Source organism: Plecotus auritus, assembly GCF_963455305.1.
Source record: "Plecotus auritus genome assembly, chromosome: 1".
Classification (NCBI taxonomy): Eukaryota; Metazoa; Chordata; class Mammalia; order Chiroptera; family Vespertilionidae; genus Plecotus; species Plecotus auritus.
The window spans coordinates 194,209,595-194,281,683 of record NC_137770.1 but is presented as its reverse complement, the minus strand read 5'-3'; the positions used below and the strand labels follow the sequence as shown (position 1 = coordinate 194,281,683).

The 72,089-nt window shown below is 41.0% G+C and overlaps 1 protein-coding gene and 1 pseudogene across 2 annotated transcripts; one reads left to right on the top strand and one right to left on the bottom strand.

Moving 5' to 3' along the window:
- Positions 1 to 19,987: 19,987 nt before the first annotated feature.
- On the top strand, positions 19,988 to 46,587 carry BMP3 (bone morphogenetic protein 3; the record flags this gene model as incomplete). Its single annotated transcript, XM_080666777.1, has 3 exons — positions 19,988 to 20,312; positions 38,771 to 39,681; positions 46,396 to 46,587. The coding sequence occupies exons 1-3, from the start codon at positions 19,991 to 19,993 to the stop codon at positions 46,585 to 46,587; spliced, it is 1,425 nt and encodes a 474-aa protein (XP_080522903.1). The 5' UTR covers positions 19,988 to 19,990.
- Positions 46,588 to 56,374: 9,787 nt separating this feature from the next.
- On the bottom strand, positions 56,375 to 57,631 carry LOC308243674 (pre-B-cell leukemia transcription factor 2-like; annotated as a pseudogene). Its single transcript has one exon. The product of its transcript is annotated as a pre-B-cell leukemia transcription factor 2-like (transcript).
- Between the last annotated feature and the right edge of the window lie 14,458 nt (positions 57,632 to 72,089).

The window sequence follows — 72,089 nt, the reverse complement described above, 5'->3', positions numbered from 1 at the left end:
TTGTTTTTGTTTGTTTTTTGCATCTGTTTTCCCTCGCCTCACTTGATATTAGTTGTTGTTTGTAGTTTGTATTCATCTCCAGGTACTTGTTGCTGGCATTTGCTAGGATTAGTGGCTGTTCTATTGGAGTTTTCTCCCCATATATATAGTTTGTTCCCCTTTTCTTCTTATTCTCTTTCTTTTCTCTCTTACTGTTTTTTTTTCCCCTTTTTCCAATTTCATTTTGGCACTCCATTCCTTTTATTTTTCTCTTCTTCATTCTCTCCTATCCCTTAATTTTCCTTTCTCTGGTGGTCACCTTTATTTGTGGTTATTAATATTGTGAATACATTTCTGTTCAGTGCCCTCCGTATTGTACCTGGTTGTGTTGTATTTTGTGCCTTTAAATCAATGCAGGAGAGAGAGAACTACATAACCAGACACCCAGAGAATAGAGACCATGGGGAGACAAAAAACAGCCCGTATATGAAAGAAAAGCAGGCATCACCAGAAAAGGATGTAAACAAAATGGAGGCAAGCAACCTGCCAGAGAAAGAATTCAGAAAAATGGTCATAAGGTGGCTGAAAAGAATGGAAGACAAATTCAACAATATGAGTAATAGCCAAGAAAAAATGAAGAACAACCAAGAAGAAATGAAAAAATGACATCACTGCTGTAAAGAACTCAATAGAAAGCATCAAGAGTAGACTAGAAGAAGCAGAGGACTGAATCAGTGAGCTAAAAGACAAGGTAGGAAAAAATACCCAAGTAAAGCAGCTTCTAGAAAAAAACATTAAAAGCAGGAGGAGAGCCTAAGGGACCTTTGGGACAACACAAAACAAAACAACATCCGCATAATAAGGGTTCCAGAAGGATAGGAAACTGAGCAAGGAATAGAAAACCTGTTTGAAGAAATAATGACAGAACACTTCCCTGATGTAAGGAAGAAAAAAACCACATAAATCCAAGAAGGTCACAGAGTCCCAAGCAAAATGAACCCCAAAAGACCGATGCCAAGGCACATTATAATTAAATTGGCAAACACCAACGACAAAGTAAGAATCTTAAAAGTGGCCAGAGAGAGACAGAAAGTTACCTACAAAGGAACCCCCACCAGACTAGCAACTGATTTCTCAACAGAAACTCACCAGGCCAGAAGGTAATGGAATGAAATTCACAAAGTCATGCAAAGGAAGGGTCTGAATCCAAGAATACTGTACCCAGCAAGGCTATCAATCAAAATTGAAGGTGAAATCAGGAGATTCACAGACAAAAAATGAGTAAGGGAATTTATTACCACCAAACCAGCAATGCAAGAAATGCTAAAAGGTCTGCTGTAAAAATAAAGGAATGGTAAGTGAAGAAGGAACACAGGGGTAAAGAATAAAAATGTCGACAAATAAGCACCTATTAATAATAACTTTAAATGTAAAAGGATTAAATGCCCCAATCAAAAGACATAGGGTATAGGATTGGATAAGAAAACATGACCCATATATCTGCTGTCTACAAGAAACCCACCTCAGAAAAAAAAGACACACACAGACTGAGGGTGAAGGGATGAAAAAAGGTTTTTCAGGCGAATGGAAATGAGAAAAGAATCTGGGGTAGCAATACTTATATCTGACACATTAGATCTCAAAGTGAAGGACATAACAAGAGATAAGGAAGGCCACTTCATAATACTAAAGGGAGCAATCCAACAAGAAGAAAAAACTGTGGTAAACATATACGCACCCAACACAGGAGCACCCAAATACATAAAAAAACTCCTGGAGGATATCAAAGGAGAGATTGATAGCAATACAATCATAGTAGGAAACTTTAATACCCCACTATCACCATTGGACAAATCCTCTAAACAAAAAATCAGCAAAGAAACTTCAATCATAAATGACTCAATAGACCAGATGGAATTGACACCTTCAGAACATTTCACCCCAAAGCCACAGAATATACATTCTTCTCAAATGCACATGGGTCATTTTCAAAGATAGAGCATATGTTGGGTCATAGGCAAAGTCTCTTCAAATTCAAGAAGATAGAAATCATATCAAGCATCTTCTCAGATCTCAGTGGCATAAAACTGGAAATCAACTACAATAAAAACAATCCAAAGAAATCAAACACATGGAGACTAAACAGCATGCTATTAAACAATGACTGGATTACCAGAGAGATCAAAGAAGAAATAAAAAACATCATGGCAACAAATGACAATGAAAACACAACAATCCAAAATCTATGGGACACAGCGAAAGCAGTCTTGAGAGGGAATTTCATAGCTCTACAAGTCTACTGTGAAAAACAAGAAACAATGGTAATAAATTACCTAACCCTACAACTCAAAGAGTTAGAAAGAGAGCAACAAGAAAAGCCCAGTGTAAGCAGAAGGAAGGAAATAATAAAGATCAGAGTGGAGATAAACAACATTGAGACCAAAAAAAACAATACAAAAGATCAACAAAACCAAGAGCTGGTTCTTTGAAAGGATAAACAAGATTGATGAACCTCTATCCAGGCTCACCAAGAAGCAAAGAGAGAGGACCCAAATAAACAAAATCAGAAATGAAAGAGGTGAAATAACAAAAGACCCCACCGAAATACAAAGATTGTTAAAAAATAGTATGAACAACTCTATTCCAACAAACTAGACAACCTGGAGGATATGGACATATTCCTAGAAAAATATTACCTTCCAAAACTCAATCAGGAAGAAACTAAACATCTCAATAGGCCAATAACTATGGAAGAAATTGAAGCAGTCATCAAAAAGCTTCCAGCAAACAAAAGCCCAGGGCTAGACGGCTTCACAGGGGAGTTTTACCAAACATTCAAGGAAGAACTAAAACCTATCCTCCTCAGAGTACTCCAAAAAATTCAAGAGGAAGGAACACTTCCAAGCTCCTTCTATGAAGCCAGCATCACCCTAATACCAAAACCAGATAAAGACAACACAATGAAAGAGAATTACAGGCCAATATCCCTCATGAACATAGATGCCAAAATCCTCAACAAAATTCTAGCAAGTCGGATCCAGCAGTATATCAGAAAGATCATACACCATCACCAAAGGATTTAGGATTTATCCCAGGAATGCAAGGATGGTACAATATCTGCAAATCAATAAACGTGATACATCACAAACAAATTGAGAGATAAAAATCACACAGTCATATCAATTGATGCAGTAAAAGCATTTGACAAAATCCAACACCCTTTCTTGATTAAAACTCTCAACAAGGTGGGAATAGAAGGATCATACCTCAACATAATAAAAGCTATATATGATAAACCCACAGCTAACATCATACTCAATGGGCAAAAACTAAAACCATTTCCCCTAAGAACAGGAACAAGACAGGGATGCCCACTCTCACCACTCCTATTTGACACAGTACTGGAAGTATTAGCCATTGCAATTAGTCAAGAAGAAGAAATAAAAGGCATCCAAATTGGAAAAGAAGAAGTAAAACTGTCCTTATTTGCAGATGACATGATATTGTACATAAGAAACCTGAAAGACTCCATCAAAAAATAACAGACTTAATAAATGAATTTGGCAATGTAGCAGGATACAAAATTAACACCAAGAAATCTATGGCATTTCTATACACCAATAGTGAACTTACAGAAAGAGAGACTAAAAAAGCAATCCCATTTACCATTGCACCAAAAAAATTAAGATACTTAGGAATAAACTTAACTAAGGAGGAAAAAGACCTATACGCGGAAAACTACAGGACACTGAAAAAAGAGATAGAGGAAGATGTAAACAGATGGAAGAACATACCATGTTTATGGATTGCTACAATCAACATCATTAAAATGTCCATACTACCCAAAGCAATCTATAGATTCAATGCACTCCCCATTAAAATACCAACAGCATATTTCACAGACCTAGAAAGAACTCTCCAAAAATTCATCTGGAATAAAAAAAAGACTGTGAATAGCCACAGCAATCCTGAGAAAGAAGAACAAAGTAGGTGGGATCTCAATACCAGATTTCAAGCTGTATTACAAAGCCACTGTTCTCAAAACTGCCTGGTACCGGCACAAGAACAGACATATAGATCAATGGAATAGAATAGAGAACCCAGAAATTGACCCAAATAACTAAGCTCAATTAATATTTGACAAAGTAGGCATGAACATACAATGGAGTCAAGACAGTCTTCAATAAATGGTGTTGGGAAAATTGGACAGATACATGCAATAAAATGAAACTAGACCACCAACTTACACCATACACAAAAATAAACTAAAAATGGATCAAGGATTTAAACATACGACGAGAAACCGTAAAAATACTAGAGGAATCCACAGGCAGAAAAATCTCAGAAAATCTCCTAGGGCAATGGAAACTAAAGAGAAAATAAACAAATGGGACTGCATCAGAATAAAAAGCTTTTGCACAGAAATGGAGACCATCAGTAAAACAACAAGAAAGCCCACTGAATGGGAGAACATATTTGCCAATGATATCAACGATAAGGGTTTAATCTCTGACATTTACTGGGAACTCATGCAGCTTAACAAAAGGAAGATAAACAACCCTATCAAAAAATGGGCAACTGATCTAAATAGACACTTTTCGAAAGAAGACAGAAGGAAGGCCAAGAGACATATGAAAACCTGCTCAAAGTCACTAATCATCAGAGAGATGCAAATCAAAACAACAATGCGGTACCATCTCACACCTGTCAGAATGGCTATATCAACAAATCAACAAATGACAAGTGCTGTCAAGGATGCGGAGAAAAAGGAACCCTCGTGCACTGCTGGTGGGAATGCAGACTGGTGCAGTCACTGTGGAGAACAGTATAGAGTTTCCTCAAAAAACTAAAAATGGAACTCCCATTTGACCCAATGATCCCACTCCTAGGAATATATCCCAAGAAACTAGAAACACGAATCAGAAAGGATATATGCACCCCTATGTTCATAGCAGCACAATTCACCATAGCTAAGATTTGGAAACAGCCTAAGTGCCCATCAGCAGATGAGTGGATTAAAAAATTGTGGTACATCTTCACAGTGGAATACTACGCTGTGGTAAAAAAGGAGTTCTTACCATTTGCAACAACATGGATGGAGATGAAGAGCATTGTGCTAAGTGAAATAAGCCAGTCAGAGAAAGATAAATATCACATGATCTCACTCATTTGTGGAATATAATGAACAACATAAACTGATGAACAAAAATAGATCCAGAGACAGAGAAACATCAGTCAGAACGTCAAACCTCAGGGAAGGTAGGGGAGGGTGGGGGTAAGGGGGAGAGATCATCCAAAGGACTTATATGCATGCATGTAAGCCTAATCAATGGACACAGACAAGAGGGGGGTGGGGGCATGAATGGGAGGTGGCGGGTATTGGGGGAATAAGGACACATATGTAATACCTTAATCAATAAAGAAATTTAAAAAAAGAATAATGTACAAACATTGAAGAGGACGGCAAGTGAATTAAAGAAGAAAGAAAAATTAAAAAAAAAAAGAAAAAGAAAAAGAGTGAATCTTAAAAGCAAAAAGAGAATAGCAGTCAGTTTACCTACTAAAGAGTTCCATTAATGCAGTAGCTGATTTCTCAACATAAACCTTGCATTCCAGAAAGGATTGGCAAGAAATATTCAAAGTGATAAAAAGCAAGGACCTATAACCAAAATTACTCTACCCAGCAAAGCTATCATTTAGAATTGAAGAAAAGATAAAGAGTTTCCCAGATAAGAAAAAGCTAAAGGAGTTCATCACTACCAAACCCAATATTATATGAAATGTTAAAGGGTCTCCTTTAAGAAGAAGAATAAAAAAATAGGTAAAAAGTATGAATAAAATGGCAATAATACATATGTATCAATAGCTGAATCTAGAAAACAAAATAAACAAACAAGCAGAACAGAAACAGACTCAGAGATACAGAGAACATTTTGATAGTTGCCAGATGGGAGAGGAGTTGGTGGTGGACGGGGTGTCAGTGAATGAGGTGAAGATTATGAAGTACAAATGGGTTGTTATAGAATAGTCATGGAGATGTAAAGTAGAGCATAGGGAATATCCTTTCTCATATAATAAAAGTCCAGCCACCGAAAAAGTGTAACAACCAGAATGACCAGAGACCAGAACGACCACAGCCCTTCCCCTCAGTGGCCCGGCCCCCCCAGGGAGAGGTTAGGGTTGATCAGGCAGGCAGGCAGAGGCAGTTAGGGGCGATCAGGAAGGCAGGTGAGTGGTTAGGGGCAATCCAGCAGGCAGGCAAGTGGTTAGGGGCGATCAGGCAGGCAGGTGAGTGGTTATGGGCAATCAGGCAGGCAGGTGAGTGGTTAGGGGCAATCCAGCAGGCAGGCAAGTGGTTAGGGGCAATCCAGCAGGCAGGCAAGTGGTTAGGGGCGATCAGGCAGGCAAGAGAGCAGTTAGGAGCCAGTGGTCCTGGATTGCGAGAGGGATGTCCAACTGCCGGTTTAGGACCGATCTGCCTGGCAGTCGGACATCCCCCGAAAGGTCCCAGATTGAGAGAGGATGCAGGCCGGGCTGAGGGACGCCCCCCCACCCATGCACAAAAAGTGCACCGGGCCTCTAGAAGTCAATAATATTCTAAGAACTACAAATGGTATCAGATTGGTGCAAGACTTATTGGGATGATCACTTAGTAAGTTATGTAATGTCCAATTGCTGGGGTGTATACCTGAAACTAATATAATAATGTATGTCAACTCTAATTGAAAAATAAAAAATAAAGATCATAGCACTAAGCATATAGTGTATGCCCAATGAAGTAGCACATTGAGCGAAAAGGTTGTCTAAAGGAATTGAGTTTTAAGCCCCTTTGACCACTCAGGGAACAGATTATGAGAGAGAATGAGGAAAAGTGTTCCAGGTTTTAAATCATTTGTTCATGCATAAGTAACTATTGAAGAGCTACTATAAACCAAATGCTTTTCATAGTACTGAGGCTATAACTGTCCTGAGAGTCATGTAGTCTACTCAGAGGGTAGGCCATTAGTGGTAAAATAATTAGATGTATTGAATTTATGGAAAAGTGGAAATGAAAAGAGATAGGAAACATAAACAGATAGAGAAAACAAAAAAGAACCAGTCATAAATGAAGAATACATGAACTGAAATGAAAAATAGAAGCCCTTAAATTCTGAAGTGAGGAGTTCAAATGTTAAATAAGTTAGGTCCTGGAGAGTCACTACAGATTTCTTAAGCCTTTAGTGACCAAGCTTTCCTTGGCTATTCCTGTCCTATTACTGATTGTGGAAAGAGATAAACATGCAAATGTTCTAAAGTGGCATGAATATGAGTGTGGCCTGCCATTGAAGAGTAAAATAATAGTAATGATTGTGGAAATGAAAAAGATGGCCTTCCCAATGTTTCACAGGATTGGAAAAATAAAAATCCTACTCAGACTGACTTTGAGCAAGGCTTACACATTCGGCTATTACTCTGTGATAAGAAATAATATAAAACACCTGTGTTAGGTAATAAACACCAACAACATCTCCTTTATATCAGGACTCAATCTATATTCATCAATATTTAGTAGGACTTCTGCCAAGGCCTGGTAAATAGATACAAATAGGTCCACCTCTCTGCAGAGCTGGAGATACGTACTTCCACAGAATATTACTATTATGATGCTACTTAGACCACATTTACAATCCTGTAATAAAACCAGTAATAACACTTTGTACTTAGGAACTACCTCACACTGACAATCTCAAATGTTTTATTGGCCATAAATTCTCCCAACACCCTCCATGAGATAAAGAATAATTACTCTCCCCAATTAACAGGTAAACTAGAAACTAGCTTAGCTGAATGACTTACCCAAGGCCACTGAGGCAAGACAGAAGTCCACTTGTTTTGGAGACTTAAGCAGAACTGATCCTGGACCAAATGTAAGGTAGGCACTGCTTTATCCCAGAAACTTTCTACTTCTCCTTTCTTTTCTCTATCAACTTCTGGCAACTCTCTCGTTTCCCTTAAGGTGTTAAGTGATACCAGTTGATAATGCTCAAGGTGTTAGCTTTCTCAGGGATATCTACCTTTTATTAGGGGGCTCTTGAAGGCTGGCTGAATTTCAAGAACCAAAGAAAGGAGCTCTTTGACTCCCTAATGGAGAGTTTGCCCCCTTCTTACAGCTCACAGGTGTACTAATGAGGGGCCATTCACCCCTGTACTCTGCCACCCTGGAGTCCATCTCCAGGGAGAAACCTCCTCTCCTACTACATTGACCAATACATTGAGGTTTCACTTTGTCTTCAGGACAGAAGTGGAGACCAAAGAGTGATTTTTGTGCCCAGAACCAGCTCACAATGTGACCTGTCTGGTTCTGTCTGAGCCATCTCTGTATTAGGCAGCAGGATCCCTAAAAACATGTTGTAACTCCATTCTTTGTACCCAGGTATTGATAGTGAGTGACTTGCCTCTTGACATTTGCTGGGAATACATTCCAAACACTGCCACCAGGTGGGATTTCTCTCACCTAGCAGGTCAGACATTTTTATTTTTAAATATATTTTTATTGATTTCAGAGAGAGAAAGGGAGGGGGAGAGAGAGATAGAAACATCAATGATGAGAGAATCATTGATGGGCTGCCTCCTGCACACCCCCCCCCACTGGGGATCAAGCCCATAACCCAGGCGCATGCCCTTGACTGGAATCGAACCTGGGACCCTTCAGTCCACAGTCTGATGCTCTACCCACTTAGCCAGACCAGCTAGGGCTTACCTAGCAGGTGAGACTGTTTTTATAGAATCTCCAAGATGAGCAACATTTAAGATCTCTTGCTACCTGGAGGGGGATGGAGAAGAAACAATTTGAAACCACGGGAAAAATATCTGGTTGCCCTTTGTGGGAACTTATACCTGATTTCCTGAACTAATTCTGTATAGCCAGTCTATTACACATGATTCAAGAGGAGAGTGGGAACTAGGAACTTAGGGGCTGAGGTGTGCTGCACAATCCCTTGCATATCTTGATGACGTGTGTAATTTAAAAGATTTGGAGAAGACAGTCACACTTACATTCTGTGCAAGTGCTGAATGCACAGAGAAAAATATTGAAAATGTTTGTTTTTAATCCAAATCTTATCATCACTGGAAGAAAAATAGTACTACCTTTACCTGAAAAGGAAACACATTTCTGCTATCCACATGAAGTTCCTCTGCACAGCTCCATGGAGGCTGCAGAGACATAATAAACAAGGCCCAGGTTTAAAAAAAAAAAAAAAAATTAAGCATGTCTTCTTATTTCTCTGCTATCGAGGTGACATATTTAGGATATTGCTGATTCTGCCTCAGTGTTCTTTTAGCTTCTCTCCCAAAGGGTTCTTATGAATACCGACTGTCGGCAAACCGAGCTCCCAGGCACTATGCCTGATCCCTGTCTTACAAAGCTGCATTCTAAATAGAGGCAGATGTAACCAAATGCCCATTGTATATGGTCAGTTAACTTCTCATATGTTTACGCGTCAAATAAAAATGGCCTTGAGTCATCCAGGAAGGCTTTCAGAAAAAAACAAAATCTGGAATTTGCTGATCTGGGGAGGATTAACATTTTGGTCCGGGTCCTGTGTCATTAGGAGGAAACTTGCACCAAAGTGTTTTAAAGCAGGAACTGCCACAGAACAGCACCAGACTCCTTGAGGCTATGCCTTATCAATTCCTTCGAGTTCAAAACTACGTAAGTGAACTAGCTACAAAGATAATCACAAATCTCTTTTAAATTATTTAACTTCCTGCAAACAAAGTATGTCCTTTAATAAAAGTGTGTTGCATACTTAGTATAGATATGGGGATTATGAAAATGAAAAAGCAGCAACCTCTGGTCTTGGGGAGATTAGGGTCTGTCAGCTTCCATTCCCTTTTAATTCCCATCCAGCCAAATTTCACACAGCTCACCCAGCACTATCCAGACACTCCTGCTCTGATTATACCTCAGCAGTAGTTACTAGGATTGACAACATGGATACTTGAAATATTTATGTCACGTTTATGCAATCGCTCTTCACCGCCCAGTTTAAAAAAAAAAAAAAAAATTATTTGCAGGGCCTGGCTCCTTGCCAGAGTTATCTAGATCTTAATTTTATAAGGCAAGAATTTAACCCAGAGTTCAAAAATTGAAAAAGAGGGTGGAAGATAATTGTTGTTGGTGATCACTTGTGGTCAAAGAAAGCTGTTTGCTTTTCTGTGGGCAGATGTCCAGGGGCAGTTTAAAATGACTTCCCTCAAGGAAAAAACGACAAGAAAAGCACCTAGAAATCCTGAAGCAGAAGTAAAGAATGAAATTGGTTCCCAGTGGTGATATTTACCATTTCAATACCCCCATCTGTCCATATTTTTGAAGCATTCATCAAATACTTAAGTAACTTTAATTGATCCTGTTAAGGTTTTACGTGGGTCATCTGAGCAGCTACACCTGGAAATTTGCAGGGTGAAAAGGCAGATGCTTGCAAACAGGCCAATGACTGAATCCCTGGGTTGCCCAGGTGACAAATGAGCTCACCTTCCTCCAGTGCCTTTCAGCTCCAGACACAAGGGTCAATAACCTCTTCAGTCCACAATCCTATTGCCAACCATGTCCTAGACTGCATTAGGGGTAGGGTTGGTGAGTAGGAAGAGGCACAAAATTAGGTAGGATTTTAAAAATGGGAGAAGCAGAGAGTGGGTTCTGAGCCTGAGAGCAGAAGAAAGAAAGAGGAAAGAGGGATCCACATGTATTTCAGCTTTGCTGCTAATCTTTATTTATGGAGGCTTTGGAGGCTTGACTCCCTGGGACAATACTATGCAAATACCAATGGAAGAGCTCATGGAATTGTGTATGGCACAATTATTAGGGCACAACACAATTTAAGTGTTGTGCTTTTAGAAATTCAACTCAAGAAACAATTACAAAAGAGATACAGAGCAAAAGAGAGGTGACTTCTAAGAAGATTTTTTAAAGTAACAACTTTTCCCAAAAGGTAAGAATTGGACTAAATAAACTGTCATGTACAGAAATGGCTAGGTCCCAGAGAGAGACATTTGCTGGTAAAAGGTTTTAGAAGGCCATAGAAATTAAAACACAAATTACAGAGGAAGAACACCACCTGAACTGCCTGCAGGAAGAAACTGATTAAGCTGGTGGGTAGAGTTCCATCCACAGATCCTACAGACAACACGGAGAACAATAGAAAAGCAACCAGGAGACACTCCAGTGATCAAATCACAGGTGGGCTTGCAAGTTGCTCATGCTGTGATTCAAGCAGGACACTAAACATTCTACCAAGGAGAAAAACATCAGTTGTGAGAAGTAAAATCTTTTCATTTTTGGGGGGTGGGGGTGGTGTAGTTCTCATAGCATTATTATCAACACAAATTTACAGTAAAAGTGGAATTGAATAATACAAGGGGAAATATGACCAGGCATGTCAGTTATAAAACATTAGTGTGCATGTGGTTCTGATGTATTAACTGTGAAGCATAATATAAAATAGCATAAAGGATCCAGTCCTCTCATAATGTAATTTCTTTATTTTTTAATTAAACAGAAAAAAAGTTAAAATACTCTGTGATTATAAAGGTTTAATTAATACCCCCCAAAAACAGTAGGCCCTAGGCATAGGAAAAAGGAGACTGGGAAGATATATCCCAAGATGCTAACTTTAGTTTTGTTTGGGTCCTATGACTACGGGTGATGAAAAAATATATAAAATATAGTTTCTGCCCTCAAGGAGCTGACTAATTCTTATTACTTATTATATTTGTTTAGTAATCTTTAATTTTTATATTATTAAAATTTTAAGGAATGTCTTAATTGAAATGATTTTTTTAAAAATAAGGAACTAAGCAAAGACTAAAATAAAATTATTTTGAGCTATTGGAAGATAAACACTTTTTATTCTTTATATTTATATAGGAAAAGAAATGTGTTTGGCAGGAGATATCTGATGCAACACTCCTTCAGCTTGTCATTATTCAATTGGATTTAGCTTGAAAATATTTGTTGAGCATGTAACCATGTGTAAGGAAATTAGGGGAAGCCAGTGGGGTAAAAGATGAATAACTTTCTGCCTTCTAGGTCCATACATCTAATAAGAAGTAAGATCAATGTAACATCACTTCCTCCTCTCCCTAACCCCAACTGTGTGCCTTGGATTCTTGTCTGACTTCCCTATTTAGGACAAAGAACAGCACCAAACCTTTGGGTAAAATCCTCTTAGTGACTGATTGTTGTCACTGTAAATACTTAAGAAAGCGGTAAATCCTCAGTCACTGGACAGTGCTCAGCAGGCTCTCCTTTCCATTTGTTTCCTGTTGTCTGGAATATTTTCCTTACAGACTTTCTCTTGCTGTTTTTCCCATCTCTAAGGTCTCAGTTCAAATGCTGGGTCCTCAGAGAAGCCTTTCTCAACTATGCATCACCATCCTGGAATACTGCCCCCTGCCCCACTCAACATCCCTTCACATACAACACACTATTGTTGATACTCTTACTTTGTTAGATGGTACTTCTGTGAAATTCTTATTTTGTGTTGTTGTTTGGGTTTATTATTTATTTCTCTTGGAATATGAACTTCATGAAGGTAGGGATTTCAAAGATATTTTGTATGACAATATTCCCAACTTCTAGAATAACATATGTCTCATAATATACACTCAGTGGTTAAGAACTGCCTCTCTGGGTCTTACTGTCTTGACCCTAGATTTAAAAAAAAAAAGACAAATACTCACTTTGTTCCCAGATGTATCTCCATGAGAATTTAAATAGTAGAGGTTCAGTAAAAATAGTTAACAAAAATGATAGCAGTACCGAAGTGAGAAAGAGAAAGCCCCAAAAGGCAGAAAATCAAAAGCAAAAATATTATGTAATTATAGAGTTGTCTGTTGATCTCTGTGTGGTTATTTCCATGAGCTTTTAGTCAATTATTGTTTCAAAATTCCAGGCTTGCCTCAACTAGGTGACAAAAATTAGGAATGAACTGTGTTTGCGAGCCTACCCGGAATGAATGAGAAGGAGTAGTGGAATCCCTTAGTGCACTGCAGTAGTAAAAGCAGGAACCAGCCAGAGAAAGATCCAGCAGATGGCAAATTTCTGGGGAGGAAGAGTCAGACAAGAGTCCAGCCACTTCTTCCCCAGGTGGATGATTTCCCATTACTGCCAACTCCAAGGAGCTGGGTTTTATTAGAGAAGCAGCCACTTCTCTATAAAAGCAAACAAAAGCAGCATATGACAGAATCACTTAAGTGCTATGAGAAGGACTAAATGCTGTGAGGATTTAGAGGATTAAGAGCTCACAAGCTGATTAGAAATCACTTCATGGAAAACATAGCATTTTTCAGATGGGTCTTGAGTAGCTCAAACCAAGCAAAGGGAAATAGCAAGTGAGGGAAATAGAAAAGAACCATCTACTATGGCTACAGCAGAGGGTATATGTGGGAAAGAACAGAGATACAGTGGGAAATTCTTGAGGACAAATAATGGAAGGCTATGAATACAACACTGAGGTTTTGGTATGTTTTGTTTACATTTAATCGGTAATGAGCAACTACTTATTGTTTTTTGAGAAAGTTTATAACATTACTGAATTAATTTTTAGGAGGACAAATCTACTGGCAGTATTTATATGATTAATATGGTAGGCGGGATTCTAAAGTGTACAATCCCCTGCATCTTCAGTGTAAGAGAGAGCTATGGATAAGATGAGATATCACTTTGGTGATTAGCTTCTGTTATATAACAAAATTGAGTTTAAAAAAGGGAGGTTATTCTTGCTGGGCTTGACCTCAGGCAAGCCCCTTAAAGGGATGTGAACCATTTCTGGAGAAAGAGATTAGAAGTACTAAATTTAACATGCAAGAAGTTCTCCAATGCTACTTTGAAATGGAGGAGACCACCTGGCAGAAATATCAGGTGGCTTCTGGACTGGACTCTGATAACAAGACTTGGTAATAGCCAGAAAAGAAAGTAAGACCTCAGTCCTTAAGTGTTGTGTAAGCCAACACATGAATTAGCTTAGAAGAGGATTCTTACTCAGAGTGTTTAGATAGAAACATCACCTACCAACACCTTGAGCGTAAGACCCAGATGATCCCAACTGGACTTCTGACCTACAGAATTGTGAGATAATAAGTGGATACTGTTTTAAGCCTCTAAATTCATGCTAATTTTTATGCAGCAATAGAAATCAAATCAGTTGGAGTGAGTGAGAAAGAACTGTAAGCCATTTGGAAAACCATAAAACTAGTCTAGATTAGAATAAATTAGTAACTAAATGAAAGAGATTGCAATAAAAATAAAAGATGTTAAAGAGACAGACTGTACATGATTTAGATGCACTGGATTAGATATGGTGGTCAGAGAGAGGGAGAAGTGGAATGTGAGTCTAAGACTAGGAACCTAGATGGCTGAAAGAATCATGGTGTCATTCATAGAAGAATGGGAACCAAAAATAATATAGGGGGCGATGGTCAGTTTCATTTCAGAGGCACACAATTTATAATGCCAACAAGATATCCAGAAGTTTATAGAAAAAAAAAATGGGAATCTGAAATGCTGTAGAGAAGGTTAGGTTAGACATGTGATTTTTGGAGTTCCTGATAAATAAATAAAAGTATGTAGCTAAAGTGAGTTTGCCAAGGAAATAATTGGAAAGAAAGATTGGTATGAAATTCCAAGATCCCAGAAGAAAATCCTCTACCACCTCTGTGTTCTTGACTCATCCTCTGCCTGAAATATCCTTTCTGAAATAGCCTGGAAAACCACATAGTTACGCTTCAAATCTCAGTTTAAGTCATCTCCGTGCAGCACTTTCTGCCTTACTCAACCACTCCAAATTATCTTAAGGTTTCTTAAGTGGCAATACTCCTATCTCCCTAGTTGACTAAGTTATCAGAGGACAGGGACCTTTTCAACTTGTAGTCTTAACACCAAATTAAGGGTCAAGAACATAAAAGACACTGAATATTTGTTGAGTGAATTGAATTGAGGATTCATTGTCTCTTCTTGGAAGGATCCTCATATAAGACCCTATTAGTTACTTCACATTTTCTATTGCCCCTTCTTTCTTGACAACTGACCTTGGATTCTATTTGCAGTGGCAATGTTCCTGGGCTCAGACAAGATATTTGAACTCTCAGATGCCCATGCAGGTAGAGGTGACCATGTCATAAAATTTTGACCAGTGAGATATAAAAGATACTTGCCAGGGCTCTGAGAGAGCTTGTGCTTTTCTTGATGAAAAGAAGATATAGCTGGTGCCTGCCCTTTCCTCCTTCTTTCTACCTTGAGCAAAAACTTAATGGCTGGAGTTGCAGGAACCATCTGGTGACTCTGAGGCAACAAGACAAAAGGAAATGATATGTGAGTCACATAAACACTAGTAATGACATTGTCAAGCCACTGAACAAATACCAACAGCTCCTTAACTGCAGACTTCTTACAACAGGAAGACAAATAATCCCCTATATGTTTAACCTGCTATGAATCAGATATATAGAGTATATGTATGTAGTTTTTATTTGCAGACAAATAACTTTGCAATTAATAAGGTTTTAAATATCTTCAATCAACCTCTAAAATTCCTCTCTAGAATAAAATATACTTCCCAAGGCAGGAAATTGATTAGCTATTAAGACTTTCCAGACCATTTGGAGAGTTTAAGACCATGAGAAAGCCTTCTCCTATCAAAAACTTTCTATGATTCCCTGTGTTCCCCTGATCTAGCATTCAAGATCCCCCATAAACTCACTCTACCTTATGTTCCATTTCTATTTTCCTGTGGTTTCCAAAACACATACTCTATCCAAATCAGGTTAGTCTTTTGTCTCAACAGACACTGCCTTATTAACATGGAAAGCTCATTCTTATGTCTGCAACTTATTGCTTACTGTTATTCTTTCCTAAATGACCAGCCCTTTAAGTTTGACTCATTTAAAGTTCTAGCTACTTTCAAGGCTACCGAAAGCCTCACCTTTTCCAATGAATCTTTCGTGGCTACTCCTTCTCTCACTGATCTCTTTCCCACTGACACAGCAAACTGTGACATAGTCTACAAAACATGGTTGAACATCCTATTAATACTTCTCCCTTTATTTGTTAATTGCCATGTGTGGATTTCTTTGGTTCACCTACTAGAAGATAAACTCCTCCAAACCTGAGGCACACTCTCCTTATATATTTTTGCCACAACTACTAATACAGCCTTACATACATATTTAATAATAATTGCTGATGAGAAGATTTTAGAAAGAAATGTATGTAGTCCTTAAGAGAGCTAATAAAGATATACATAACACACACCAAACATACACATGATTTTGGTGGTCAAAAGAAGCTCAACTCAACAGAATGCACTAATATCCCAAACTGATTTTATGAACCTTTTGTTTATTAACTGGCAATGACGTATACAGGGCAAATGAATAATGGGGATTTGCAGCATGAAACACCTGCTGAATAGGACATAGAAGGAGGGGGACACACTGTTAGTGGGGAAATGCAGGTGGGAGATGCTTACAGTGGCACTCGGTGCATCTGAGAGTGTGTGTGTGTGTGTGTGTGTGTAAATGCAGAGAAAAACATCTGGAATCAGACCCCTAGAACTACCCTCAGTAGTCACATCTGGGGAAATGGAGGGGGAAAATGTCTTCCTTTAACTCTCCTGTGTTTAGGAAAAGAGATTGTCCTCTGATTCAGTAGTTGGCTGTAACAGTAACACTCACTGTCTAGCATAAAATAAGAAATTGCTATTATTAAAATGTAAAACAAAATTTAATTAAGCATACTAATAAGAAACCAGACACAAGGCACTTGTACTAACATCTTATTGAATTCTGAAGTTCCTTTTTCTGAAGAGCTGCAAATCCTCCATACATCAAGTAGGCCAGATGTTCAGCCAGAATTATGATTCTAATAATTTATTCCTTGTGGAGGAAGGCATGTAAAGATGCCAGCATTCTGAGACAATTTAATCTATCCAGATCTGAGATTCTGTGGCCTTTGATAAAAGAAACACTGTGCAGTGGTTGTGAAGTATCTCAAGATGGTATCTCCAGGTGTTCTGATGACGGAACTATTACTTCCAATTCAATGTGCTTTCAATTCCATTCCTCAGGAGGTCACTCAGAGGGTATGGCATGGGTGCCATTTATTTATCAGTTCTAGAAATGATGCTGCTGGCTTCGTCTGTTTCAGCCCTTGCTCTATCTTCTTGGGTGTAAGTTAGTTGTAAATGAGACACTTTCTGTCCAGGATTTGCTGGCTTCTATCCACACATTCTTTTCCAGTCCTGCAATTAGAGCTGAGAGTCCCAGCTTAACATCTCCTTGTTACTGTGTTTATTCTGATTGCAATGGCATCTCACTAAAATATAAAGATGGGTATGGCTTGACCACTGCTTTAGACCAAAAACCTAAAAGTGTCTGTCTCTCTTAGCTTATAACTGACTCTACTTTAGCACTCGCTATGTGCTAGGCACTATACTGGAATCTTGACATGGACTATCTTTTACAACAACCCTGTGAGACAGGAACTATTTTCTACTCATGGCTCAAATAAGAAAATGGAAGTGCGAAGAAGGGGAAGTAGATATACCTAGGAAGAAATTAAAGTAGGCATTTAAGACATATGCCCACAGTACAGTTTCTACAAATGAAGAATCATGTTGAGTACAGAGTGGCAAAGATTTGCACTAGAGCTAAAGGAAGAGAAGTCTCAGGGATGATTTCAAAGAGAAGGAAGATAAAATTTTGGCAATGCAGACTGGGGATGGGGAAGACCCACAACTATACATTTAAAGGTCAGAGGTGACCACCAAAGCAGAATATCTTTCTCCTCAATTTGGCATCCTCCCAGGGCAGAGTATAAAGTTGTGAGGAACACGGGAGACAGGCCCAGGAAGAGGAGACGGCTCACAGAACTGACAGAGCACAGCAAGGAGAGGGAAAGGACCAAAGATTCACAGGGGAAACACAAAGAGGAAGAGATCTCCAGGGCCTATGGAATTTTACAATTCCATCTTCATTATTAATCACAAAAGCTCTTATGTACTTTATGCCAAGCAAAGATCGCCCATGACCTCATTTAACCCTCACAACCACGCTGGAAGTGTGTGTTACTATCTGCAGAACCGTTCCAAGGGGGGCCGTAAAGGCAAACCAGACTGCAATGGGTTGAGAAGTGACTGAGCAGGCAGAGCATAGTCTGCATTTGGGATAAATGTTGGGTAATAAGGAACTGGCCCCAACCAAAAGCTGATCAGTATGCCAGTCACTTTAGCACTGTTTTCTAATTTCATCCAAACAAAACTCTAAAAGCCATGTGGTTTTATTCACCTTCAAAGAAGAAACTGAGATTTGGAAGCTCAGCGTGGCCCCGTGTCCTATCTTCTTTTCAATAAACCCCATCCTGCTCCCATAAAGGGACCAGATAGCTTCAACAGACATCTACTGAGAGCTTTCGTGCACCAGGATGGGCACTGTGAAAAGAGCACTTACCTCAACTGTCATGCTTCTGATTAGTAATAATGTGACAGTTAAGCGCCTGAGCCCAGGAGTCAGGCTCCCTGGGTTTCAAGCTCAGCTCTGCCATCTATGAGTGTCCTTGTGTCTGCTTCCTCATCTGTAAAATGGGATTCCTTGTGAAAATTAGTTAAAGATAATACACATGAAACATAAAGAACAAGTGCCTGGGGCATGCTAAGTGTCGGGTGAAAGGTTAGCGAGTAGCTTAATCGCCATTTTACAGCCAAGAAAAGAGCAGGAGGAGGGAGCTCAGACTCCAGCTCTAAGAGCCTGCTCTGGATTCGGGATGTGCCAGAGCCCCTATTTCACCAGCAGACACCATCCTTCAGAAATCCTCTTGAGGGGGCCAGGGCGTGGGGCGGGCGTTGGTGTTTGCTTGCTAGTTTACTTATGTGTTTCTAAGTTGAGATGGACCCGCACGCTGTTTCTCCCGGGGGGGGGGGGGGGGGGGGAGGGGCGGTGCCAGGGGAAAGGCGCGAAGAGAAGGAGCTGTGCTGGTAACTTCTGGGAAGACAGAAGAGGACGGCTACGCAGCACAGGCACAGGTGCAGGCCCGAAAGCCCCGCCGGCAGAGGCCGGGCAGGAGGCCAGGCTGGTGTTCACATCTTGATCTCTTTTGGAATCAGGAGAGAGAAGCCAAGCAGTTTCTTTTTCCTTTGCCCTCTCACTGGCCAGGGCACAGCCAACGCTCTTGGAGGGCACTGAAGAACAAACAAAGAGACAAACAAACAAAGGTCTCTCCTACCCTCTCTTTCTTCCTAGGTCTTCTCCTTTCCCCCTCCTCTCTCCGAGCAGCACCACTCCTACTTCCTTTTCTTTCCCTCCCTCTGCTGGTTGCTGGTTACTTCCCGACTCCTCAGTCCCTGCTACAGTCGAGTCCAAGCAGCCAGGAGGGAGAGGGCGAGACGGGGTGCGGGCTGTACAGAGCAGCCAGAGAAAGAAGCCAGTCAATCTCCTCTCTCTCTCTCTCTCTCTCTCTCTCTCTCTCTCTTTCTCTCTCTCTCTCTCTCTCTCTCTCACACACACACACACACACACACACACACACACACACTCAAAATTCGCCTGCCGCACCGCGTCTGCTCCAATCCGTGGAACAGGCGAGAGAGCGCCCTCAGGCCGGGTCCCCAGCGCCGCGCTTCCGACGGGTGTGCCCGAAAATAAAGCAGGGAGTGAGGGCAGAGGCAGATCTTGAGAACACCCTGGGCCACACACGCCGCGACGTAAGTTCTCTCAGCGCCGGAGCGAAGAGGGCGCCCGCAGCGCCCAGCGCCTGTGAGAACCGCGCCGCTGCCAGGGAAGCGCCCACCTGCCGGCCGCGACCCGCTAGCGCAAAAAGTGGGGCTCGCCGCTGTCCCGCTCCCGCGCTGTCCGGGCTCCGGGCGCTCTCGCCCCACCTAGTTTGGCATTCAAACCTTGCTCGGCCCGGCCCCTCGCGCCTCCGGAGTGTCCCCCCGCGACGCGACGCGAGGAGTGGACGCGCGGCCGGGACCTCGCTATGGCCGGGGCGCGCAGGCTGCTGTGTCTGTGGCTGGGCTGCTTCTGCGTGAGCCTGGCGCGGGGAGAGAGGCTGAAGCAGCATCTGCCTGAGCTCAGCAAGACCGTGCCCAGTGACCGCTCAGCAGGTGGGGGCCCGGGCCCCGTGCTGCGGCCGCACGACAAGGTGTCGGAGCACATGCTGCGGCTCTATGACAGGTACAGCGGCGGCAGGACCCGGGCGGCGCGGACACCAGGGTCCCCTGAGCGGAGCGCGCAGCCCCAGCGCTCCCGGGCCCTGCGCGAAGGCAACACGGTTCGCAGCTTTCGAGCCGGAGCAGCAGGTGAGTGCCCCGGCTTTCTGCGGTCCCTTCCCAGGTCTCCCCCGGACCCATCACAGCCCCTTCTGTGCCCTAGAGACCTTCCCTCACCCTCCGCAACTGCCCTCCAAGCCCTCCTTCCCAACACACCCCTCATTTCGCCAGCGAGGAAGCCCAGGTTTGGAGTCTCAGTTGGGAGGGAGAAGTGGAGAGAAGAGGGGCTGGGAGCAGAGGAGGGGGTAGGCTGGAGGAACTGCGTGGGGATAAAAAGGGGCTACCCCGTGCCCAGGGGAGCCCTCTTGCCCTAGGTGGCTGGATCACCTCTGGGGTACTTATGTTGATGTTTCTTAAGTCGGTCAGCGGAAATTCCCTTGGACTGGGCTTTAGCCATGTTTACCTAGAGGCAGAGGTCATTTTATGCCAACCGCGAGGCACCAGAGAGAAAAGTCACACTTGAACTAGACGCCTTCCTAAGTCTTTTAGACAGCCGCCTCTCCAGACCTGGCCCCCTCTTCACTCCAGTCCTCTGTATTACTATAGTTGACACTTCTTACTTGATAGTCCCTTGGTGGCAAACACACAAACTAAGCCAGGTGCTCGGGTGTTTCTATTACTTAAAACCCATCTGGGCAAATAGGGCTGTACCATCCACCCTGGGAGAAGTGGGGGTGGGAGAAGCAGCCTTGGATGTAAACACCTCTTGGAATCTGCTGATGAAAGTCTGCTCATCCCATTTTTCAGCACACAGATCGCTGTGGACTGAAATTCGTGGCTTAACAGGGTTTCTCCCGGCCCCCGTGGTGAAGGGAATAACTTATGCTAACAGCCTGCCTCTCCCGTGCTAACAGCTTGAGGGAAAGTTTCCTGGACATTAACTCGGTGTACAGGCTTTGAGGATGCACCAGGCTTTTTTGTTCACTGCATTCACGATAAAGGGAGACATAACTGCAAAGCCTGTCTTCAATGAACCTTGAAAAAATAGCCAAGAATCTTCAAGTAAGGAGGCAATGCCTCATGCTCTATCAGGTCTGTCAGAATCACTAGAAAGAAATCTCCCAAAGCTTTGATATGTAGGACTCCTGGAAAAAAGGAAAACCAAAGCATCCATCAAGGGAAGCCCTCAGCTGACACTGTAAATACACTCTGGAGCTCGTAGGCATGATGACATTTACAATAAATGTGAATTATGCTTTCTAATGCAGAAGTCTTTAGCTAGAGTCTGAGCTGAACCAGATTTCACTTTCTTCTTCAAGCCATGAGCATAATCCGTAAGGAGCTGGCCTCTGCTAAGGAAACAGAAACCCGCTCTGGGTTATCCACAGCACACCAGCCACAGGACAGCTGACCACACCAGAGAAGGCTGTTTACTTTAGTGAGGTCTGAGGGCAGAGCTCAATGAAGGAGCTATGTGGGAGCAACAAGAATTGGAAGGATATTAGGTGGGCAAGGCAGGTGGATTCACGAAGATATTCAGGTCACTCTTACCTTGATAATCACTTTCTTTGGTAATATTCCCAGGGAGTAGCTGAAGCACCCAAGAGATGAATAGCATTTTTTTGTATCAAGTTTGATTTTTACTATGAATCACAAGATTTGGAGGTGGAATGTGAGTTTGTATCATTCACACATATTGCATAATTTTTGTATGCTTGTTTCAGGCTGAGTGAACCTTGAGTGGGAGATGGATAAGGATTTGAACAACTCAGGCTCCGTATGCTTTTTTGGCTTCAACTCTTTTCGTGCATTATAATTTCAAAGTGTCCCTTATCAGCCTCACTGTAGTCTTACACCATCAAATGATAAACTCTGACACGGAGGCCAGAAGTTCTCTTGAAATGATGAATTGCAGCGTGGAGCATATATACAAGGCTGTGTGCCCCGATAAGAAAAGTAATCCCTTTAGCATCCTAGAGACTGTCTTAATGACTTATTCATCAAATGTGGACACTGGTTTTTGTGGAAGCTCAAGTGTCATATTACTACATTGGAAACTCCTGGAGAGGTGATTCATGTTGGACCCCTTCCAATAGTGTTTAGTTACTAACACAGTAAAAGGACCTTATTATAAGGCAGTTCTGGCTCTAATAAGGCAAGGCTCCAGGAAGGTGCTAAGGTTTTCATGTGTGTCCCTCTCCTTTATCCACATCAGCATTTCCATAACACCCTTCATCTTGTAACCCTTCATCATACATTCTGATGTAAGTGAAAAATGTTGTCTGCGTTAATAAATTAGATATGTTTTCTAGTCCATGGTGTTTAGATTTCACAACATATGGGCTTCTCTGTACCAACCGTGTTCCAGATTTGAATGGGAGGTCAGGTGGTATGCTGTTTATATGGAATAGCTGCTGATCCGGCAGACTTTCCAAGTGCTTATTCAGGCTGAGTTATAGCCTTAGAGCCCTATTTGCTACTTGGAACATACCTGATTACAATTATTTATTGTTCTAAACCTAGAATATCTTTGGTTGAAATTTAGCTGCTGTGGTCTCCCTCTGATTACTTTCTACTTAAACCATTACTTGATGGTGGGTGGCATTCATCCTAAATACACTTTCTGCCAACCCCTTTCTCCTGCCTCAATGCTATGCAGTTGGTGTGCCAAAACCGTTAAGTTTGAAACACTCATAAGTCTTTTTGTGATGTGTAAGGGTTTACAGAAAGATAGGTTTTATCTTTCCTTTGTAAAAGGTAATTCACAAAATTATTGATAACAGAGAAGTGCAGCTTAAAAAAACACACCATCTTGAAGGAAGACAAGAGGGATCTAAAATCAGCTCTTATTTTAATCTTAGCTTAAGTTGTCCTTGGCTACTATATAATAAAAGAAGAATAGTTTACACTAGGTTTGCTCCTGGCTTGATCTTTAAAGATACATAGTCTGTGTCCATTAGTTTCCCATCATTTCCACAGTCACTTAATCTTATTTTCTTTCATCATAAATTTAACCTCTTTGGGAATAGCAATTAAAGCACGTGCATTTTTATTAGGAAACTGTCATTATTTTAATTTATGACATGTAAGTACAAAAAACTTGTATTTCAGGGATATGCGTCACCTTTTAAAAAATATCCCACTGACTTCAATAGATAAAAAGAAAATTGAGGTATTCCAGACCCAAAAATGAGAAAGGGGAGTCTTTCTTACTATGACCAAAAATATTTAAAAATTAAAAATATAATTTGATGTGTTTCTGAAGTGCCAGGCTAAAATATAAGGCTTTAGGAAAGACATAATTAAGGGCTGAACAATCACTCCAATAAGAGCCATTCCTGTAAAACACATGGGCCCATGGGAAAGCACCATTTTTTATGGATTTCATGGCAAGGAGACATAATAACTTTATTAAAACATAGTTACCTTGAAATTCCTGGCACCTAGAAACTAGGCTTAAAATTAAAGAGTACTTAGATTATCTGACGTTTTTATTCAAAAGACAATAGTACATCTGGAGAGGGGGAGGTAGATGTGCAGCTGCTTTGAATTACACATCACTTGGAATACATGATAGCCCTTAATGAAGTTTTTACTGTAATAGGCAAGACAGCTTTACAATCTCTGACATTTAAAAATCCACAGTGCCATGAATTCTTGATTATCCATGCTAATGGAAAGGAGGAGAATGGGTTATATATAAAATAATTTAAATTTAGCTTTTTAGTATAATTAGACACACTGAAAGAGACCAAGAGACCATGGGGATCAATAAAAAAAAAATCCCTAAGCAGATAATTCACTCAGGAAATATTTGTACATTAAAAATATATACATAATTAAGAATATATTAAGAGGGTTACAAACATTTTATCTAAGCAGTATAAGTTCATAAGCACTTGAATGACCCAGTTCAGATTTTTCTAAAAGTAAATTAGGAACATGAATGTCAAATATGCTCTTAAGCATTTTGAAATTATGTAATTTTGTATTTGGAAGAGGCTTTGAAGAAAGCAAGTTCAACTCCTGATACAGAAGAAGAAATGGGTGTCATGATGTATTTGCCAGAGAATTTGCAAACATAACTGAGCTTGTCTCCAAACATGTGATTTCTAATAATCTGATCTAATTTTCTAGGAAACATTTTTGTAAAAAGAGGATCTGTAGAAAATATTAACAGGTGATACATAAAATTAGGTTCCACGTTCAAATAAATTTCTAAAAATATGATGTTTTCATTCATATTAGGACCTTTCTGGGCCTTTAAATGCTAAAGGGTTCCCTTAAGATTGGATCACTTTCTCTCTGAGAGAGCATTTTCGAGAATTGTGGTTCTAAAATATCTACTTAGGAAAACACTGGGTCAGAGCCTTTCTAATTTCTGAAGAACGAAGATATGCAAAATTCAAGAAAAAGCTGTCTAATTTCCTATCAGTACCTACCTCAGGATTTCCCATCAGCACCTACCTCAGGATGTGTACTTATATTGTTACTTTTGGACTTGGGTCCAACTTTCATGGTATCATCTTCCTGCTCTCATGTTTTAAACGTTATGAGTGTAATTTTTAAACTTCATTTCCCTTGCTTCTCTATAAATTCCTCTTCATTGTTCTCTATAGGATTGATATTTATTCTTTTGAAAGAAAAGCTGCTCTATTTGTGGAAAAATTTACTAGAGATCATACATGTCACTTGGTTTTATAACCATTAATTCCTTGTTTAAATACACATTTGTTAAAGACACCAATTAAATTTCTTATATAATCTCCATTGTTTGTTGTATTTATTAGGTATTATAAAATCACACCTATCCAAAAAGCCTAGTCACAATTAATGAGCAACTTTGCATATACTTTCTATTCACTTTTCAGGATTTGGGGACTGCAACATCAGAACTTTTCTCCTCAGATTTTGATGATTTCCCCATCTATTCAGTTTGTATATCCTAGTAATCAGTATCTTAATAACTTTATTTTGGTGTTAGTAGTGGAAAGAAGTTTGGCATCACAAAATAGTCTCAGCTTGAACTTCCCTATGCCAAGATTCAATTCAGAGTGAATTTGTAAGATTATGTTATGAACCCATGAAAATAGAATTTTGTAATGGAAACATTGACATAATACTAATCAAGTGTCACAAGTACACCAGGATAATGTCTATTTTGGACAGTGGTAAATGATGACAATGGAGCTGAAGAGCCCTCATATGTGGAATACATTTAGAAATCCATAAAATTTCTAGGCTATGCACATGTTAGGAGTGGTTGTGTCCTAGCATACTTCCACATAAAGCAGTACTCTTGGTAACAGTTTCAGTGACAATATTTTTAAAAGCGTGGATGCCTCTTTATCTAAAACATCCACACATAGGTCATAGAATCAAGTGATCATGGTGGGTTTATTGACTCCTTCAATGTTCTACCTCCCTTTAAGATCCATCTTTTCTTGGCAAACCACAGTAAATGCAGTGCCTTACTTTTATTTGGGCACACTCTGAAACAAAAGTGTTTGGACAAACTGATCCTACTGTATGACCAGGTTCAGGAAGTTCTTACTTTACTGAGTGAGGTTCTGTTAAGTAATTATTTTACAAAATAATTGCACCCAATAGTTTTAGATATGCAAAGTTCTTTGTCCAGTCCTCTGATGTTATAGTTAAAACAGCTGAGGGCCAACATGATCATATTTGCTTTTCCTTCAAAGAACATTTTAATTTAATTGCATGGAATTAATCTAAAAATTTTGAATTGAGTGTAATTGCTACTCTTAGGCATGGGTTAAGAAAAATGGTTTTCAAGTAGAGAAGAGATTCCTAGAGTTGCAATTTTTCAATTACCTTAGGCTAAGAGTTAAGAGATCTCAATGCTACTTTTGGCTGACCTGCTAATTAGTAAAATCATCTAATATTTCTAGGGCTAAGCCATACCTACTGTGCCACTCAGTTGGGATGGTGAAACTCAATTGTGAAAATGCACTACAAGTTTAGAAGCCTAAGTGAGGTGGTCTTAATATTTTGAGAGATTGTCGTTTCCCACAAAACCTTAAACATGCCTAAAATATTGCTAATGTGCAATTGTTTGGAGCCCCAAAGATATATCGGAGTGGCAATGTAAATAGAAAGAGATGACAGTACTCTTGTAATACAATTTATGCCATCCCAAACCTACATTCAAGAAGTTATTCTTTCTGTCCTGATCTTGGTGGCTGAGTGGAGCAGGGCTGCACTTTTTTATGGTGATTTCTTGAAGTTGGTTGTTCTAAAAGCATGGTCTCTAGATTAGCAACATCAGCATCACCTGGGAACTTGGTAGAACTTTCCCAGCCCACCTAGGACCAACTGGTGAAACTTGGGAGGTGGGGCACAGAAGTCTCTGTTTGAATAAGCCATCAAGGTGATTCTGATGCATGTTTAAGACACTGCTCTAAGCTCATGTTCCTAGAGTTTTGAGTATCCTATCATAACTAGCATCTGAACATTAAGATTGGTGAACATGTGAGTCCTGGCCCTTTTAGTGGGTCTTCCCATGAACAAATGGTTTATGAATTTACATAATGGTAAGCATCTTTCACTTTGGAAGGTATATTACTGTACTTATGACAGTTTGGGTCCTGGGGAGGCTTTAGAGTAAGTCAATCAACATTTCTTGCCCTGCTTTCACAGCTGCGGAGAGTTTGGAGTCTAATCAATTTGCTAGAGAGAGGATGATGGGAACGGGGTCCTATAAAACAAGTCTCATTCTTGTATTCTGAGGACCTGGCATCATTTGCTACATAACATGCTCTCTGTAAACATTGCAGTTGAGCTGAGTTAGCTGTTGAAGGGACTAGATAAGAAGAGACAGTAGAAAAGCTATCAGCCAAGCAAAGGTTTTTTAAAAATAAAATTTGCCATGAGAGAATTTCTCACCAGGCATTTTACCATGTACATGTTGAATGGAAATACTATTGTACTTTGTACACACAGTTCTAATAATCCTTCTTTTTTTAATGAACGGAAAGGAAACTCCACACTGTACTTATACCCAAGAAGGGCCTTTGCTGACTTTTGGAACTTGAAGCTACTTGAAAGTGTTTTCACTTTGGTGCTAAGTAGGAAACACTTGTGAATCAAGTAAGTTTACACATTTGTTCATTCAACAAGTTTAACAAATATTTTTCAGGGTATAAATGCTCCATTCTGTGCAAAAAAAAAAAAATTAGAAGTTCAAAGATTTATAGGACATAGGTCTACCCTCTGAGAGCTCACAGTCTAGGAATGCCCTTGGATGGAGGCTAAGAGAAGATAAAATGATGGATGAATATTTTGCCATTTTAGAAAAACATACATTATATCATCTTTGGCCATGGTTTACTTAGGACATAGAGAATGGTTGTTTTGAGGTCCCATAGAACCCAGTCATTTGACTGGGACTCTGCAGGAAGAACAGAAATCTATGACTTGGTGTTCTATTTAGAAACACTCCACCTTGCCCTTGCCCAAAAGCTGAGGGCGGCAGAAAGAAACTGTAGTCTTGACCCAGTAACCTGCAGCAAGTGTTTTGCCCATGATTGTGGTTGCATAGGGCCCTGTCCTAGGCACCCCTGGCCTTTCTGGCATCTATACTTAGTTTAGAGAAAGAAGTAAGGGAAACGTTGTTCTTCATAACATATTTTCTGAATGACTGAAATGTTTTCCCTGCTCCCTGGGGATTTAAGTAATCATCAAGATTTCATTTAGTCTATTTGTTTTAAAATCAAACTTTACATAGAAAGCTTTCCATTGTATGTTCTAATTCCTTTTGAAAACGTCCTGTGTGGGCCAGCACGAAGGTGGACTTCCACTTACCACTCCCAGGGCACCGCCTAAGCTGCCCCCACCTCCACCCAACTCCCCCAGAGGAGCCAAACTGTTGCAAGGGTATGACTGGCTGGTCCTAAGTCAGTTTCCTCGATGAGGCCTTGTGTCATTTGCTGCAGGTGTTTTGTTTTCAGATGAAAACAAATAAATCTTCTGTCTTTATTCAGTAATCAAACTCCTTAAAAAAAAAAATCCATATAGGTAACAGAAGACCTGGGTTCCTCTCCAAAATCCATTGCTAGCTAACTGGCTAACTTCTAGGTTCCTTTTATTTTGCCTCTCTATAATGAGAAGTTGTTTATTCATGAAAGAAGCACTTACTGAGCACAGCTTAAGAGTTAAGCCCTGTGCTAGGGGCTGAAGAGTCTGGTGTTAATTACTACAGGGCCTTGTCTTTAAGGAGTTTATAGTCTTGGGAAGGAGCAACACTATGATGAAAATGGTAATGAGGCAGGGTCTGAACGGAAGGCTTGGGTTGTCATGACAAGCTTGCTTTAAGAGGTAGAGCCTGCGCTTTGTCTTACAAGACAAATCTGGAATTCAAGGAGAGCAAAGGTGGATGAAGGCATGTCAGGGAGAAGCAGCCGCAGGTACAGAGACCTAACAGGTGTGCAAAGGGGCGTAGGGCTTGTTCAGAAACTCGCCTGACTTCTAAACCCCTTTTCGATTCAAAGATATTACAACTATAGAAAATTCAAAGTAAGATTGTAATGCCATGGTAAATCCTAAATAGATTGCAGTAGATGTATCCCCAACAAGGAAAATCCAAGCTTGTGTCAGTGCCAGCAAACTGAGAAAACAGCACCACCTATTGGTAGTTATATTTTGGCATCAAAAATATTTCTTTGGGAGGAACTGGAAATCAAGCCTGTTGTAGTTCCTTGCAAGCAATCTGTGAGGTTCACCTCTCACACCCTCCTTACCATAAGGAGATCTTCCTGTAATAGTCCTGAATTATGACCATCTATCTCCCAGTCCCACAGAAGGGTCTCAATATCAAGCTAGACACTTAGAAAATCATGACTTGTATTGTCTTAGATTTGTTCTCCATTCAACTATCACCTTTATATCTCATTCTCATCTTTGACACTGGAAAGGGGAACCCTGATCTCTTGGCAGGAAGCCCCTCAAGTATTTGCAAACAATTCTCATGTCACTGTTAAATCTTTCTTTCCTCTAGTCCATGGTTTTCTATTTTGGCAACTCAAACTTGTACAGACATTTCTAGACTCTTCAGTATCTTGATAACTTGCCTAGTTAGTCTTATAACCTAGTTAAAATGAGAGCACCCAGAATTAAGTATGTAATTCTAGATATCATTAGATTGGTGTGGCGCACAGTTAATGTTTCCTAGTACCCAAAGACTATAAACAGCTTAAAAATGCATAAGCTATTATTTTGTAACCTGATAAAAACCATTTGTTTATATTATTAACATGTCACTTTGTTCTTACTAATCAAAAATCATACCTCAGCTTTCAGATTCAGTAATTCCAAATAGATATATATCAGAAGAATAGAAAAAGTGAACACTGAAGCATTTTTAATTCAGTGTTTGAACATAGATATCTATGCTACAACTCATGGGGAAGAGAGGAGCCTATGGCAAAACTCTACTTACTGAGTATGGGAAGATACTCACTTGGAAAGTTAAAATGATATCATATCTAAAAAATAAAAAATAATGAGATAATTCAATAGATATTATTGCATATTTTTCCTGGCAGGGAGGTATGATCTCACTCTTATTTATACCTCCATACTCATTTGCTCAAATCCATGCAACTCTCACAGTAATGTTTTTGTCCATTGTAAATACTAAGTGTCTGTTGGCTTGTTTTGAGGGAAAGAACATTGACTTGCACAGAACTTAAGTGATTTAAAGTTAGAGAAAGCAAAAATAAAATGTGGGTTAGAAAAATCAAGGAATGTTTTGTGGAATGGTTGAGATTTCAAGCTTCTTGTTTTAAAAAGTGAAGAGGAGGGAATCTAGAACAGGCAGAGATAGTGAGCCCCCTATCTTGGGTGGAAATGGGGGGAGCAAAGGCATCAAGTGCTGGGCATAGGACACCTTCTTTTAGGAGCTAAATGTTTATTGACCATTCCTTTTCTGAATGTAGGCAGCTTAGATGTCTGTTATGACTTCAAGTAACTAGGTTAATACAGAATATTTTTATAAGTTCCTATTCTAAATATTGGGAATATTGCTTATTCAAGAGCTCCCAGATATCCAGCATACTGTTAGAATGTGCTCCTCCCGTTCCCTCCGCCGCCCCCCAACACTCCCTTTTTCCTTCATTCTTAAAAGTTTGGTTCAGAATTACCTCCTCCCTGGGTATGAGCAAAATTCCTCTTCTCCTTAATGGGCAAAGTTCATTGCTCCTTCCTCTGTGCTGTAAGAGCATAGATAGTTAACACCTTTGACAGCAAGTAACATCATCATGGCATGACTACCTGCATATTGCTTATCAATTCACAATGTGGGTAGCAGCTGGCATTTGTGCAGCCCCGAGACCCAGCCCAGGTCCCTGCACCTAGTAGTACAAAATTCATATTTGTTAAGGAAAACATTTGTTTTGCTTTGGTTCCTGTTGTTGGTTGTAGTGGATGTTTGTGTGTAATACACAGATAACACAAAGCTGGGTATGTAATCTCTATGCCATGAAAAGCACTATTGCTAAATGACCCATTTAACTTCATTTTAGAACAGTTTGTTGGTCTTAGACTTTCAGTTGCAGATGGAACCAATTAGGTGTTACTGGAAGAAAAATTAAAAAGTAATCACCAATATTATCTTTATCTAATAAGTCTTTGATAAGGAAAGTATGTTGCATTCCAAGAAGGGAATTTTTTGTCCAATTTACTTTTTGGTTTACATATTCATGGTTAGCAAAATCCCAATTTTTCACTGTCTTTGGGGGAAAAAATATGACCTTTTTTTCCCTTTGGACTATATGACTACTAAAACTGGTGGTTATTCTAGACAACCACTGTCCAATGGAAATTTAATTTAAGCCACAAATGCAAGCCACATATGTAATTTTAAAATTTTAGTGGCCACATTTAAAAATATGAAAAGCAACAGGAGACATTAATTTTAATAATATATTTAAAATGTTCTGCACCCAAATCTGAAGGGGGAAGGGTTTCCCACACCAATAAGCAGCCTCTCAATTTGAATTTAAATGGCTAATCACTGAGAAATCAACTCAATTCTGATGCTCTATACCTGGAGACAGCATCAGATTCCACAGAAAGGGCCCTGTCCCACAAGTCCACCCTCCACTTCAGACACTAACTGCAAGACCAGGTTGTTACCTGTATTTCTGACCAACTGGCTACATAATTGGAGGCTTTTATAACCCCTTCTCCCCAAATATTCACGTGTTCACCAATCTGGAAGCTCTCCAAACCCTATTTTTGGGAGGGTTTATGGAGGCTTCATTATATAGGCATGATCAATGAAATCATCAGCCATTGGTGATAACTTAAACCTCCAGGTCCTTTCTCCTCCCCAGATAGGTCAGGGAGTAGGACTAGAAGTTCTAATCCTTTAAACACTGGGTTGGTTCCCCTGGCAACCAGACTAGAGCTTTACCTGACCTCCTAAAGTCACCTCATTTACATAACAAAAGACACCTTATGGTTCTCAACACTGAGGAAATTCCAAGGGTTTTAGGAGCTCTGTGCCAGAAAAGGGAGGAAGACCAATATATATTTGTATATATATATATACACACACTATATATACTAGACGCCCGGTGCACAAATTCATGTATGGGTGGAGGTCCGGCTGGCACCCCCCATATGGGGGCTGATCGGGCCAGGCGGGTGGGGGGAGGGGAAGGTTGGCCGGCTGGCCCCACCCCCGATTAGGGTGGAGGGCAATCGGGGGCAGGGCTGGCTGGGAGGAGGGGCTGCAGGCAGTTGGCCAGCTGGCCCCACCCTCAATTTGGCTGGGGCCAGCCTGAGGGAGGAGCTGCCCCCTGATCGTCCTGTTGGCAGGCCGCAGTGTGCGTCATAGCAACCCGTTGTTCCGTTTGTTCCGGTGTTCTGGTTGCTTGCCTTTTATATATCAACTAGGGGCCCAGTGCGTGAAATCATGTGGCTCCACCCACCCACCTGCCTCACTGCCTTGACACCTGAACCTCTCAATGGAGAGCTCCAGCACACCTAGCCCAGCCCCCGACCCCTCTGGCCTTTTCTGGCCGCTTCAAGCCCTGCTCTCAGTCCCTTGGGTCACCTTGGGCTGGTCCCGCCTTCTCTGGGCACCTCCCCACTTCTGCCCCATCTCCAGAGCAACACCACTACTCCGCCCCATCATGGCTCCGTAGGAGAGCGTAGAAGCCTCCCACCTGCTGGGCTGTGCTCCTTCCCCTGGCAGGTGGGCGGCAGGGCACTCTGAGTGCGAGCGGTGGGTGGTGAAGGACTGGTGAGGGGGGGCTATGGGCTCTCATCCCCGCCCTCCCCAGCACAGGATGGTCCCGCCTCCTCTGGGTGCCTCCCTGCTTCTGCCCTGTCTCCAGGCCCCGCCATGCATGTGCAGGCAGCCTCCTGTGATCGGTTGTTATGCATTACGGCATCCCGACCATTTACATATTAGCTCTTTATTATTATGATAATAATAAAAGCATAATATGTTAATTAGACCAGATGTCCTTCCAGATGAAGCTGCGATGGTGGGGACCAAGGCAGCCATGGTGGGGGCTGAGCCCCTTGCACAAAGTTCGTGCATAGGGCCTCTAGTATAAATAATAAAAGGATAATATGCAAATCAACCAAACGGTGGAACAACCAGTCGCTATGATGAGCACTGACCACCGGGGGCAGATGCGCAATGCAGGAGCTGCCCCCTGGTGGTCAGTATGCTCCCACAAGGGGAGTGCAGCTCAGCCACAAGCTGGGCTGACGGCTGGCGAGCGCAGCAGCGGTGGTGGGAGCCTCTCCCAACTCCGCGGCAGTACTAAGGATGTCTGGTGCAGCTTAGTAGCTATCAGTCGGATATCCCCCAAGGTCTCCCAGACTGCTAAAGGGCGCAGGACGGGCTGAGGGACCCCCCCCCCCCACCACCACCAAGTGCGTGAATGTCATGCACCGTGCCTCTAGTCTTATTATTAAATGAACATAATCACAATATTGAACTCAGTACATCCAAATATCATTTCAACATCTAATCAATATGAAATAGATTCATGTGATATTTTACATTCAATTTGTACTAAGTCTTCTGAATCCAGTGTGTATTTTATACTTACAGAACCTCTCAATTTGAATTTAAGTGTCTAATCACTGATACTGGGTAGTACAGTTCTGGCTAGCTAACACTAGTTGCATTTTTTTTCTACGTGCTATGTGCTATACCTGCATTCTTTCAATTTCTTCTCACAACTCTGCAGTTGATACTACTGTACTCATTTTACAGGTGAGCAAACTGAGACTTCAAGAGCTTAGGTTATTTGCCTGATGACAGACATTGGGCGAGGTGGAGTTGGGACTGGGCTATAGGGCTTTAACTTCAAAACAATGTTCTACATTAAAATGAAAACCATCAGAAGAGGCCATGTCTCAGATTTTGGAGACATTTATGGGAAAATACTGAAGATTAGACACAGGGGTGGAGGCGGGTTAACAGCCGGTCACGAGGTGTCTGGAAACATGTTTGAAAGAAGGAAACATTTTGAAGCAAAATGTGGGGGAAAGGATCACCATTAATTTACCCATGAAGACACTACCACTCATGCCCCCTCAGAGTTCATTTCTTCCCTGCCCTGGTGTTTGTTTGGCAACCATTCAATTGCCACATTCTTAGACTGAATTCTCTTCCTTCCACTTTAAATGTCCATCTGCTACACAAAGTTTGGATAAAACTATATGCTATGGTGACTGGTCTGAATTAAGACCAGAGTCTCTGAACAACCCCGATGCCATGGAGGTCTGTAAAATATTATCCTGGTGTCATGGCGTATACACATGTGCACAAATGGCAGTTTCCTCCCTTTTTCTTCACACAAGGTTAAAAATGAGTAAAATAGATTTCTCATTGCACTTCCCTTGTGCTTGGGGACTCAATGAACTCATTTTAAGCTTCCACGTCTTTATAAAAATATTTTGTTTTTACTGAAATATGTTTTTGATCAAGAACATAATTTCATGGTTGCGTGTATGTTTCTGAAACAAATATGTATATGAAACAAGTGCACAGAGGAGGGGCTCTGCAACCCATCCCAGGACTGGATTCTTGAGTCTAACTGTCTTAAGAATAGGAACCAACTGCTGTCCCTACTAATCAATCTCCTATTCTGTTACATGCTCTCATTTTTGGATTTGAAGAATTGAAAATGCAATTGACCAGTTTAATTGACCAGTTCATAATCTTCAGACAAACCCTAAGCAGCATTAATTCTTTATGACACTTTTGAATGTTTAGCTTATTTTTTCAGATATATTATCTAAATATTCATATATATGGTCTTGCTTACCTGCTGTTATCCTGCAGACCGAAGTTTATGAGGCAGGTAGACGATATCCCCATAATACAGTTAAGCCAGCACTAATAACAACAATAATTTATATTTAAGAAACACTTACTAGACTTTTTATAAACTTCTTTACACACATCTCATTTAATTCTAATGACAGGAGAGGTAGGTATTGTCTCCATTTTATAAATGAGCACACCAGCTTGTCTAAAGTGCCTAACCAGGACTTGAATTAAGGTGAGTCTCATTCCATCAGTGCTTGTAATGAGACTGCCTCAGATAATTACAATACTGTGCTATTACAATAGTGTGCCAAACTTATAGGAAGAGTTCTTGGTAGCCTCATAATTATGGTGGTATATACACAATAGAAGATCACTTAGCAATAAAAAAATGATATCTTGCCATTTACAACAACATGGATGGACCTAGAGCAGCCGTGGGCAAACTACGGCCCGCGGGCCGGATCCGGCTGTTCTATCCGGTTCTCTTGCTCTCCCCTCCGCTCCTTTACTTTGAATTTATATTAGTTCACACAAACACTCCATCCATGCTTTTGTTCCGGCCCTCCGGTCCAGTTTAAGAACCCATTGTGGCCCTCGAGTCAAAAAGTTTGCCCACCCCTGACCTAGAGGGTATTATGCTATGAAATAAATCAGACAGAAAAAGACAAATACCATATGATTTCACTTATATATATGGAATCTATAAAACCAAAACAAATGAATAAACAAAACAAAACAGAAACAGACCCATAGATATAGAGAATAAGTTGGTGGTTGCCAAAGGGGAGGGTGGTGGGTGATGAATTAAATAATAAATAAATAAATAAATAAATAATAAAAATTTTAAAGGGGAAATAATCATGGCAAATGTCTCCACTAAGGGAGGGCAGGGGCAATATCATCCTATCTAATAAAAGATAAATATGCAAATTGACTGTACCTCCGCTACATCCACCAGCCATGCCCACCAGCCAATCAGGAGCAAGTATGCAAATTAACCCAACAAATATGGCGGCAGCCACGGAGCTGGAGCAAGCAGGAGGCTTGGGTTGCCCTCGGTGATGGAGGAAGCCAAGCTTCCCACCCGCCCTGGCCAGCCCTGGCCTCCGCTCAAGGCTACAAAGTTTCAATTATAGAAGAAAAATAAATCCCAGATACCAGGGCCTCCACTTGGGTTGCCAGGGGGCATGACCGGCCTGCAAACCACCACAGGCCCCTTGCCCAGGCCACCCCATGCCCCAAGAGAACCCCCACCTTGATCTGGGACACCCTTCAGGGCAAACCAGCCGGCCCCCACCATGCACCAGGCCTCTATCCTATCTAATAAAAGAGTAATATGCAAATTGACCATCACTCCAACACACAAGATGGCTGCCCCCATGTGGTCAAAGATGGCTGCCCCCATGTGGACACAAGATGTCTGCCACAAGATGGCCAGCAGGGGAGGGCAGTTGGGAGGGACTAAGCCTGCGATGGAGGGCAGTTGGGGGGGACCAGGCCTGCAGGGGAGGGCAGTTAGGGGCAATCAGGCTGGGAGGGGAGCAGTTAGGCATCAATCAGGCTGGCAGGGGAGTGGTTAGGGGGTGATCAGGCTGGCAGGCAGAAGTGGTTAGGGGCAATCAGGAAGGTTGGCAGGCGAGCAGTTCGGACCCAGCAGACCCGGATTGTGAGAGGGATGTCCGACTACCTGTTTAGGATCGGGCCTACTAGGATCGGGCCTAAACAGGCAGTCGGACATCCCTCAAGGTGTCCCAGATTGGAGAGGGTGCAGGCTGTGCTGAGGGACACACACCCCCATGCATGAATTTTATGCACTGGGCCTCTAGTCCTATATAATAAAAGGCTAATATGCAAATAGACTGAACTGTGGAACAACCAAATAATCAAACAACTGGTTGCTATGATGTGCACTAACCACCAGGGGGCATGCACAGAACATGGTGGGCATCGGCTGCAGCAAGATGGTGAAGCAGGTGAGCAGGGGGGCCACCAGACTAAGGCGGGGCGCTGGTAGCTGTCATCATGGCAAGCCTCTGGTGGTTACTAAAAATTACTTGCTCACGCCCGCCACAATCCCACCCGGTGCTCACACCTGCTGCTGGCACCGGAGCTGCCGCTCGCACCTGCTGCTGGCACCGGCCCCAATTGCTCCGCAACATCAGCAGGTGCGAGCGGGGTTAGCGCCATCAGCACATGGGAGCAGCAGCAGCAGGAGCAGCGGCAGTGGGAGCAGTGGGAGCGGGGCTGCCAGCAGACAGGGGACCAGGGACTGTGGCAGGAGGGGCTGGGCAAGGTGCAGAGGGTGGGCCTCGCAGCCCACAGTTCCTTGCAAGGTGCACAAATTCGTGCACTGGGTCCCTAGTTATAATAATAATGATGCTAAACCAAGTTGTTTAAGAATAAAAAAGATAGTTGATAAAACACAATTCAATGGCATTTGATACTTTCACAAAGTTGTGCAACCACCAAGTCTATCTAATTTCCAAATGTTTCTATTATTCCAAAGCAAAACCCCACACCCATTAAGCAATTTCTCCCCATTCTTCCACACCTCCAGCCTCTAGCAAACACCAACCTGCATTCTGTCTTATGCACTTACCCATTCTGGATATTTCATATAAATAGAATCAGACACCACCTTTTATTTCTGACTTCTTTCATTCAGCATAATGTTTTCAATGTTCACCTACACAGTAGCATGTATCATTCCTTTATATGGCTAAATAATATTCCATTGTATGGGTATATTCATCAGAAACAGTTGACCTGTTTCTCTCCTTGCCATTCTTTTATTATAAACATGCATGTACATGTACTTGTTTGAGTACCTGTTTTCAATTATTTTGGCTATATACCTAGAAGAGGAATCATGGGGGTACATGATATTTGTATGATTAACTTTTTGAAAACCTGCCAAACCATTTTCCACAGCAGGTGAAGCATTTTACATTCCAACCAGCAATGCAAACAAATTCCAGCTTCTCCACATCCTTGCTAACACTTGTTATTTTGTTTTTTATTATTATAACCAGCCTAGTATGTGTCAAATGGTACCACATTGTGGTTTTGATTTACATTTTCCTAATAACTACTACTGATGTTGAGCATCTTTTCATGTGCTTGTTGGCCCACTGTAGATCTTCTGAATAGAAATATCTATCCAATTCTTTTGTCCATTTTTATTGTTCCGTTTGAATTTTTTTAAATTTAAAACAACACAAAGTATTGTTTCACAGTTGCAGAGGTCCGAAGTCTAAAATGGGTAAGACAGGGTGCATGCCTTCTGGGTGGTCCAGGGGAGTGTTACTGGAAAGAGGACCTGGCCCTTAGCAGGTCTCCCTAGGGTGGACAGTAGTGTGTGGGTTCTTGACTTTGAGCAGGAAAAATTTCACAAAAGGAGTCCAGGTGAATTTTAGAGGACATTTATTAAAGCTGGGGACAGTGAAACAAGGAAGGGCCTAAGGCAGTGGTCGGCAAACTCATTAGTCAACAGAGCCAAATATCAACAGTACAACAATTGAAATTTCTTTTGAGAGCCAAATTTTTTAAACTTAAACTTCTTCTAACGCCACTTCTTCAAAATAGACTCGCCCAGGCCGTGGTATTTTGTGGAAGAGCCACACTCAAGGGGCCAAAGAGCCGCATGTGGCTCATGAGCCGCAGTTTGCTGACCACGGGTCTAAGGTAACAGGAGAGGGATTAGGTGGGGCTGCTTTGGCTAACTAAGAAGTCAGAGAAAAGGGGGCTTTGGGAACAGGTTCAGAGGTTTATCTGGGATGAACTGCCAATTCTCATTACTTCCCTGGTCCCTTCTTGTTTGACTTTTTGTTGTTGAGTTGTAAATTATTTATTCTGATATTAGATTTAATCAGTTATATGATTTGAAAACATTTTCTCCATTCTGTAGGTCGTACAGACTTTCTTGATAATGTCCTAGGACACACAAAAGTTTTTAATTTAATTTTGATGAAGTCTAGTTTATCTATTTTATCTATTTATCTATTTTTTTTTCCTTTTGGTTCTTGCCCTTCCAGTGTCATATCTAAGAATCCATCTCCAAATCCAAGGCCATGAAGATTTTACCCTTTTGTGTTCTTCTAAGAATTTCATGATTATAGCTCTTATATTTAGGTCATTAATTCATTTTGAGTGAATTTTTATACCTGGTGTGAGGTATGGGTCCTGTTTGCTCCTGTTTACTCTCTCTTTTTTTTTTTTTCCTTCCTAGGGAACCTTGAAAGCAAGGGACTGCATATTTTTAACCTGACTTCTCTAACCAAGTCTGAAAACATTTTATCTGCCGCACTATATTTCTATATTGGAGAACTGGTTAACATCAGCCTGAGTTGTCCAGGATCAAGAGGATGCTCACATCATGCTCAGAGGAAACATATTCAGATCGATGTCACTGCATGGATCCTCAAATCCAACAGAGACCAAAGTCAACTCCTGGGTCATCTTTCGGCAGATGTGGGCAGACCTCATAGAGACCTTGTGTCTTGGCTGTCTAAAGACATCACTCAACTCTTGAGGAAGGCTAAGGAAAGTGAGGAGTTCCTCTTAGGATTTAACATAACCTCCAAAGGTCACCAGCCGCCAAAGGAGATGTTATCCTTTCCTGATCCTTATATCTTGGTATATGCCAACGATGCTGCCATTTCTGAGCCAGAGAGTGTGGTATCAAGCTTACAAGGTCACCGAAATTTTCCCACTGGAGCTGTGCCCAAATTGGATAGCCATATTAGGGCTGCCCTTTCTATGAAACGGAGGAAGAAGCGTTCTACTGGGGTCCTGCTCCCTCTGCAGAACAATGAACTTCCTGGGGCAGAATATCAGTATAAGGAGGATGGGGTCTGGGAGGAGAGAAAGCCATACAAGACCCTTCAGACTCAGGCACCTGAGAAGAATAAGAACAAGAAGAAACAGAGAAAGGGAACTCACCAGAAGAGCCAGACACTCCAGTTTGATGAACAGACGCTGAAGAAGGCAAGAAGAAAGCAATGGATTGAACCTCGGAATTGTGCCAGGCGATACCTTAAGGTGGACTTTGCGGATATTGGCTGGAGTGAATGGATTATCTCCCCCAAGTCCTTTGATGCCTATTATTGCTCGGGAGCATGCCAATTCCCCATGCCAAAGGTAGCCATTGTTCTTTGTCCTGTTCTTCCTATTTTCATAGAGTCAGCAAGACACACCGACTAAGTTGTGTGTTTTCATTTACATATCCACCTGGGTACTTATTTATTGCATTCTAAAGTATAATAGGTAATATGGTTATGCTTTGTTTTTCTTTAATGGTTGTTAAAGTAATAAGAAGTCAGTATTGGTACAAAGAGGGATATGAGAAAAAATATGTGTAAAATATGTATTTTTTTGTGTGTGTATGTTGCTTCCAAACACAGTGCATATTCAGCTACAAAGCCTATTCAGCTATATGAATCTATACCTGCCTACAATTAACAAATCCCAAATGGTGGAAGGCGGATCTTGGAGGGGATATTTGAGAATGAGTGGTTGTCATGGGAACATAGGGAAGGACTAATTGGATTGATGTCCTGATGCAGAATATTTTTTGATAAATAGTCTCTTCTGAGATGAATTGTTCCCACTGGGTTCAGGATCAGGGTTGGGCCAGGTAAACTCACCTCATGAAATCCACCAGATGGTTATTGCATTTGCTTCCCTGATACACATAAAAAAGAAAGGAAGAATAGGATACAGTGACTTTGGGATCTTCTCCCAAGACTCATTTCAACCAATCAGAGTTTACCTGTGTCTCTCTTTCAAATCATTGGGGACTGTAGTTCATCATATCAGTCTTCAGCATTCTGACAATTATATTTTCAGAAGCCTCCCCAGCCCCAGCCCCACCCCCACCTTGCACACAAGTTCTTTTTGACTTTATAGCCAGTAAAATACAGTGGTGCGCTCTGGCCTTCAGGTAAGCTTATTGCTGCACTTCCATTCTTAGCTTATCACAATTTGAATTTCTGTTTTACAACGGAAAGTGGTTCTAGGAATAGAATTCAGAGGAAGAATAGAGGTTTTTTTTTTTTTCAAAACTTGAAGTGAATCAACTTTTGCTGTTGGATAAGAATGCAGAAAAAAATCCTTTACCTCAAAGAGTAACCAACTTCTGTTTATCAACTGTTAAAGTAGCATGCTCATATTCCAGTCCCATGATCATTGAGATGCTAAACATACACACACTTAAAGCAAAAGGCCCATAGACTGAACGAAGCCATGTCAGCCTCAGGGCCAGGGACTTGCTTGGAATTCCATTTTCATGTTAGAATGTGTCAGAAGGACAAGCTTTCTACATCTCCTAAGACTTTCCCAAAGAATGTTTTTTGTTTTTTTTTGCAGATTCCATATTTTGTAAACACAAAGTAAATATTATATATTTTTACAATTATAGAAAAGCCTTATCTTCCCTAATATTCATAAAGGACATTTCACTGATCAAACTAAAGTTGTTGGAACTGGGAAAGCATTTAAAACACACAATGAAAGTGCCAAATGTAACAGGCAGCACTGAGTATTCTACAGAGTGCTTTGCTCTGTGGTGTTGAGAGACAAAATGGATTCAAGATCTGTGTCTAAACCCAGGGTGACTGATTCTAAGTGGGCCTCTGAGTCTTCAAAATAACCGCTCTCCCTCTCATAGATGTGATTTCTCGGGCAGCCTGGAGAAGGAGTTTTTCTCTGCCCTCCTGACTCCGGGTTTCAGGGCCTAGGGAGCCATGATAATGGGGAGTCGGTTAACTTTTCAACCCCTAACTCTGGAGACCTGGCTTGGTCTCCATCCCCCAAAATTACCCCATTTCTTCTTGGCTCTGCCTGCTTTAACTGTTCAAAAACTTTGCTATCGCTTCAGCAGAAGTCTACCACAGTTCTCAGTAACCGAAAAGATAATAATTTAAACACTTTTGAGGGCTAAGTTAAGCATAGCAGGGACATGTTTAAGGAGACAAATATGTTAGTGCAGCAGAATGATTAAATGTACATGTTTGGTCATAGCTGGGCTTCCTAACCTTAATGTGCCTGAAGCTTACCTGGGGATCATGTTAACATTCAGGACCTGTTCCAGTGGCTCCGGGGTAGGGCCTATGATTCTGCATTTCTAACAAGCTTGTAGACGTTGCTAATGCTGATGGCCCAGAAGTCATGCTCTGAGAAGTAAATGTGAGAGTCAAATCCTTGGTTCCCCCTCTTACCAGATGTGTTAGTATATTAGTTTTCTCATTTTTGAAATGGATACAATAAATAATAATAATAATAATAATAATAATAATAATAATGGTGTCTACATAATAAACAGAGTATTTGGATTTTTCTGATTTCTAGCCCCTACAGCCAATCTGTTCTCCCAGGGAGAGACCCCTGGAATTCTGCCATAAGATGAAAAATACAGTGAAAAAAAGAGATGCTAGAGCACCTTGCACATAGTAGGCGCTCTATGAATATTTGCTACTGATATTATTATTAATGGCCACTGCTGAGACTGAGGGGAACAGAAAATTACATGTAGGGGCTGAAGAAAGACCCCACAGGGAAAGGGATCACGAAAGTAAAAGATGTAAGACAAGAGAAAGTTTTGTAAATGTTTCTAGTCCCTTTTTAAACACCACAAAGCCTAAAATAGGATCCTCTCTGTGGGTTCAACAGCCTGTGAGCTCTTCCAGTAATGTTTCTTTGGAGAATAATAGAATCAGGAGAGCATCGATTGCAGCAACTGAACCCATCATAATATTTGTCAAAACTTGGAATGGCATCAGAACTCCAGGGAGACATAACAGGGATAAGTGTGGAGTTTGCTCCTTGAGCTTGAGCCTCCCTTTGCCAAGTGGAGAGTGGAAGTTTGGCTGTTACATGGAGTTCTCAGTCTCTCATCACCTAGTGTGGATCTGCTGAACTTGTAAAGCATTCTGGTGGCTCCTTTTAAGGCTTTGTGGCTTTCAAGCGGTACAGTCACCGAAAGGATGGGAAACATAAAGCAATGTGAAGCTGCTCCATTAGGGATAATTAATCAGCATCGCTGTTATCAGCACAGTGTCCAACACGGTCACCAGAGTGAGCTGTTTAAATAGAAATATAGTCCAAGCAACAGAGGAAAATAAGGTCTCTGACCAGATCAGTGCAAACACATGTGGAATAACTGAAGCGCCAAAAAACTTTCAGACTTTAGATATACATTTTGCCCCAGAGAAAAGTCCTCCCAGGCCAGACTCCTCTGCTGGCCCTCCTTCTTTGTGGCCTCCTGAGCGAAAGCCTGCTCTATACGCAGGGCTCCGTGTCTGCAAAAGTCGACAACCTGTTCTGTAATTCAGAACAGCTGTGTTCTGCCTTTCCCAAATTCCAGGCTTTGCCCTTTCACTGATTCCAATTAGATAGTTTCTGGGCTATCACACCCATGTGGGCTGGACTGGAAGAGTGTGGAGCAAAACCCCATGGCCCAGGTCAGGAATGAAGGCTCGTAGCTGATGACATACTCTCCCCTGCTAATGCATTTATAATCAAATTCAACTCCAGGACATCATACGCAGCTTGGCAGGTGCGAGCGGGCCTGACCACTGCAGATTTCATTCACAGGCATGGCAGTTTGGATTTTTCTGATTTCTAGCCCCTACAGCCAATCTGTTCTCCCAGGGAGAGACCCCTGGAATTCTGCCATGAGATGAAAAACACCCGTGTAGCTAAAGCCAAGCCGTATGCCTTTGCTTCTCTTCTCACCACCTTCCCAAAGATGGAAAACAGAGATTTCAAATGAAAATGATTGAACTGTTGTTGCTGACAGAGATCCCAGAGAACCAACAAGGATTAGAGGAATGAAGTTATTTTTTGCATGGAATGGTGCAAAAACTAGGAATAGCAAAGACACAGAATTAGGCAGCAAAGAATCTAAATACTTTGAACCAAACATCCTATACACTATAAAAAAAAGAAATTCACATTTAATGAGTTCAAAATGACACACCATCAATTTTCTGAGTTTTCCAATTCCAATCGCTGTTCATAATTACGAATTCTAAAAATCCTAACTTTTGATGTACTGAGTTACCTAAGCAAAAAAAAAAAAAAAAAAAAAAAAAAAAGGAAGAATCACCTAAACTAACGAAGTCATATTTCATCCTCATTAAATAGGGAGACTGGAGCCTGGCTGGTATGGTTCAGTTGGTTGGAGCATCATCCTGTGCACCAAAAAGTGGCAGGATCAATTCCCAGTTAGGGCACACACCCACATTGCCTGTTCGATCCTGGATGGGAGGCAACCAATTGATGTTTCTCTCTCACATCGATGCTTCTCTCTCTCTCTCTCTCCCTTCCTCTCTCTCTAAAATCAATTAAAAGGGGGGAAGTGAGGGAGACTGGGGAGGGAAATAACACAGATTTGCATTTGGGATTGATATATTTTCCCAACTACATAAGGAGTCATGAGAAATATGATCAGAACTCAAAAACAAACAAAAATGATAGAATGTCCATATGCTTCAGATGAGCAAATTACTGCATGGATCTTTTTTGGGTGACATAATCATTCCAATGGCAGCTTGATAAGAGGATTCCACAGTGAGAAAAAAAGGGTAAACTCCCAGGAAAACTGAGTGGTTCCTGATAAGCCTGGAATCATGGGTTAGTGCTGAATTCTGTGAGCCCACCAGACTGCTCACTGTTTCTGAATCTATCTTTTGTGAGTTAGTTTTTAAAAGGATAGGAATGTTCCTAGGGAACACCCGTGAATATTTTCCATATCTACTCCGGGTCATTTGAACCTTTTGTTTTTGTTGTTGGGAATGATTTCCATAGAAATAGATAAAATGGAGGGTATGCTATTTCTTATAAGTTTTTCATTCACTTAGTAAGTATTTATTCAGCCTGAAGCATGCCCAGTCCCAGGCACCAAGGAATAATGATGCAGAGCAGTGTTTATCGCACAAGGCCTCATCTACTTAAGTAGATCCACTTCCTATGAAATGTAAATATTATAAAAGCCATTAAAACACTAATAATAACAGAATAATGTTGGGAAAAATCTATCCATTAAAAAAATTCTTTAGAGGCATTATCATAAGCTGTTTGGATGACTGAGGGGTGATAGAGCAATAGAGAAAAGTAAATGACTGCAAACATTTTCTTTGGGAATTATCAATACTGGTGAAATAAACAGTGGCCTATTGACCTCTATTGTACAATACCCACAGCAGTTTGTGTCAGCTACACAGGTTTTATTGATGTTGGAGAGCGCATGACATGCCAAATAGAACAACATGAACTTCCTCTCTTTAAAGGGGAAATACCTTTCTTTGCAAAGCTAATTAATTGAAAGGCAGCCTTCTTTTTAACACATATTTAAAATATCTAGAGAGAGTAAGAAACAGTTGCCCATCAAGACTAATTTTTAAAAAATCTATGCCTATTCACAATAAAGTTGAAGTCTAACATATGGGTAATTGTTTTCATTAAAATTGAAAGATGGCATGAGACCAATCAGACTTCTTTCTCTGACAAAAGAATTATTTTAGAAAATACATGGTATGCCATTTTTCTATGTGATTTATTTTTCTCTAGACTTGTATATTTCCTTAACCTTTTAACTTTTTCCAGTTTCCCATACTGGGAGTTTTAGGAGCATGAAATTGAAAAATACCAATTCTTTGGGGCAGAGGTGCCTCTGAGCCATGAGAAACATGGTTCAAAATCCTGAAATTAAGAAGGCAGAGTTTTGGCCTAAATCCTACTCCTGAATTCACACGTGATCTCTGGCAAGTCACCAAATTTCTGTTTCAAAATATGCTTAAAACCATACTGGATTCACCTGCATAAAAAAGACATTGGGGAGAACTAACGTTGAAAAGCATGGCATTTCTCATGAAGTTCCCACCACTCTGGCAGTGCTTAAACACCCAGGGCTTGGAAAAGTGACTGCTTTTCAGTACTAAGCAGAGCTGTATGGCACTCTCTAAACAAAACCACATGTTTCACATGGATGATAATGGTCTAACTTGGCATTTTCTCAGGAATAGATTTTACCCAGGCTTCTTTGGTAAAACTTCTGACATCCATGGGAAAACCATAGGTCCCCTAAATTATTCCCCTAGGATATGACCCACTCTTAAAATATTAACCCTACCACATTGAAGTGTGAACCCATGGAGCAACAGTGACCCCCAGTGGCCAATGGTGTGGTCTTCTTAACCCCAGTTTGTGCTTCTAAGGAGAGGTGAACAATTACATAGTGCAGTAATTGACATCTCATTAATCCTGGTGGCAACTATTAAATAAATCAATGTCCCCTGACATGGTTATTTTATTTTAACAATAAAGTGTAAATATCACTATAGTAGTAGCAATAAGGCATAAATATTAAATAGGGTGCTTTTTGGGTTCTTTAAGATTAGCATAAGATTTAGAACAAGTGGTTTTTGTTGCAAGCCTATTATTGAAAACATCTTAGTATATATTAATCCCATTTGGGGACTAAGTTTTTTTTAATTAAAGGATTCTTGCTTAGATAACTGGATTCAAATTCTCACTCTACTACTTACTATCTACTTGACTTTAGACAAGTCAGTAAAGCTTCTTGAGTCTATTTCTTTACCTATAAAATGTAAGAAATGTTAGTTTTGTTGTGGGAATAGAGATACTACATATAACATGCCTGATACATAGCAAGCACTTAATAAATGATAACCACTTTGGTGATGGTGGCGGAGATTGGCTGAATGTGTAACGATGCCAGGGCTATATTAAATTCTCAAAAGAAATTCATAATGTATGCATTTTAGTGATGAGGGTTGGAGTGGAAAAACAGTTTCATTTAACTTATGTGTTCATCTCCCATTTATTTTCTAGTCTTTGAAGCCTTCAAACCATGCTACCATCCAGAGCATAGTGAGAGCTGTGGGGGTCGTTCCTGGAATACCTGAGCCTTGCTGTGTGCCAGAAAAGATGTCCTCGCTCAGTATCTTATTCTTTGATGAAAATAAGAATGTGGTACTTAAAGTATATCCTAACATGACAGTAGAGTCTTGTGCTTGCAGATAACCTGGCAAAGAACTCATTTGAATGCTTAATTCAATCAGATTATTTTTATGGACTTTTTTTTTTTTTTGCACTGCCAACTCATTTAATTCTAAAAGATTTACTAATAGTCAAAGGAGAATGAGCAAATAGACTGACAATTTCCACCAAGGAGAACTGGACTGTATTTGTTTCTGAGTATAACTAAAAGCAAAAATTTAGTAAATATGGACATCTATTTCTATTTTTTAATCACATGAGAAAATTGATATTTCAAACTGTTTTTAGAAATGTTAGAGAACGTGGTGATTTATTTTTGTAACCGGCTTTGAAACTAGATTGGAAAAACAATGATAGCTTATCATTTATCTCTACTCATAGAGAATAAAATAATTTCGTATTTTGAAGTAGGCTTATCGCCTTAACATTCCTGAGCAACTCAGTAAGTGCTAAATAATCCAATCAGCTTTGATGTTTATCGTAAGGATTTTTGAGACTCTTGTTTACCTGTGCTTTTCTGCACATGGCACCATGTGACGAGTTGTGTGTGTGCTGAGTGTTAGTGTATACTTATGTGTGTGTGCACACTGCCAGGTGCCTATGCCCTCTGTGGGAAGGTTCGCCTAACATGGTTTTATAATTCAGTCTATACAGAATTCTTTGTGGGTTTTTTTTTAAATGTTCTGGCAAGTACCATTCAATTATGAGAACTTTACCAAAAAAGGATAGAGTGATCCAAGAGCATATGCAGAGAGTTACCACTTGGCCCAGCCATTTAATTGGAAATACAGTTGTTTTCATTTCATTGCCTCCCAGAAAAGGAAAGCAGCAACCCAATTTTCCAAAACCCAGATGTAATTCCTCTTCTATACCCCTTTTTCACAAGTGCTTTCATTTGTTCTTTTAAATTGAATTCAAAAATCCTTCCTGAAGTCATTAAATTTTTAGTTCTCTTGCTATGCTTTTACTTCCCATACAGTAATCAATAGATACTGAGGCTCAAAAACTTATGGGATATTGGGGATTTCCTTAAGTGAACACCTTAATTGCAATCACACATTCATTATCATTCTTTGGCCCCATTCAGGTCCAGGCACTTTTTCACATGGACCAGGGCTTTTGACTCAGAAGTGGAAGTTATTCTTTAGCAAAAATCACTAAAAATTATCCATCAAGAAAGGGAGTCAAATATATATTTTTCCCCATTTCCATTTGTCAAAAACATTCTCCTTTATACTTTTTGCCCTTGTTTATTGTCTCAAAAATCTTTCACTGGCTATATTTACAAATGTGAAAACATTTAGAAATGGTTACACACCATGGATTGTTGTTGATGTTATATCTGTGGTTAAATTAATGCTCATCGTAGTTCAGTCTCACCTGATGAGAGACAACTAAGCTATTTCAGAGGCTGTGAAGTATTAGAAGACAAGGAGTTTTGTTCTGTCTCTGACTATAGCTGTCTATGGTGGTTCATCATCTAATAAATGTTTATTAAGCATCTACTTTGTAAAAGACACTGTGTTAGCCATGTGTCTTTAGTGTCTAACATGAAGAGGCTGTCTAGCTGAGCAGCAAAGCCCTTCTGGTACTGAAAAGTCAGGTTTATAATACTAGCTATTTCATTTAATGGATGACCATGAGATCTTAAAACACTACAAATATCTCTGTTCATAAACCAGATGCAAAGCATCCTCTGCCTCACTGCTGGGAGTGTGGAATTCCCTGATTAAGTGGTGCTTCTATCTTATTGGAAACCCGTTTAAAGAAGAGTACCATGAAAAGCAGCTCTCTGATACTTTGGGAATTCACAGAGGTTGGTGCCCATGTGTGTTAACTCCGTGAAGGAGACACACCAGTTCTAAATAATAAATTAAGTTCCGGTGCTTGAGTTACTATGTTTCTTACAGTTCACTTATTTGTTCTGGTAGCATAAAGTTTAAAGATTCAAAATGAGCTAGGTGATGAAATTACTTTTTTAAAAAAAATTTTATCAAAAAATTGAAAGCAAAATTATATATAGAAGCAAGCCAGCATGTGGCCACCATATCCCTGTCACACCATTTTTCAATAAAGAAAATTTCTGTTTCATTGGTAGGGTTGATGAAGTTTTTAATTAGTTTTTTCTAGATGTAGTTCAACCAAACCTCTAGTAACTCCCAGTATTACTTCTCAGTCTTCTTCTATCCAGATGTTTCTTTATTGCCTTTCTTAATTGGAATTGGTGCCTACTTACTACTAATGAAGCCCTAAAATGGCCAATTTATATGACAAATCGCAGCATAGTGAAAGAGTTTGTGTAGTCTCTTGGCAATCAAAGTAGTTTTTGACTAGTAGTTATTTTTGGGTGGCCACGTAACCATCACTTTACTACTACATTGAGGACATATTATGGTATCAACAGGAAACGTTTTAGTCCCAAAGAATAAAGGAAGATTACTTTCCAGTAGTGGGGGTTGAAATAAATGAGTTATTACTTTAATTAATAAAAATTTACTTGAAATAGTTTGAAAATTAAGTGACTATTTCATAGTTGGTTAGGTACTAGTGTCTGTGTAACTATTGCATAGACTTTTTATAAATCTCCAGATATAAAAGCGGGAGTGGTGAAAAGAGAAATTACAGGTATAATGCCATTTCCTAAGTCATGCATCTGTCTGTCTCTCCCTCTACCCCTCCTCTCACTCACGATCTCTGTTTGTCTCTGCCTGGTCCACGTCTGTCTGTCTGTCCCTCTCTCCCCCAATTCCCAACCACCCCCACTTCTAGATGTGAGACACACAGGCACAAACTGTCACTTAAAAATGATTTTTTTCAAAAATCACTCTCTTGAATTCAAATTCAGGGGCTGCCAGTGTCAATATAGTATTTTCAACGTATTTTTTTTTTTTATCATAACCTGTGTAAATAATATACAATTACAGGATTTGGGAGTAATAGAATTAAAACTGGAAGATTGGGTTTCCCAGATCACAGAACTACAATATTCCAGATGCATTTTTACATTTACCTAGCTACATATTAACTGGTGATCATTTATCCAATAAGATAAGATTTTTACCTTAATATTTCTGAGAAAACTCTTCTTGCCCATTTAATATTTTCATAGACAATCATATGTGTATAATACCATTATCAGTCTGACAAAAAATTTTATATAATCACATTATTCAGTTTAGTCTTTCTGCTTTCACTGTTCTCTGTGCTAACAAGTAACTAATGTCTGGATGTTGACTTCTTGTTGGGTTAAAGAACAGCTATGCACATCTGATATGTAAGATTAAATATGAGATTAAATAAGGAATCTTGGGTAGGTCTGACTTCTCTGTGTAGCCTTTTTTCCCCTTGAGAATTGTATTTTAATGTAGTTTGTAGGTAACAAAATGGTCTCCCTTTTCTAAAAACCAAGCCTTCCTCTCAGCTTTCCACTTAGTTTCTGTAAATGTTTTAGTTGAGAATTTAATGCTTGTACAGTGAGTGGCAATTTAAAAAATATATATTATATATGTATATGGAAAAACTTTAAAGATGCTTTTAATTTATTTAATGATTGTTGCCTTCCTATAATGGTAATAATTTTCATCCTTAGATGGTGAGAACAAGCTCTTTTACTCTGGTTATTACATGCAAAATGAAATTTGTTTTTGTGGGGTTTTTTCACCAAATCCACTAAAGGGGCGCATTGCAGTGAAACTGTGAAGGACGCTTCACTACTGATGTATAAGCTTTGCTGATCTGTATTCTTTCCTCCAGTAATGGAGAGTGTTTTATTATACAGTATGAAAATAAAGACTGCTTAACTGAACATTTCCCCGGAGTTGAACATTTTTAAATTCAAATGATATCATGAATGGAGTATCATGAATGCGTCATCATAATCTACTCTCAACATAACATGTGTTAACACTGGAATAACATTGAAATACACACATACAGGGAAATCCTTATGTCTTCCAAACTTCAGAAATCCAACTTTAATCATTCCTCTCTCTCTCTCTCTCCTCTCTCTCTCTCTCTCTCTCTCTAGGTATTTCTTGTTGAACCACAAACTCCACATTTCCTACTTGGAGATATTTTGTGTTTTGTTTTGTTTTCTGGATGCCTGACTCACTATTTTAAATATAACATTATTTAATTAGTCATTGTTACAATTTTTTAAATGATAAGCATTTAAATTTAATAAATATGGTCATTGAGATGTCTTTGGCCTTTTTTTTTTTTTTTGCCTATGGCTTTCACTTTCAAAAAATGACCTGAGATTAATAAATAAAATATGCTTTTTATTATTTTCACTCATTTAATCTATCCCTGTTAGATTTATGTATATTGTGGTGCTTAATTAAAAACCATCACATTTAGGAACTACAAGGCACTTAAGAGATCATTTTGAGCATATTCCTTAACCTCTCCATGCCCCATTTATCTTGCCTGTAAATTGGGGCAATCAACTTCCTGCTTTATAGGCTGGTTACAAGGTTTAATAAAATAATCCAGTAATTTACTTTGCCAATTTCCTGAAACAGAGTAACAACTTCATTACCATCAATTATTATTAGACATGCTGTGGTTTATTCCTATTTAGATGTCTACACATCAAATCCTCCTCTAAAAACTGGCTCCAACAGGGATGTGTTCCTTCACACAGAACAGTGATGAGCATCTGACAGAAGCTGGCAAAGCTGGGAGGTTACTCAGCAGCAAAGCTGGGGGAGGGCTGTAACTACTTTCCACCAGGCATGTGCAAAAGTTTTAAAACCCAGAGTTCAGAGAGAGAAGAATGAATCAGACACCATAGAGCACTGGGCCTTACAGAGTAAGAAGAACTGCCCTGATTTCTGATGGTATTTCAGTTTCTGTTCCTGACTTTTGGGAGAGAATAAAGAGCCATCAATAGAAGGTGAAACAGGATGTGTCTTCTACTACTCTTCCCTCTAGCAAGCTGGGCAGAAGTTGAGCCCATTTATGGAAAAGTAAGGAAGGGGTAAAAGTGACTCCCCTAACATAAATTGTGATATGAATTGTCTTTTATCACTTTAAAAAATGTGTTTTTGTGTGTGTGTGTGTGTGTGTGTGTGTTTTGTTTTGTTTTTAGAGAGAGAAAAGAAGGGAGAGGGAGAGAGAGAGAAACATCTGATGAGAGAGAAACATCAATGAGCTGTCTCCTGAACACCCCCTACTGGTAACCAAGCAGCAACCCTGGCACGTGCCCTGACAGGGAATCAAACTGTGACCTCCTGGTTCATGGGTCATCGTTCAACCACTGAACATCACACCAGCCAGATGTCCTATCACTTTTTAAACTATAATGAACATTTATTATGAATCTAAAAGAAGCAAACACAATATACAGCAATCATTTCATGTAGCTGTTGGAATTCATTTTTGTAAGAATTTCCCTGCCCTGTTTACTATGCCCATTTTCTCCAGGCTCATCAGAGGATGTGGAAAGAAAATTCACCTTTGGTTTCTCTTAAGTCCATAGCCACAGTTATCTGGGTATCTAAGCTGCAGTCTGTATGGAGTGAGGAGTCTATTCTGTGAAACAATCGGACTGATAATTAACAAGGTTAGAATATGAAGCACACCCCTCCCACTCTTAATGTTGTCAGTTTTAGTTTTGGACAACTTGGTGTTTACATTTTGTCCTCATTTCCTTCTGGGGCATTGAAATACTGCTCTGAGGGCAATAAGAAATCCAGTTCTAGAAAAAGTTAAATCACGGAGTAGCAGGAGCAGGTATTTTCTTATACATTTCCTTCTTCCCAGCACCATACACAATCTCTCTCTCTCTCTCTCTCTCTCTCTCTCTCTCTCTCTCTCTCTCTCTCTCTCTCTCTCTCTCTCTCTCTCTCTTTATGCACACACACACACACACACACCTGTGTGTGTGCCACCCCTGCCATGTCCCTGGAGCAGGGGGAGAGGTATGGTTATATTCCAACCCATTGACTCAAAATATGAGCCAACTGCATTTGCCGACTAAAAAACATGGGCAAATTGCCATCAGGTTACAGTAAAAACCAGTCCCCACCTCATGGGGGCTCAGGCCAGATGTGAATGCAGCAGTCCAGAGGTAATTATGTGTAAGAACCATGTGACAGAGCTTTTCCCAAAATGGACTTATTTAAGAGAAACATTTTGGTGTTTATAGGACTTCAGCCCAGCTTTCTGGATATTTTCCATCACTATAAACACTGATATACATACACATGAACATAAGTGGACTTTTAATATTGGGTCCAGCATATGTAATTTCATTAAGTCATCTTATTTGTTAGAAATGGGAGAAATTAATGATTCAATATCAAAATGTTGGCAGTTAAAATATTCACATAGACAAATGCTGTATGGAAGCTGGAGTCCATACTCTGGCATCAATAACATAAATTAGGAAACTCTGAACTATTAGTAATGTTTGCGTGATTTAATAACACAGAGGTAGATGGCTGGCCTGGCTAGAGGGCGTGCATCCGCATCAAGAAATACCTGAGTTTGGCCGAAACCGGTTTGGCTCAGTGGATAGAGCGTCGGCCTGTGGACTGAAGGGTCCCAGGTTCGATTCCGGTCAAGGGCATGTACCTTGGTTGCGGGCACATCCCCAGTAGGGGGTGTGCAGGAGGCGGCTGATCGATGTTTCTCTCTCATCGATGTTTCTAACTCTCTATCCCTCTCCCTTCCTCTCTGTAAAAAATCAATTATATATATATAAAGAAATACCTGAGTTTGGAGCTGTGCTTTCTACTTCCTTTGATCTGAAGCTCACTTTGTAACACTTCCAAGGGATAACAACATAGTACAAAGAAAAGTTTCAGGTTTGATGCATTGGGCTGAGAACCTTTTAAAATTACAGTTGCCTCTTATATCATCATTTCCTCTAGCAGGGTGTTATAGGAATTGTTTTAAAATTTTACCCACTCCAACTAATTACAGAATTGAGATTTAGAATTCACTATAAAGATGAGACATTCCTGTCTTAGAGCAGGCAGACTCCTTTTCTGCATTCTGCTTTGAACTACCTATTAGAGACGAGAAAATGACCCCATGCTTTGTGAACAAGGGAGAAATCACCTGGGCATGAGTATATTAATTCAAATTTCATATTTTATTTATATTTAAAAATCTTAAAGAATCTGGGATCTTGTTACTATATTTTCTCGGTTCTCTTGCAGCTCTCTGGAATAAAATCTGAATTTGTAAGAAGGCTCAGTGGCCTTGAGAGTGGTTATCAGGTACATGTAGATGATGGTCTACAAACCCGAAGTAGGATACAAAGGAAAAATAAGTGGAGAGTAGAACAATTAAATCTACACAGTGAGCACTTACTTATTAAAATGACTTTTAAAAGTTTATTTAATTTATGGGGAAAAAATGACAAAGCCAAGTCCTAGACACTTATAACTGATGAAAAATAATTAACTTGATTATAAAGACTCTTACTCAAAAAATAAAGAGAGAGAGAGAGATAAAGGAAAAAAAAATGTTTTGAACCACTGGGAATTTGAAGTGTTATTATGACCACCATTAGAGATAAGAGGTCCCAAATAGTAATTTATTTATTAATCAACATAAACAGTAGTTGACAAAAGTGGAGGGACCCTAAGTAAGAGGTTCTTCAGTAGTTTGAGTGACAGGAGCATGGGTTTTAGTACTGGCTTAGGCTTTAAAGGTCTGACACCTGATAATAATAAAACATTCAGAAAAATACCCTCGGAGGAGAAAGTTAAGAGCTTGAATCCAAGGCTGCACAAATGCCATAGCTACTAGCCATATGTGGCTATTCAACTTTAAATTAAAATGGAATAAGATGAAAATTCTGTTCCTCAGTCCATGAGACCATATTTCAAGTGCTCAGTAGCCACATGTGGCTAGTGGCTACCTTGCTGAACAACACAGGAACATTTCCATCGTCGCAGATAGTTCCCTTGGACAAAGCTGACATAGGGGATAAATAGGATGTAGTTTCACTTTGACTCTGCAGAAAAAGCTTGTCTGTCTTATGTTCCTCACTTGAACTGTGCACTATCAACGGAGAGATCTCTGGTCAACATGCAGGCTCTGGAAAGTGGTAAAAGATGCAGCACCCTCATGGCAGACTAAAATTGAAAAACTATTGCATATGTCATTTATAACCCATATTATTTAAGACTAGAGGCCCGGTGCATGAAATTTGTCTCCAATCCGGGAGTCCTCGGGGGATATCCAACTGGCAGTTGGACATCCCTCTCGCAATCCTGGACCTCTGGCTCCTAACCGCTCACCTGCCTGCCTGCCCTAACCACTCTGCCTGCCTGCCTGATCCCTCTAACTGCCCTCCCCTGCTAGCCTGATCCTCCTAGCTGCCCTTCCCTGACAGCCTGGTCGCCCCTATTAACTTTCTTTTTTAATCTTATCCCCTTCACACACAATTGTATTTGACTTCCTTATTGATTTCTCCCTCTCACACAATTTTTCTCCCTCCTTTATGTAACACTTTTTCCTACTGACTCATCATTTATAAACTTTTCTTTCCTCATTTCCTACTTCTGTTCCATCATCCTTCTTCCCATCTTTCTCCTACCTTCCCTCCCTCCCCACATTCCTTCTTTCCTTTATCTTTACCCCTGCCCTCCTTCCCCTTTTCCTTCCTTCCCACCTTAATTTTTTTTTCTTCACTTCCTCCCTCAGACCTGCTTTGCTCCCTCCCCCGTTTTTTCCTTCTTCCCATTCTCCTTTTAAGCTCTACCGGTTTCCCTTTAAAACTTTTCTTACCTCCCTCTTTCATTCTCATCCTACCTTTCCCATACATTCTTCTCTACTTACTTCCACTGTTTTAATATCTATCTATCTACCTGCCTAATTATTCACTGTCATTTATCTTTTTTTTTCTGACTCCTACTTTTAAAATCTGTCCCCAGTACACAACTATACTTGATTTTCATTATAGCTCCTACAGTTCAATCATACATCCTCTTTCCTTCTTTAACTCTGCTGTCTACTGACTCCTTTATAAAGTTCTTCCCTCCCTCCTTCCTTTTTTTTTTTTTTTTTTTTTTTTCACCGAGCAATTCTTTTGGTTTAAGATGAGCTGCATATGAGATAATACAGCCGTCTGGAGGGGGAGGAGTGGGAGGCCCGGGGGCATGGCCAGGTCATCTGTCCAGAAGTTGTGTCCCCATTTTTGGCATCTCTGGTAGGTAGGGCAAGTCTGGCGTCTCCACAGATCCCAGAGCACATAAGGGGTGAGGGAGAGAGAATGGGTGAAACCAGAGAGAAAGGAAGAGAGAGAGAGAGAGAGAGAGAGAGAGAGAGAGAGAGAGAGAGAGAGAGAGAGAGAGGAGAGAGGGAGAATAGTCGTATATGTGTCTGAGAGAGAGAGAGAATGTATATATATGTGTCTATAGAAAAACAATAGTGTATGTATCTATGAGAGAGAGAAACAGAATAGTTGTGTATGTGTCTATGAGAGAGAGAAACAGAATAGCTGTGTATGTGTCTATGAGAGAGAGAAACAGAATAGCTGTGTATGTGTCTATGAGAGAGAGAATCTGAAAGATAGGGTTCTGGGTGTGTTTTTGTGTAAGAAATGGGGAGAGAAAAAGATTGAAAAGAAGGGAAAAAAGGAGAGACAGACCCTACCTTCCCCTTAGGGAACCCCTTTCTCCTTGCCATGTAGTCAGCAACCCCAGCACTGAGTCAGCTGGGGTAGGGCAACCCCATTTGCTCTTCTCCATCTTGTGCTTCTCCTGTGTCTGGGGCTTGTCCTCTGGATGCCTTTGTCCTCTCATCAAGAGTCACCTCGTGAGCCCCCACCCTGTGGCCCTGAGGGGTGAGATCAGTTGGAAGTGTCAGAATGAATGCTCCCTGGTCCTGTTGGGGACGTCATTGAGGACGGGGTCACAGCCTCCTGCCAGCCGCCATTTGCCCTCATTTCCCGAGGGCTGCACATCTGGCCTCCCCCGAGGTTATCTCCGTAGCCCCCTGGGCCCATGGAGTGTCGGAGTGATTCCACCTGGGAAGCAGGGTAGGCATCTCCTTTGAGCCCAGGCATCCCCAGAAATATGTCTCTGGATCCTGAAAGACTGAAAGAGCTGCCAGAGCCTGCGGAGGAAGGGGGTGTCGGGGAGCTGGTGCGGTTGTGGTCCTCCTCGGTGACAGACATGGTGGTTTTGATGGCATAGATGTTCGACTCCTCTTGAAACTTTCCGATATTTTCTTATAGCGAATCCGCTTGTTGCCAAACCAGTTGGAGACCTGAGAGACGGTGATGCCACACTTCTTGGCGAGCTCCTCCTTAGCCTCCTCCCTGGGAGACGGGTTACTTAGGTGGGAATAGAAATACTCATTTAGGACCTCAGTGGCCTGTTTGCTGAAGTTCCGGCGTTTCCGTCTGGCATCCAGGAACCGGGAGCGCAGGATCATGAAGGCCTCACAGGTGCTCTGCTTGAGCTGCATGTGGATGGCGCTGGACTTACGGTGGATGATGCTCACCATCCTTGGGTGCCACAGGCCGCATGCGGTTCTGCTCCCTCGGCAGGTTCATGACGTGGGTCGTGAACTCATTACATGCCTGCTCATACCTCTCCAGCTCCGAGTGCTGGATATGGCGGATCTGGGCAAGTTTGCTGCGATAGTCTGAGTGTTCGATGGAGTTGTCAGGGGACACGCCGCCCCCAGAAGCTGCTGTGGCTGCAGCTGCTGCTGCTGAGCCCCGCCACCCCCCTCTTTCTCAGGCCCAGCCACACCTTCTGCCAGAAGCATGTTGTCCAAGCGCATAAGCTGGGGGTCCACCAGCCCCTCCTCCTGGGAGCTTCGGATGCTGAAGCCTTTCTTCTCATTGATCTCACCCAGGGCACTAAAGAGAGCTGGCTTCATTGGGTAGCATTTTGGGCGTGTCTCTTGTCCTGGGCCTTATCCAGGCTCTGCTTTGTGATGGTCATTATCTGCTGCACAATGTCCCCGATGTCTTGCTTCCCTCAGCCTCCCGGGACTCCCGCCCCCCGCCACCCCTACCGGGAGGCTCCCCACCCACCAGCCCCAGGCCCCTCAAGCCCCCACCTGGAGGGGGCGGCCCCAGCAGCCACTCCCCCATAGTGGGGGGGGCCCTGAGGCCCCCTCCCTATTTCGCCCCTCCCCCACTTGGTTACTTCCCCCCAAACTCACTGGGGCCACTGCTCCCTCCATCCCGACCCCCGCCCATCTCTCTGTCTCCTGGCTCCCCCGGGGGTTCACCCAGGTTCTGAAGGGAGACCTGGGGTACTGGCTGGGCCCCCCACAGGAGACCCCAGCCCCCCGCAATGGAGAAAATGGAGCCGGAGAGAGAGGAGGCCCAGGCAGGGGTGTGTGTGAGCAAGAGGAAGGAGCCCTCCTTTCCTCCTTAAAGCTTCTGTTGGGGGGTGGTGTTAACCCCCAGCCCAGGGCTCAGCCCTGGCCAGGTGTTTGCTGGCCCCCCTTCCCCAGCCTCCCCACCGCTGCCCTGCTCCCATTCCCTGCCCGGGACACCCAGCCCAGAGAGGGTGGCCAAGGCCAGCACGGCCCCGGGCACTGCTGCTGCAAAGCAGGAGCGCCTCCACCCGAAAGGCCTCAGACCCTCCACCCCTCTTTCTGGGGACCTGCCAATGGCCACACTGGGCAGAACTCCCCGCTCGGTGCCACCTGCGTCCTGCCCTTCGCCTGCTTGTTCCCTTTCTGTATTTCTGTTTCTCTTCTAGGCCCATCTGCATGCAGGCCTGCCTTCCTCTCTCTCTCCTTTCTTATCCCCTCCTATTGTATCCTATGCTACCCTGGGCCTTGCAGTTGCCTGAGCAGAGTGTGGGGATGCAGCCTGCTGATCTGGTAGTGATGTTACGGGATAATTAGCATATTCCTCTCTTATTATATAGGACTAGAGGTCCGGTGCATGACATTCGTGCACGGGGGTGTGTGTCCCTCAGCCCAGCCTGCACCCTCTCCAATCTGGGACCCCTCGAGGGATGTCCGACTGCCTGTTTAGGGATTGGGCCTAAATGGGCAGTCGGACATCCCTCTCTCAATCCAGGATTGCTGGCTCCCAACTGCTCGCCTGCCTGCCTTCCTGATTGCCCCTAACCGCTTCTGCCTGCCAGCCTAATCACCCCCTAACCACTCCCCTGCCAGCCTGATTGATGCCTAACTGCTCCCCTGCCAGCCTGTTTGCCCCTAACTTCCCTCCCCTGCCAGCCTGGTCACCCATAACTGCCCTCCCCTGCAGGCCTGGTCCCCCACAACTGCTCTCCCCTGTAGGCCTGGGTCCCTCCCCCCCCCCAACTGCCCTTCCCTGCAGGCATGGTCACCCCCAACTTCCCTCCTCTGCTGGCCTGGTCATCCCCAACTGTCCTCCCTTGCAGGCCTGGTCCGTCCCAACTGCCCTCCCCTGCTGGCCTGATCGCCCACAACTGCCCTCCCTTGTAGGCCATCTTGTGGTGGCCATCTTGTGTCCACATGGGGGCAGGATCTTTGACCACATGGGGGCAGCCATCTTGTGTGTTGGAGTGATGGTCAATCTGCATATTGCTCTTTTATTAGATAGGATAGAGGCCTAGTGCATGGGTGGGGGCCAGCTGGTTTGCCCTGAAGGGTGTCCCAGATCAGGGTGGGGGTTCCCTTGGGGCATGGGGTGGCCTGGGTGAGGGGCCTGTGGTGGTTTGCAGGCTGGCCACACCCCCGGCGACCCAAGCTGGAGGCCCTGGTATCTGGGATTTATTTATCTTCTACAATTGAAACTTTGTAGCCTGGAGCGGAGCCAAGCCTTCTGCTCCCTCCATGGCGGCAGCCATTTCTGTTAGGATTTATTTATCTTCTATAATTGAAACTTCGTAGCCTTAAGCAGAGGCCAAGGCAGGCCAGGGTATGCGGAAAGCTTGGCTTCCTCCATCGCCGGGGGCAACCCTAGCCTCCTGCTCTCTCGAGCCCCATGGCTGCCACCATTTCTGTTGGGCTTTATTTATCTTCTATAATTGAAACTTTGTAGTCTGGAGTGGAGGCCTGGGCCTGCCAGGGTATGCAGAAAGCTTGGCTTCCTCCATTGCTGGGGAAACCTCCTGCTCTTTGTGGCCACAGCCATCTTGGTTGGGTTTATTTGCATATTCACTCCTGATTGGATGGTGGGCGTGGCTTGTGGGTGTAGCAGAGGTATGGTCAATTTGCATATTACTCTTTTATTAGCTAGGATTATGTTAATCACTCTCTAACCTAAAAGCTGCCTCAGGTCATTTCCCCTGGCACTGGGTCCAGGTTTTACTCACCTGCTACTTATAGTACAGGTGTTAATTACCAAACCCAGCTGTGTTACTCTTTCCAGCACTACATTACATGGCGCAGAAAGCCCCCAACACCTTTCCTTTCAGCCTAAACAACTGTATGTAATAACATTAAATTGTCCGCAGTTATTCCTAATTCATTCAGTCCATTTTTGCAAGAAAAGGGTCTTTTGGCCTTTCTGAACATTTGGAATATGAGTAGATGACAGATAGGTAGATAAGTAGATAGATAAGTAGATAGATAAATAGATAGGTAGATGATAGATAGAGTTAAATACTGATAAACCATTTTATCCTTTTTCTCATCAACAGTCACTTCAATTCCTATTTGACAATAATTGTTCATTATTTTTTTCTACAAGTGAATGGTTTGACAAATGCATTAGTTACAATCATGTAAGTGTTAGGCAAATATCACAATATTATTACAATTACATATTTATACCTTATAAAAAGATACAATGTTTTTCCAAACTTCTCATCAGTCCTTTTGAGATAGAGTGCTATCAAAATAAGTCATAAATGCTTAAGAGATAATTATGTCAGAAAGGTAGCTATTTTCAAGGGTAAAATAGAAAGTTGTGGGTATAAACTAGACACAAGCTGCAAACTGCAGACCTTCCAATTGCTTCACTGTGTGATGTTGAGAGTTTGCCCAGAGAAGCCACAGTTTCAGGGGGAAAATCTTCAGTCTCTATAATCCAGAGAATGTACTTACTTGCTTTCGGAAAGACTTCTGTCCCTCTAAAACCCTTAACATTTTTTTTAACTTTCTAGGGTACAGAAATCTGTGTCAGCTGACTGGAAGTGTTCATGCCTCCGGACTAAGAATGGGATTATGAGTGTGAAATATAGCTTACTTATGTTTTCAAAATGTGTATGTAGCTCTAGAATTTTTTCTCAGCATCCCATCTACAGAGATGAATGGATACATGAAAATGAGCTCTGAATTATTTATTCGTGCTTAAAGACCAGTTCTGAGTAAACACTGAATAATTGGAGTGAGATTTTTGAAATAGAAACTGTGAGCTAAGAAAAGTAATCAAGATCATAATACAGTAGCATGTGGACATATAAAGTGTTATGGTTGAGAAGGGTTCATAAATTCTGATTGAGAATAAGTGGACCTATTTACTTAGTAGGCTTAGCAAATAAGAGACTTCTAAAGACTGGAGAGAAAACAGTTCGAAGCACTTGCTTTGAAATTCTTCCATGGCTCAGAATAAATGGTCATGCTTCACTTTGTCAGTTTCTCTCTCACTGGATTCAGGAAGCGCTTTCCTCATGCCATTACCTTTCTCATGTTTGGTATATAGACAGAGATGCCTATGTACACACGCGTGCACACACACACAGATTTATAGCAAGTGTTTCTCCAAATATTCTCCCCCACCCAACAAATCTACATTAAACTCCCTCCAGTCTCTCTGATGCACCTGCATTCTGATTTTCTGGCTAAGAAAGAGAGTGGAAACTTTTGGAAGCTATCAAACTCCTCTTAAATCAGCCAGGTAAATGAGTTACACATGGCTTTTTGTGTTCATGGGAACTCCCAAGTAATATGGTGAGGAATAAATGCAATCCACAGCAATGCATGGAGACCTACCAACAGCCCATAGTTTATTCCAGCATTGTGAATCTTGTGGTTGTAGAAGTACTTTGTGCACCATAAAGCATTACACAACCTTTAGCTATTATTGGTTTCTATGCACAGTATCTATCAATTCATTCTCAATTCCCAATAATCAAAACCTAATAAATTTTCCTAGTTTTCTAATGGTGAATACGAATGTTAGTAGTTCTCTTATTTTACAGTTTTTGTAGATAATAGGAACAAAATCATAAAATTCTAAGACCTCAAAGTAATGAGAAGTGAATAATAATATCTTTTATTCATTAAACAATAGACAATACCACCTTATTTTCATAACTGCTAGCTTAATCTTCATAGCAGACTTAAAGAAGCTAAGTAGATGTTCAATATCTAACAGTTAAAAGGTAGATAGACTCCACTTGAACTCTGATTCACCTGTATCCAAAGTCAATAGCATATCCATTATGACTGACAGATTTATTCTACTAATAGTGCTCACAACTTTATTATAATGATTGGCATACATGATGCCGCACTGTGAGGCATTATTATTCCCATCCTATAGATAGTGAAAATGAGGCCCAAAGATGATAAGTGAATTTTCTAAAGTCACATGGCAAGTTACAATACTCTTCCCATTTATTTTGATTCTTTTAAAATATTTTATTACCATTTTTATTTATTCTGTCCACAAATACTGAATGAGCTCTGTGCTGGGCACAATTCGGTAAGAGCTGGGAATACAAGCATAGATAAGATAATGTTGGTTGGTGCTTTCTCTCAAAGAGCTCAGGGTCTGGTGGACAACACGTGATCTGGCAGCAAAGAAGAGTGATACAATAGGATGCCCAGAAGGCCAAGTAGTATCCTACCCACCTCAGAAATTCCCAGTACACCCTATGGGGAACAGCAGTCGGCAACCTCTATTCTTTACCCAACAGGCAGTGAAGATGATTGTTGCTGCCTTGGGCTGACCATCAGAGTGCAATTATCCAACTACTCGAAAGCTGGGCTCACTGCCAGGAACCACCCTGAAAGTGCAGGAGCCATTTCCTGGCATCTGAGACTAATAGCTCCAGGGCATCTGCTCATAAATTCAATAAACATTTATAGAGCATGTACAATATGCTAGGCACCAGGGATGTAAAGTCACATAACACACATGGGAACACTGACATGCAAGCAAATAATAGTAATGCTACATCCATACACAACGGATGTGTATTCAGAGAATGGTCAGATTCTCCCAACCCATGTTCCATTAGAAAGTCATCCAGATTCAGTGCTGATAGAAAAGGATCAACCATTGTGAACATTGTACAGTGCAAGAGGATCAAATTAAGAACCTCAAAACCAAAACAATCATCCATCTCAATTTGCCCAAGTCAGTTCCCAGATTATATCTTGCATCTGCATATATAAAGGTCCTCCCCACCATCTCACCTCCGGACCCCTGCCTTCACTCTCAAAAGTGATCTCATTTGCTTGGTAAATTATATGGTCAACCAACTTACGTTCAATGGAGGATAATACCTGCTTTGCTTTAATATACATGGAATGGCTTAATTTTCATTTCTGGAATGCTATGTGCCAAGCATAATGCTAGGTGCTCTGCTTATGCCACCTCACTCTTCATGAGAATAGTATAATCCCTGCTCTGCAGATGAGGAAATCAAAATTTTAGAGAATTCAGTTCCTTGTCCAAAAATTACATAGGTATTAAGTGGTAATGCTAGGCTTCAAACACGTGTTTCTGGTTCCTTGTAACAGCAGTTGAAGTAGGTTTGACAGCAATATTAAGGACTAAAGAAGACTATCCCCAGAGAAAGCTGCAGACAGTGCACTAATTGCTCCATAGGAGATAATCAGGACCTGGACCATAAATGTAGAGACAGAGATTTGTGGTCATCACTTAGTCCATGAAAGGCCTATATCTTCTCAGCCTGCTCACCCTCTCCTTCCCTGTCTACGCTTAGCCTCAGTGACCATTTCTTTAGCTCTGACACCCTATTCTGACCACAGCAAATGCACCAGCATGTAGGGGTTGGGTTGAGGGGGGAGTAATACAAGCAAAAAAGGATGTATTGGCCTACCTCCTTCAGAGACTGTGCCTTTGCAGTCCTTTTTACCTGCTTCCATATGGAGCCTTAATATGGTGCCTAAGGGATAGGAGAAGAGAGAATTTTTCACCAGTGAAATGGAACTTTTACGGTTTGTAAAAAGATACATCTCTTTTGTTAGTCCCTTTATTTACCTCTGCAGTACTATAAACTGAAGCAGGAAATTATACTTTCAGATTAGGAAACACTGTGGAAGGGGTGGCTCGAGATTTTCATGGAAATTTACCCCAGTTGCTCAGGCTTTATTTCCATCATCAATAAAAAATTGCTTAGTTGATTTATTGGAAAATACAAACAACAGAGAAAGGTATAAAAATCAAGTGCAAATTGTCTGTAATTTCATCACCAAGAGACAACCATTAGTAACGTTTTAATTTATATCTTTCTGGATATTTTTCCATGGTAATTCATGTACACACAATTTACTATTTTAATAAAATTGTGGCATACTCTATATATGCTTTTGCAAGCTATTTTCACCTTAACATAAATATTTTTATGGGAAAAATGTGGATCTATACAATTTTTCATTAGAGTATAATAGTCTCTTACATGGCTATACTCCAATTATTTCACCACTCCCAAATAGCAAAACATTTAGAGTTGGTGGTTTGTTGTCTTTTGCTGTTTCTTTTGCTATTACATAAAATACTACAATGAAGATTATTACAAATGGATTGCTGTGTAGTTGTCCATCCAGTTGTTTCTTTTAGATATACCCACTAAAATGAAATTTTAGCTCATATTGCCAAGGTTTATTCAAATAGGGTAGCAATATACACTCCCCTTATCAGTGTATAAAAGCCCATTTTCTGTATGGCCCATTCATACTGGTGATTATCAACCTTTTTAAATTTTGCTGCTCTATGAAGAAAATTTTAATTTATTGTACTTAACAATTAACTTTAGTTAATTGAATAGTAATGAAATAGTAATTAGAACTAATTACTTAATCAAGGACCTGGGGGCTCTGTGTTTTGTTGTTGTCAATTTGTTTAGTCATCTGCAGACTTTCAACAGCAGCAGTCAAATCTCAAGAAGAGTACCGGTCTACTTGCTTTGGTTTAAAGCTTCTGTGTAAGAGGCCAGACCCCAGTTTGTTATTCTGACCACTAGGTGGAGTCCAGTTACTAGCCTGAAGAGACAGGGCTGCAGCTTTAAGTGAATCCTAGCTTCCACATGTACACCCAGTGACCTCCGGTTAACCCTGTTTCCAATAGAGATGATACTAGATAAGGCTGGAGATCCAAGGGTCTGTCTTTCTCTCTTTTGTAAACTCATTATCTATTATGAGGCTCTTCAGTGGAACTTTAAAATTGCATCTAGGTGTTCCTCTGCTCCCCCTCCCTCTGCCATACCCCACCCCCTCTCTCTTTTATCATGATTGTTTTTAAAGACAAAGGGTATTCTGGGCACCCCTGTCCTTAGTCCGATAGTCCTGTCCAAAAAGCATTCTGAGCTGTTAGATTCCGGTGAGAGAATGTTGCTACACTGAAAAAGGGGGGGGGGGGGAATCAAGAAATATTTTCACCTTAAATTGAGGATTGAATGCCAAATGACTCTAGAATGAAATTCTTCTTGATTTCATGTTCAATTACATAATTTTCAGAAAATAATACTCGGGAGTGCCTGTTGTGACAGTTTCAAAGGAGACATGACAAACTTTGTAGTTGCCATCCTTTTCTATGCTTTGAATATTTCTTAAATTTGCAGTTTTCAGCAGTCACCTGCATTTTCCTGACCCATCAAACATAAGCACAATTGAGGAAGACAAATGGAACAAGAAATGACAATTATAACCCTGAGCACTCCTACTTTTAAAATTTAAGATTATTTGCTTCATTTGTACAAAAATGAATTAAGCTTTCTCCCGCATTCCTTCATAAATTTGAAAATTCTTGGGCAAAAATGTATTAGGACAGATTGGGTCTTACAGTTATTAAGAAGGTCAGAATGTTGGATAATGTTGATGGTCTCATTAAAATTTAAAGATTGCATTCCCTAAATTTGTCTATAGTAAGGATCTAAGGTTTGTTTTTTTACTAAGTAACGCTTTAATCAATAAAATAATTTCTTATAACTCCTTTGGATTTATTTTTTTTCCAGCTTCTTGAAGTGAACTGCAGTTCTCAGCAATCACCTGTGTTTCCCTTATCCATCCTATATAATAAAAGGCTAATATGCAAATAGACAGAACAACAAAACAACCAAACAACCATTTGCTATGACATGCGCTGACCAACAGGGGGCATGTGTGAAACATGGTCAGCGTCGGCCACAGCTGATGGTGGAGCAGGTGAGTGGGGGTGCCAGACCAAGGTGTAGCACCAGTCACTGTCATCGAGGCAAGCCTCTGGTGGTTACTGAAAATTCTTTCCTCCCACACACCGTAGTCGCGCCTGGCGCTCACACCTGCTGTCGGCACCGGCCCCGCTTTTACCCGCTGCTGGCAATAGAACCGCCATTCACACCCACTGCCAGCACCCAGCACCGGCCTTGATCACTAGGCGCTGTCAGAGGGTGCGAGCAGCGGCTACTGGCCCTGATCGCCCCTCAGGGCTTCTCCACCTCCCCCTGCTCCTGAGGGGAGATCAGGGCAGCAGCTGCCACTCGCACTGTTGATGGTGCCAGCCCCCACTAGCACCCACTGCTGGAGCCAGCCCCAATTGCTCTGCACTGTCAGCTGGTACCAGTGGGGCGGCGCCATCAGCGCATGGGAGCAGCAGTGGGAGCAGGGCTGCTGGCAGACAGGAGACTTGGGGCTGTGGTGGGAGGGGCCAGATGGTCCTGCGGAGGATGGGCCGAGACCAGCCCCTGTGCCCACTGCAGACTCACAGCCCACCTTTCCTTTCAAGGCACTGGGCCCCTACTCAAAAATAGACACAACTGAGGGCTTCAAACACGTGTTTCTGGCTCCTTGTAGTATATTGAAAATGGATTTCTACCATGACCTTTTGAAATGGATTTCTACCATAACCCTTTTATTTTAAAGTCATCTTTAAAACTCAGAGTCAATTTAAAAAAAATATCTAATTTCATACTCAACAGTTGTTTGGGGGTTATCCTATTATTAGTCTAGTTTTATTGCATTGTGTGTTTGGTGGTTTCCCCCCAATCTACTTTTGAACACAAAAAAAGTACCTCTGTGATGAATCTAAAGATTCTTTCTCCAAAATTTAATTTATTATAAAACTTAATTTTAATTTGGTTGAAGTATTTTTAAGCAAAATGAATTTAGACAAACTGCTTTCCTATCCTTAAATGTGTGTTTTGGAAAAAAACACTCCAACAAAAATACAAATGGTAACTGGCAGAAATTTGTGCTGGAGGCAAAGAGAATAATTCTAAAAGAGTTCAAATAATCCAAGCAAGAGATGGTGTTAGGCTGAACAGAGATGGGAGATGCAGAAGGAGGAGTTAAGTTTTGAACTGAGCTCATGGTAAGTAGAAAACTGAGGTGCACACTTCCAGAGACATATTGGCCTGGAGCTCAGCAGGAAGGTCTGGTCTGTAGGTAGGGACTTGGAGTTACAGTTAGTTACAAGAGTGATATTAAACATAAAGTAGGCAATGGAGTCATTTGTAAGGAGTGATGGGCCAAGGTAATTGAAGAAAGTGGTGAAGGTTTGATTTAAAACACAGGAGTTATAAAGAATGAAGAGAGAGAAAAGGCTAGAGTCCTAAATAAAGTATTAAATTAAAAGTGTTGAATTTATAGTTGTATCTTTATATAGGCTAGTTGGCCATAGAAGTGGAATTTGACAGCTCTTTGGCCTTCTCCATAGAGAAGTGGGAAGAGCAGCTGGACTTGGGGAATGAAAGATGAGGAATTGTGTTTTAGACATGTTTAGCAACAAGTACAAAAGCTTCCAACACAGTGGAAGTTGAAAATATAAATGCCCAGAGTTTGATGAAAGATTATTTGTAGCAGTGAACTTTAATTCATGTATTAAAAAAAAGATGAATAAAATCTGGTAAGTGGTAGAAGAAGGTATGAGTAGGGTTACATAATCCCATATTTAGCAAGCATAGTAGAACTTACTCTTCTAATGTCCTCATGCCTACAGTAATCTCCTTGGGAAGCTACACACTTACTCCACAATTTTGACATCTCCCCAGTTTACCAAAAAATTATACTTTTCTCTTGATAGCAGCACATTATTTTGAACCAAAATAATTGCTTATTATTCCTACTAGTCTATATTTTCTGACTTGGCTTGTACGGATTTATTATTTATTTTCATATAGTGTTAGGTTGCCCTTTTCATCTAGAGAGAAGTTGGAGTAAAGAATAAATTGTTTCATTACATGATTCTGTAGGTGACTTCCCTGGGTAGCCAACAATCTTTTGAATATATACTTATTACCCTTATTACATTAAAAATAATCTTGTTCATTTATTTTCATTCTTGTACACCATGAATGCAAGCCATAGAAGCAAAAAAGTCAATAAGTCCTATGTCAAAATTAGAAGATTCTTTTGATGGCCCAAACTTGCTGGGGTTAACAAGAATTGAGGTTGAGTTTGAAAAAAAAGTGCAGAAAGTCTAACCAAGGAGGGTTATGAAAACTACATTGGAGTCTGTGGATTGGGCCTATTCCACGGAAGAGTACTATAGACTCCCATGTGTAGATAATGTAATTAGCAACTGAAGACTAGTGTTAAAGTAGTTGCATAAAAATGCTGGTATCCCCAATTCTGCTTTGTTCCAACGAAAACTAAAAGTAGCAGAAGTTGAACTTAACATGGAAAGAATAAACGTCAAGTTTAAAACATTCCCACCCTGTCACACTCCACCATCTAAAACCATTTTAATATTACATGTAGACAAATATGTATTTTGACTGACACCCTGGTACAGTGTCTGCTTGAAAAAATGTTTGATCACAGCCTTTGTGTCTGGTTTAAGATAGTGCATGAAATGCAAGTTCTTTCATTTGAACTAGTTTTACATTCAGAAAATATACCACATCACAAGGAAGATTTGAAACTCTTGTTTTACCCCCAGTAAAGAGTCTTGATACTGGTAATAATGTTACCAACTTGGACCATCAACTATGAATATAATGCATTTAGTAGGTCCTTTAAAAATGTTGGTCGAATAAATATTTGAAGTGTGTTACCTATTTTTTCAGGGTCAAGTGTCCTCATCTATTAAATAATAGATACAAGAACTTCATAAGCTAAGGCATAAATTTCAAGTGGGATAACATTTGTAAAGTACTTAGCACACTGCCTGTCACTTAGCATGTAAGTACTTAAAATGTTGGTCCCTTTCCTATTTTTTTTTTTACCTTGTGCATTGTAATCACCACTATCTGGCAATACTGCCTGAAAAATAACTCAGATCACAGTTATTAGAGGAAGAAAATATATTTTTAAATTAAACATGTACACACGTAGATATACTTACATATGCATATATACCCATACATACACCTGTATACATATATTTGCTCCCCTAGAAGGTTGAAAACCCCAAGAACCATCCTTGCTTGCTTCCTCTCTTTGTCTCACTCCTGTTACCTCTTCAAAACACAGTCCCAGTTTACTCATCACTCCTAGACCCATTTGACATTCTAGTCTGAGTCAACTCCCATTAGTTTTCCCCTGAATTAAATAATGCAACTGCTTTCTTTCTTTTTAAATATTTTATCATTATTGTTGAAAGTATTACAGATGTCCCCCTTTATCCCCCCATTGACTCTCTCCATCCTGCATATTCACCCCCCTTCCATGCTGGCCTTCACCACATTCTTTTCTGTGTCCAGGGTTATGCAAATATTCATATACATTCTTTGGTCAATCTCTTCCCACCTCCACCCGCCCCCCCCCCCCCCCCCCGCCCCGCTACCTTCCCTCTGAGATTCATCAGTCTACCTACTTTCTTTATTCCCTGGTTTATGCTCCATTACAGATAGCACAGGCACCAGAGTGATCTTTTGAAAATATAAATCAGATCAAATCACTTCCCAGTTCCAAAAGCAAAACAAAAACAAAAAATCAAATGGCTTCATATTTCATTTGGGATAAAAACCAAACTCTTTACCATGGTCTATGAAGTTCTTGTCATCTGGCCCCACTTTCTCTCTGAGCTCTCACATTTTTTTGGAAATCTACAAGACTCCTTTCTTTTTCTCAAACATGCCAAATTCATTAATATCCTACAGCTTTTGCATTTGATTTCTCTGCCTGGAACACTTTTTCATAGACTGTCTCAAGGCTGTTTCCATCTCGCCATTCAGGTCTCAGCTCAAATGTCACAAGGGGCAGGAAAGCACTTCTTGTCATTTATTCAAAGCCAGTCTCACTTCTCCTCAGCCCCATTCCAAAACATTATCCTGTTTAATTGCATGAAAAGAGTTTGTCACTGTGATGAAAACTTCTTGTCTATTTATTTATGCAAATGGAAAGTAATCCTTTTACATTATTAATATGATCTGATTTTTTTTGCCTTCCTGAGAAAAAATCTTGGTTCTTTTCTAGAATCATCCACCTGCTGATTAGGATTAGTTCCAGTAGGGTTGTACTGAGAAAGTCTTAGGTAACATTAAGCTTTTGAAATTCAAAGCCAAGCTTTGGTCCAGAGAAAGGATTATCTAAATTCTTCTACCTCCTTTAACTTATAAAGGAACAGGCTTTGTGGAAGAAACCAGAGAACTTAAGGTGTGTAAGGGGAGTCCAGATAGAAGAGAAAAAGAAGGAAGCCAGACCTTTCTTCTACCTTCAGGAAACTGTGGTAGGAGAGGGAAGTGGTAAAGGCCCTGCTTCCCATGTTTGGGATTCATCACAGGCTACCCTAGAGCAAAGCAGCACAGTAACCATGGGGCACAGCACAGCCCCCAGTTGAGGCCCTGAGCTATCCTAATCCTGAGTCCCTGGCTTCCTCATTGTAAAAACAGGAAGTGGGGTGGGAAGAGATTAACCAAAGAATTTATATGCATATGAGCATAACCCATGGACACATGGGCACAGACAATAGTGCCAGACCATAGTGCATAGGCAGTGGGGATAGGTTGGAAAAGGGGTTGGAAGGGGTCAATGGGGGGTAGGAAAAGACAACTGTAATACTTTCAACAATAAAGATAAATTAAACAACAAAAGGATCTATAACTCCCTAAAGGTCTGGCTAGGGAGCTTATGAGAGGGGATTCCCTTAGTAGGGAACAGATGACTTTGTAGTAAGTTCTGCAAAGCAGGTCTCAGCTAGAGCTGGAAGGGACCATAGTCAGACCATGAAAGTCCATATATAGTAATCAAGGGGAAGCAGAGTAATCCAGGTTGGCCTTGGGCCTGTCTCAGTCCACAGAGGACTGATGACAAGCTTCTCTGGTCATAAACTTCTGCCATAAACATTAGTCAAACAAACAGCAACTAAGTACCAGGTAAATACCTGGCTTTGGAGACTTGGCTCATCCTCCATGTTGTTCCGGGGTGTAATTAGAAGAGAGGCGAAATGAAAATCAGAGCAGGTTTATCTAAGGTAGACTAAATGTTTTATACAGCAATGGTTCTCACACTTGCGGTTTATCAGAACCTCCTGGGGAGCTAATAAAGCCCACAGCAGCCCAAGCTCCTCAAAATGGGATGAGGAGATGGGTATCAAACTTTGAGAGCACCAAAATTTGAGAACCGCTGCCTTAGGCTGTTTAAATCATTTGATTGGATTAAGCTTGAATTGGATGAGACTTAATTCTCTGCCTCACTATCCAGTAAGTAAAAGCTCAAAGGAGACGAGATAAGCTACAGATAATTATTTTTTAACTTACATTTTTTCTATGCATATCCCTATTTTATTTTTTAAATGTATTTTTATTGTTTTCAGAGAGGAATGGAGAGGGAGAGATAGAAACATCAATGATGAGAGAGAAAAATTGATTGGCTGCCTCCTGCATGGGGATCGATCCTGCAACCCTGGCATGTGCCCTTGACCAGAATCGAACCTGGGACTCTTCAGTCCACTGGCTGATGCTCTATCCACTGAGCCAAACCAGCTAGAGCCACATTTTATTTTGGGTTTTTTATTATGCTCTTCATTTAACTACTATAGTCATCGTCTTGCAATTACAGTTGACCTTTGAACAATGTTAGGTTAGGGGTACTGACTGACTCCTGTACAGTTTAAAAATCCCCAAATAACTTTTGACTCCCTCACAACTTAACTACCTTTGCTGTTGGCAGGGACTTGGTTCCAGGATCCCCATTAATAACAAAATTTGATCAATGCATACAGTTGGCCTTGGACTCCCAATGGCAAATCAAAAATTTAAATTATTTATTTATTTATTTTAAAAATTTGAGAATAAGTGGATTCACTTAGTTCAAATCCACATTACTCAAGGGTCAACTGAATACTGTGTGCTTCATGATTGGGATCTTGTCTTTGTTGGTCATTGCTGAACAACAATGCCTGGCACAAGGAGTTGCACAGATATTTATTGAGAGAATCATTCAAACAGTTAATTAATCAATTATGCATATTCATGTAGCAGAGATAATTTGGTGTCTGGAGATACTCTGCATTGTGCCTGGGATGAAGGAGAAGGTGGGGAAAAAAG